Genomic DNA, 61,882 nt, shown 5'->3' with positions numbered 1-61,882 from the left:
AAAGACAGTTTTATAATTGGTCAGGAAAGATATACAGAACATCAGCAGAAAACTGGACACAGGAGATCCTGTGGCAAAGCATTGTTATGGGTTTGTGTGTGTGTGTGTGTGTGTGTGTGTGTGTGTGCGTGCGTGCGTGCGTGCGTGCGTGCGTGCGTGTGTGTGTGCATGGTAGGGGTGGTCCTGTGTTTCCGGGTGACCCCGGTGGCCCAGGATGCCGGTCTATTAGAGCAGGGGCTATTAGACCGTCAGAAAGTGGGAGCATCCCCTCTTGCCATGGTGATAAGATCAAGGCATTCCGACGGCCAGAGCGGTCATTACCTTGCTCTCTAGCCCATAATGTCCCTCCATTAAAACACCCCATTGCCATGGAAATGCAGCTGCAGCCATTTAAGTCATTTCTTGGCCCTGCTGTCTCACTGGGTCGTTGACACACACACACACACACACACACACACACACACACACACACACACACACACACACACACACACACACACACACACAATGCATTGACATGTTGTCTGATAAACAGTTACACATGCACACTGCTGTCAGGGATACACACACACACACACACATGCAGACACATACATGCACAAACTGTTCTGTCTGGGTGTGATTCTGGCTCATGTGAGGTCGTGGCTGCCAGGGCAGCGAGATGATCACTGAGTCACTGTTGGTGCAGCGATGACACATGGTACAGTAAGTCCATCTGGACGAGACTGAGTCATGGTGCAGTCTGACAGAGTTCTGCTGCAAACTCAAACATGTATAGACGGATAGATAGCAGGCTGACACAGACTCACACAAACATTCACAGCACTAACTCTGATCAGGATAAACAAACAGCTCTGGTTGTTCTGAAGGTTTTGTGTTAAACAAACCTGACCCTCTGTCCCCTAATCCACAATTGGCCACTTACAAACTTTCTTCAGTTATCAGAGACACCTCCCTGGCTCAGATACCATTGCTGTCTGTGTGCACCTATTTACAGATTCCTGCACACTTAGTTTCACTAAACTCTTACACAGCAAAAACAATACAGAAATCTTGAAATCTGAAAAGTAAAAACATGAGCTCAACCTATATTACCTACAGTTACAAGCAGTTTGGGGTTAGGCTAATTGGCGAATTTGTCCGTAGGTGTGAATGTGAGTGTTTGTCTGTCTATATGTGTCAGCTCTTTGATAGACCACCTATCTGTCCAGGGTGTACCCCACCTCTCGCCCAATGTCGGCTGGAATTGGCTCCAGGCAACAGCGACGCTGGATACACCAGGATAAACGGCAGATGATGGATGGATGCAGGCAAAGACAACTAAGTCTCCCATTTGACAAACTGGAATCAGACAATGTTTGGAATTTTTTCACTAGCAATTGCTCAACTAAGCATTTCAGCTCTAATATAAATACAATATGTATCCACAATAACATCATAATATCCATCCATGCATTATCTATACCCGCTTATTCCTATTTAAGGTCACGGGGATCTGCTGGAGCCTACCCCAGCTCCCAGCTTCTATCTTATAAAATGGCAAAAAATACAACCTGACAAATATATCACATCAAAACAAACAAATACTTACAGAAATATTACAGTGCAATTATAAAATTGTAGCTCACTGCTCTAAGTCCCTGTGTAAAAGCTACTGTATGAAGATACCAAATAAAATCCATTCAAATAAACACAATTTATCAGAATCAGAATAGCAGCTTTCAACAGTGCAAGCAAATCACCTCACAAGCTGAACTTGTGGACCATTTATCAAAAACATGACTAATGCAAATATTAGTCTGTGCTGCCCTCTAGTGGCCACAGTTACAGTAGAAAAATGGAAACAAGCCAAACTTACATCAGCTGTTTCAGTCATTTAGCAGGAAAACCTTCTGTTCAGGTGAGTTCCATCCAAATGCTGTTGCATGCTGTTTCCTCTCCCTCTCTTTTCTGTTGTCCCCAGTCTGCCTGAGCCTCTCCACACTTTGAAGGACCTTCAGTGAAAAAACACATGAGCAAACAGCAAGTTTATCAATTTCATTTAACATTTGACGTTTTCATTTGTGCTTGATTAACATTTATTTGCAGTATCTAATATGCGATGTACCCTAATCATTTTTACAGCATAGCCTACTTGGCAGATTTCCTTAAGTTTCAGTTTTAGCGTCAATAAAGTGATAGAGATGCCTATTGAATAACCTTTCACTCAGTTAAAAGGAACAATAGGCCTATGTCAACACTACTAGTGAGAGTCCTGCATTTAAATTTGTATAATATTACTATATAATGTGATGCAGTGTTGCTCTGAAGATCTGAGTATATGTCAAGGTTTAAGGACTTTTATTGTTGCTTCAACCATCTACAGTGTAAAGCAAAACAAAGTTCCTCCAGCACATATAGTGCTATATAAAACAATACACACTCTACAATATGTATTTGTGTGTACAAAAACTACACAAGACTGATGAGTGCACATACAATCAGTGCAGACATCACATTAAACAATGTACAAGACAAGGGGCTCAAGTAAGGACAGTGAGCATAAAAAAGAGGAGATGCAATAGGTTTGAATAAAGTGAAATGTAACACAACATGCAGCTTGGCAGCTGTAATGTAGATCTTTAAATTTACAGATGCATAAAGTACTCAAGCCATTCAGGAATGTTCAAAAAAGAGAATTTGCAAAACCAATTCTTAGCCCTTATATCTCCACCACCCAACTTTAGTCTTTTAACAGGGAAGAAACGTAGAGACCACATCACACCTGTTCACCAGTCTTTACACTGACTCCCAGTTTCTTTTAAAATACAGTTTAAATTTTTAAATTGTTTTCAAAAGCCTAAATGGCATGGCCCCAATTTATTTATCTGAGCTCTTGCAGCCTTTAACCACAGCCCCACCCTGTGAGGTCTGCAGACCAGTATCTTCTTGCTGTGCCCTGGGCCAGGCTAAAGACCAGAGGAGACACAGCCTTCTCTGTAGTTGGACCCAGTCTGTGGAACAAGTTGTTGTTGCACATCAGAGCACCTATCCCTATTAAAGACGCACCTTTTCTCTTTGGCATTTGGTACTGGTCACAGAGACATATCTTGGCTTTTAACCTCCTTTTACTAGTTTGAATTATCCTACTTAGACTATCTATTTGTGACATTCTATTTTACTATGTTGTATTTTATATAGCTAGTTCTATATAGTTATAGTCAACTCTGGTTGTGTTAATGTGCTTTATAAATAAATTTGACTTTGACTAGTGAAGGTTTTGGGCTTTGTTCTGGGGCCATTCTTCCACGCATGCGCGGGACGATTAACTCGTTTTGTAAATTAGTTAGCGCAAAAGTTCTGGTGTTGACGTTTCGTGTCTGTTTCTCTCCACAAACTAATCACAATCCTCCCCTCAGCATAACCTAAACCCTGACTATAAATTAGGCGAATTTCTAAACGATAAGGAAAACTCAAAAAAGAATAAGATATATATCTTTATATTTATATTCGAGAGAGAAACATAAAACCTTATGAACGTCTACACGTTTTGAGCTAACTAGCTAGCTACATTAGCCTCAGGTTGCCAAGATGCACATGTGTTTATCTTCAAATCTAAACTTTACTTTAAATTCACTTTGCCAAGCCGGTTTCCGATGCTGCTACATGTTGTCATCGTATGAAGTAGGTTATTAACTTATAAGAGAGTAACGTTAGTTAAATTGCTGCTGTTTGCGATGCTTAAGGTTAAGGTTAGCTCTGTTGGTGTTAGCCAAGTTAGCATTAGCTACCTCAAGGTCACACCGCTGAAAAATAAATCGCAGACTACACAGGACAGTTAATATTAAATTTACCGTCACAACCAGTAATTTCATATCCATGCTGGTTGTTAAATTAACGAGTTAACTAGGAAACAGTTATAAAATAGGCAGAAAATAGCTAGTTGGTTTCATTGCTGCTGCCTATTTTGTGCCGGCTTCACCGAAGCTAGCTAACGCTAGCTAGCTGTCAGTTCTTTCACTGTAGATGTATAGCTAGCTACATGTGGCAACGATTAGCTAGGTGGCTAGCTTCTTCATTTGATAAATAAATATTTGATATTGTCAATATTTCTATCATTTTCATTAACTTTAGGTTCCCTGCTTGTTACCCGTGTTACTTGCAAAAGTGTGTGTTATATGGACCTTTTCTTTGTGTCTGAAATAAACTTTACTAAACATTCAAATCTACAAAGTTTAAATGAGTACAGTAATGTGCACACATTGTGGTAAAGTAAAGTTAATATGAAGATGTTTTCAAAATAATGCAATGGATTATTTTTATTTATTAGCTAGTTCTGACGAGGTGCATGGTGCAAATCTGAATCAAGTTAATATGTGGTGAGACTACCCTATGCTTTTAAAACAGCACCCATGCTACCAAACCTAAGATTTTCAAGGTACTTTGCAGGTTCTCTCAAGTTTGTGGGAGAACTTGCCATAGTTTTGAAGTATACTGCTGGTTTTTCAGCAGTACCTCTCTGGTTCTTTCTTTTAGTTCCACACAGGATCAAATGAGATTATTTCCCAGCAGTGACAGACGCCACAGATGTTGCCTGCTGTACGGTCTATCCAGAAGAGTGGATTAGGAAAATCTGGCTACCTGTGTGGGACACAAAATATTTCTAAAGCTGAAGCACAGATGGCTCAGCAGGCCCATCAAAAGATTCAAGCCCGTTTGAAAATGGCCAAGTTATTCCAGCAATATAGGTAAGAAAGCCTACAATTAGAACCTCACAGTGGACTGAATGAGTAGATAAGCAAACAAAAATAGTTCAGACCAAATGATCTTTTCCAAAAGTTAATCTGAAGTGTTCACAGGCAGAAGATCCCAGTGCTTCCTGGCATCTTTAAAGCTTCCCCAGCTCCATCAGCTGTTGTGTTTCTGTTTTCATTACAATTAATAGTTTTTTACCAACAAGCATAAATTATATACATACCTCTTTTCTTTGTGACTTCCTCCTTGTCTGAAAGCACCTTAACTGTTTTTTTTAAAGCAGAGACCAGTTATTTTGTACATAAAGTTTTTGAAACATCTTTTTGTCCAGTCCAGTATTCGCTAGTATCACTGTTGTCCACCGACACAGGGCTCAGGTAACCTCCAGTAAATACGGTGTCATCGTCACCTCAGATCCTGCGTCAACAGAAGAGAAGATCTGCCTCACTGTCTATGAAAAGAAGGTGAGATGGACTACGAGGCCTTTTATATTGTACCTTTTACTGGTTAGATCAGAGCTGTTGGGGTCATGGGGTCAATAGTTCAATTGTTGCCATTGTGTAACAGGATTTGAAGACAATACCATGTTTGTGTAAGATGTTTTAACAGCTGTCTGTTTTACCAGATAAACCACACAACCTTATGACCTATGTAGCTGAAAACTCTAACTGCACCCACGCACCCTGTGCCTTCTTTGTTCCTCACTATAAAAAAAAAAAGTAAAAGACTGCTCAGTGAAGGGGGAGTCAAGGTCGCATGGGGGAGAGAAGGAAGTCTCTTCTCTCCATCTGCAACTGAGGCGATTTCACTTGCAGAGCAGATACTCGGTACAAAGTTGTCGTGTGTTTTCATTGCCTTCAGGGAAAAGAACCGAGTCAGTGTAGCGTAAACCTGACAAGAGCCCAGTGACATTAATAAGTTAATAATACCAACATTCAAAACATTTGCAGTGAATCTGAGTTAAAACATGCAGTGTAGGTTAGTTGAATTTTTGTCACTTAGACACACCCTCATCCTACATAGGCCCACTATTCTAACATGAATACACCCCAGCAAATATACAGATCTTTCATGGTGTTAATTCTTACCTAGGTAGCTTTCACAAAGCAAGGGCATAATGGCTCTAAGAGCATTTGTATATATTTGTGTAACCAGGCTCTTTGTCTGTGTGGATGTGCATTTGCCAGTGTTAATACTGATGTTTTGCATATGACATGTTTCACTCCCAACAGAAAGTCGTGCTGTTCACTGTAAGGAACTCTGGTGCTCAAACGGTTTATTTAACTTTTCGGGCCTTTGACCTCGTAGAGAACATTTTCACTGTCAGAGACTGTCATGGAAACATTATCAACACTATCAAGCATCAAATTCTCGGACCAGGTATGAAGAAGACACACAATGAGAAAGAACACAAAGAGCAGGTAACAGGTGTGTGTGATGCCTAATTTCTTTTATTGTCTTTTGCCATTTCTAGGAATGGAATATAAACTCAAGGTCACGTTCTGTTCCGAGCATGCAGGCTTCTACGAACAGTTACTGGTCTTTACATTTGAAAGAAGCCAGCAATCCTCAGACAAATTTGAGATTATGCGGCTGTTGGAAGTTGTGCATCAGACATCCGTCAATGAAGAGCTCCTACCCACAGCCACCCGGTCATTATGCCACCTACAAGTTATGAAGCGGACACCTGCTGTGGGGTATAATGCATTAATATCATGCAATATTCATATTTATTTTAGAGTGATGATTATGTTGTACTGCTTCTGAAATCAACCACTACTTTGGTGTAAAATGAATTTACAAAAAATCATTATGGAAGAGGTTTTGAATATCAGTCTATCAGTAACACCCATCCCATTTTACAATGTACAGTATATATACTGTACAGTCCAGTGCGTCACAGATGCGTCATGTATTGGTCACTTGTATTATGAGTCCTTTGTATAAATGCTGTTCTGTACTTTTCTCTGTTTTTCCACTCCAGTGTTAAATTGATGTGGCTCAAGCCTGTGGTTCCTTTGAAGCAATATGCGATGCCTGACAGTATAAAAGATCTCAAGAAATTAGACATGTATGTATTCAAAGCTTCATGCTTTCAGTAAGAAAATGATGTTAACCTTCATTACGCTTCTTCTCACTAACAACAAATGTTAGGGAAATATGGAAAATCTTTAAATAAAGGAAAATAAGTCAGTCATGCAATAATGACTCATTTCCACTCCACCCTGAGCAAAGAGCAGTTCTACAAACACTAATAGGCATGCTGTCCTGACTGTGCTGTTATGTAAGAAAAATACACCAAACCAGTTCCCTAAATTAATAATTGAAGCAACAGTCATCTGCTGATTCACTCTGTGAGCATTTTTATTCCACACAACTGTTTTCATTGTGACAACTTCTTTTTAGCACTGTTTAAAGTCTGTGTGAAAGGTACTAGTTTGTAGGGAATATGGACGACTGCAAACTAACAAAGTTTCAATTTCAAGGTGCTTAGACATGCCACAATGAGACATGCAGTATGTTTTCAGGGCAGGAAACAGTGCCTGTTGTGCCTTTAGAACTTTCATTGCACTGAGATCTCTTTAGAGAGCTGAGGAAGAAACCTCTGAACTGGAAGAACTACATCTGGAGGAGCCACATGCTGCTGCACCTTGAGGAGCTCCAGTTGGAGACAGATATTATGAAATCCAGCCAGGATGATGTGCCAATGTTCAGACACAAAAGCAACACAGACCTTGTCATTATGCAGGTGATGCATCTGTTACACACACACACACACACAGTAAGCTCTAAAAGCTGGCGACTCATTGCTTTTCAAGACTGAGCATGAAACAATAAGTTACACATGAATGTTTTTCTCATCAGACTGCAGGTCTCTCTAACAACTCAACATCGTGGCTGTCTGGGAGCCAAGTGTTGGTGACTCCTTCAACCAAGTCACACGTTTTCGATAATAACCTTTACAGAGGCTGGGTCAGTCATGTGGATGCAAAGCATGTCTACCTGGAATTCAGTAAAATGTAAGAACAGCCCATTGTCTGAAAGCAAGAAATGCTCCAAGTGGTTAACTGGCCAAATCTATACGATGTGACATAATGTTGACATATCCTCAGGTTTTAATTTTCACCTATATAAAATACAGTACATTGAAAAATACACAGCACATACGTCATAGTCAACTGTCTGAAAACCTCGTTTCACTGTTGCTTTTCTGTCAGTAGTGTGAGTTATGTGTATAAACTGCAAGTTGAAGCTGCTTACCTTTCCTGGTCTAAGGCTGGACTGTTCACACCTTTTCTTTGTGACTCTGGACGATAGAGGGAAAAGGAAGATACCAACAACAAAAATGATCATTATCTAATTTCACAGGCATCATAGTAAACAGGGTGTAGTAGTACTGGAACGTGATTTATATGTGTGCAGACAAGACACTGAAATGCATCTTGGTTTAAGTGCGTGCCAATTGCTTTTTTTTTTTTTTTTAAAAACTTGTTACACATGACTACATGTGAATTTCAATGCAGGTTCCTGAGTCGTTTCAAGGATGGCATGAAGTTTCGCGTTAACTTCTCCATCAACCATATACCCCTCCGTATCCAGCATAGAGCAGTGGCGCTGGTGCACAGGCACAGGTTGAGGGAAGTACTTTTCCCCACCGGAGAGTTTTCTTCCCACCGTTCACATCTACACAGGTCAGACTAACTCAGACATTCAAAACTTGGTACAGACGAGATCAAACTTCAGCACGTTTCACTGAGCCTGTGTGTCTTTTTATCCTGTTGTCACTAGTTTCGGTTTTCTCTGTGCATGCAAACATACCTCTTCATAAACATTCACCTCTGAAATCATCCATTTGCAACTGTGTCTGTCTGTCATTAGACCATTAGAGCTCGACAACAACCCGGAGCAGTGCACTGCCATTCAACACATTGTAGCTTGTTCTGCAAAACCTGCCCCCTACCTAGTATTTGGTCCACCTGGCACAGGTACTGCATGCACGTGTGTGTGTGTGAATGAACCCTGTTACCTACATATTATTCTTCACATTTTGAATAATGTATTTTTACATGCATTGATCAGGGAAAACTGTGACTTTGGTGGAAGCCATCAAGCAGATTGTGAAAACTCAGGCCTCATGCACCATCCTGGCTTGCGCTCCCTCCAACAATGCAACTGATCACCTCTGTGCAAAGATCCTGGAAGCAAAGATAAGCAAGCACATGGTGTATCGCTTGTATGCCCTATCCTGTCCAGTGAGAAATATTCCCAAAAACATAAAGGTCTGCATTTTTTGACTCAATTGCTCAAAAATAAACAAACTTAGAAACAAACTTATTTTATCACATGAACCAAAAGTTCTAACAAAAGTGGTTTATAAAACACATCTGCATGTAGATGAAAGATTCTTGAAGAAATATGTACTTATATTTAATCTAGTTTACTACTCTCAGACTATTCTGGTCTCTGCATGCCGATGTGCACCGTCCTGTATATGTTTGTATAGAAGTGCATGTGCTTTGTTGTTTTATACAGTACTGCTGTAACCTAAACCGTGACAGAAATGTACTTATGATGCCCCCTAAAGAGAAGCTGATGAAGTATAAGATCCTGGTCACCACTCTGCTGACTACAGCAAGGTATGAAAGTGAATGCCATGCATTAATTCAAGTGTTTGTATTGAAGTGTCATAATACTTTTCAATTTACAGCAAAAATGTGGTTCTGTGTTTGTTAATTTTGTAAATATCCAGTAAGGCATTTTTCACAGCAGATACACATTTTGACATGTTGAAACAGGAAAAGCACTGGTGGAATAAATAATAGGATTAATCAGTGCATTACGCATATTGTAGGTGTGTGTGTGTGTATGTGTGTGTGTGACCAAACACTGAACTATAGCCAACATGCATACTGGCAGGAATCTGGTTTTAGAGTTAGGTTTTACAGATTAAATGTTTTATAAATTAAATCTTCAAATCCAGTTAAAGTTTACACTCAGCTGGAAGTTAAATAGGTGTGTCAAACTGAAACTAATGCTGCCTACCAATAGGCCTACAATAAATCCTCACTTCCTGAAGGTGAAATACTAAAACTATCAGCGAGGCTAGGCTAAATAACACAACACTTCTGCAGAATGCTCACAAAAAGACAACAGCTGCTATTCCTTTATCTAGATATTAAGATTTATCTCTCTCTCTCTTCAGGTTAGTGACCGGAGGGATCCCTCCAGGTCATTACACTTACCTCTTTGTGGATGAGGCAGGCCAGGCTGCAGAAACAGAATGCATCGTCCCTCTGGCAGGTGAAAAACAAGTCTAACTTTTCTTAACACGCAATATCTGAAAATAGGTTTAACTTTCTGTATATTCTGTGCCATTCACATGTCTGCGGTGGCTCCACAGGTCTACTGAATCCACATAGATGCCAGGTAGTACTGGCTGGGGATCCTAAACAGTTAGGCCCCGTCATCACATCCAGAATGGCAAAGAAACATGGCAGGGGTGAGTGCTAAGTACTTAATGACGTGCACATATAGGAAAACAGCATCAGGGTGCATGAAGTTTCAAAACGCTTGCTAACACTTCTAATTTCTGTAATATTTCTATTATATAAACTTTATTTAATGCAAAATCTGAGCAAAGTTTAAGATCTGCGAATAACTCATTACATCTTGAACTAATGCTTAAGGGCCATCTGATAGCTACTTATTATTTCCTGTACAAAAGGAGGTTTGAAGCCATTCACTCTTTGTAGGTGTGTCCTTGTTGGAGCGTCTGATGCGAGACATCAAACTGTACAAGTCACATGAGACATATGGGTTCAACAGCCGCTTTGTCACCAAATTACTGAGGAACTACAGGTGTAGCATTGGTGATACTTAACTTTACTGCCCCGTCTTCTCTCTTTTGACACCATCTTTGATATCACCACGTGCCCATGCATCGCCCAAACGTCACAATTTGTTTTCCAGTAATTTTCTTCTTCTCTTCTCACTCTCAGGTCTCATCCGGCCATTCTTAAAATTCCCAATGAGCTCTTCTATAAAGGGGAGCTTCAGAGCTATGCTCCAAAGAAGAAATACAATTCATACTGCAAATGGGAACATCTGCCCAAGAAAGTAATATAGACTCTCACACTCACGTGCAGTTTTCTCTGTCTTATCCACCCATCCAGCTCACTCGTCTTTCTGTCTCAGGGCTTCCCTTTGATCTTCCATGGAGTGGCAGGCACTGATGAACGTGACGCCAACAGCACCTCTGTTTACAACATGGCAGAGGTGCAGGTGTTGAAGGAATATGTAAAATCCCTCGTCAAACATCTGCACAAAAGGGGCATGACTACAATTGTACCAGGAGAAATTGGTATTATTGCCCCGTACAGACAACAGGTGAATATATTATCACAATAATTCACTGGTAATTCACCTGGATATGGCATCGCCAGGTCTGCCCAGCTGCTCTTTCCTTGTAAAGATAAAATAGAATAAGATCAAATATTAATTCATGAAGGAAAATTCAAGATCAGTTCATTCAACTTCATTGCTAACGGCTATGCTCACCCTCTTTGTGTTATACTGACAATATTTATGTCTGCATTGTGTCATCTAAGTGTAAAGTCTGTGTGGTGAGCAGGTCGGCCCAGTATTATGTTTACATAAAACAAATAACCACATACTCCTTCACTAAAACAACACCGTACTGCTGAAGTGGTAGTTTTATCAGTACACTGCATGTAGTACTTCTGCTGGCATCATTCTGTTTTTGTGTGCTGACAGGTGGAGAAAATCCAGAAGTCCCTTCATATGGACAAAGATCTCATGAAGGAGAACTTGGAGAACATACTGGTATGGATATACATCGTTACTGCACATTCATTGTGGAACATGTTGGAAGGAGCTGAACTAAACAAAACTGTGTTTATGAATTCACAGGTTGGCTCAGTGGAGCAGTTTCAGGGTAAAGAGTTCAATGTGATTCTGGTGTCTACAGTGCGCAGCAATCCCAGACTGACCGCAGATAAACAAGAGTTCACTCTGGGCTTTGTTAACAATGAGAAAGTGAGAATAATACACAAGGACAATAAGTAGTACTTATGTACTTATACCATTTAGCCATAATTAAACAGGTACTCCTGTACTCCTGTGAGGAATTTTTGAGCACCTTGGTGAAAACATTTGACTGATTTCCATGAAACGTCTAATGCCTACAATGGACACACCTTAATACATGCACACTATGTGAAACTGTCTGTGCAGAGGTTCAACGTGGCACTGACCCGGGCTCAAGCTCTGCTGATTGTGGTGGGCGACCCACGAGTCTTAAAAACGGACAAGATCTGGAACAGGTAACGGCTCTAAGTCCTCATCAGTCCAATACTGTTTCAGAGGAGGGCACACTGGACAAACACATATCTAACCCCAAAATGCCTCTTAGGTTTATCCACCACTGCTATGAAGAAGGGGCTTACTGTGGAATTACAGTTTGTGATGTGGAGGAGGAGACACCGACTGCTCTACATGCTGCAGCTCTGTGGTGATAAGTGCATTCACACATACCCTCAGACTTGGCACTGCTTGTGTTTCTATCGTCTGAAAATGACCTTGAAGACTAAGAGCTGTTTGGCTTCTCTTCCCCCCCCTTCTTTTGTCTGTCTTTGTACTACAACACACAGCGAAGAGTGATCCAGCAACATTCGGATCCCTGTTGGCGGAACATCCAGACCTCACACACTGACCTTTAAGTCCAGTGTTTAGCATTAAAGAAAAGTACGAATAAAGAAAAAGATGAGAAACCGGCAATTACAGCTCTGCCTCTCTTACTCAGGACACAAGACAGATCTGCCGTCTGAAAATATATTCTTTTGTACTTCATTTAAGTAAGTTTCACATAAGTGGATTTTGAAGTATTGCTTATCAAAAAAAATCTTAAATACAGTTGAGTTCTGTTTTTTTAAGATGCTCATTTTGAGCCACATTTAAATCCCACATTTACTCATATCACTGCATCATGTTAAGCCTGACTGTAGATTTAGTTTTTAATTTATTAGACAAATTTAATGTGAATTAATGATTAATTTAACTACACCAACAATGTTTATTTAAGATTCCTCTTTGTTGTTCACCAAGAGTTTTCTTAACTTCTGATGTTATTTATTAGGGAGCATTATGTACCAAACTTAAGTGTAGACATGTTTTACTAACTACAACACACACGTCCACACTAAGGACAACCCAGAACACACACTAACACCAAAACATTTAGGGGGGGGTCTGCCTCTTCTCACATGGGGATCTCCGAGCGCTGCTCAGCTGTAAATCCTTTTTGTGCCATGGATGTGCCACCTGATGGCACTTTGGTCTTCACTAATGGCTTTCAAACCAAACATAATAAATACTTGTTCTTGTTGAGGGACGGCCTGGAATGTGAAAATGTGTATTGGCCAGTGCTGATCAGAGGCTTCAGATTGATCTGGAAAGAGATTGTGTTGAAGGTTTTGGTCTTGGGGGTGTTGGGAAGCTGACTGAGATATGTGGTCTTCGTCCCCCATACAGACTGACTACTATTGGACATAACATGTTTGCAGCCCTATGTCTATGTTTAAAGAGATCTGACTCATATTCTGAATAAGTAAACATGTTTTTAAATGCTGTTTCTAACAAAGATAAACCCTAAGAATCATTAAAGTGTTAAAAACAGGGAGCTTGAAGAAAACACAGTCAGTCCACCCTGAGGTAACTCACCTTTGTCTGTACTCTGTTTTGTTAATAAACACACTAAACCTGCACTTGGATCCAGTCGCCTTTCTTCTGTTTGTGACCCTGTGGAAGAGGATTCCCACCTATACTTAGGGAACGGTCTGTCATCCTCTAAAATCAATTAAATGAGAGTTGAGTGTGTGTTTGTTTTGCTGACGGCGACCTCTGAAGGGAGCGGGCCGAGAGGGAAAAAGATTTGTTTAGTTTAAGCCAAATGCAGATGTGCTAAGCGCGTGTGCCAGGTGTTGGATCGCCCCACACTGGTTCAGTCTAAGATGATGTGGGAAAGTGTTTATTAGTTTAACGTAAGAATAAATAAATAAATATTGGTGAATCTGTTGTTCCAGTTATACTAAGTGTATAGTCCAAATACACTTAGATACTTCTGCTTACTTATCAGTACAAGCTGAGTATACTCTGGTTAGTATAACTCTGATAAGTACATACAAAGTAAACTTAAAGTATACTAAGTATATTTTAAGTTTAAGACTAATATAATGACAGCACGTGTTTGGACCAATTACAGCAGGACAGGTGTCACACAGGTGATTAAGATTATTATTCATCGCGTTGCCGTAACATGAAGTCAACATTAATGACGCGTTCACTGACTCCTCCTAATCAATAATCTGTGTGTGACAATGTTGTGGTTCGTGTTTGTCGAGTCATTCCGCTCATTTGGCTTTTTTCATGACGCTAAGTTTCGTTTCTCAGGACCGACTCCAGCTCAGGGTGCGCATGATTTAAAGCTCCGAGTCTGACAGTGTCTAAGCACCGCAGCTCCGTGTAACCAGAGACACGGACACCGCCCGTGCGGAACTGTCCAGGGACATAAAGCGATCGGCAGTCTTCCGGATTTCCTGCACTGGACGGTGCAAATACACCCTGCGCGATGTTTTCTGAACAGATCGGGACTTTTCATGTCTGAGTGACTTCGATCACACTGATTTTTCATCATGGCAAATAAGACATTTTCTGTACTCTTCCAAAGTGGACTCGAGTACTTTGAGTTTCTGAAGGACACTGATCGAACATCCATCACAAACAGACTTGAGCTAAGAGAAATTTACAACATTGAGTTCAGGCAAAGGTTCGTGGCTCTTTATTAAATCTGGACTTTTGTATGACATGTTTGTGTTTTTATCTGGTTTGGTCATTTTTTTTGTGTTTATTTCAGAAATGCGGGGATCAAACATGCAAACTTTAGTTCAGTCCTCTATGCCCTGAAAAGGTCCCAAAGGATAACAAGACGAGGAGACCGTATCTACTTCAACTCCATGGTATGTACCTGTACATGGTCAGTCAAATATCAGTGCAATGGTAACCACACTCACAGATCTCACAGTCATTTGTCACAATAATAATGTTTCCTGCTTTATCGTTTTTAAGACATGACACTGGATGGAAATACAAACACATCTTTGTTTCTGTTTGGCTCAGGCTCTGGTTTCGGTGCAGTGAATGCCAAATTCTAGTTGATGTGAAAGTCCCAAATTTATTATGTATTTTATTAGAACTGTCAACTTCAATCAGAGATTAATTGCTCTAAGTTACAGGTTAAAGTCTGTGACCACACTCTAAATAAATATGCTGGGTGTAGTCAGGAGCCTGATGGACTGGTGATCGCACCAGCCCACAGGAGAGACACTACCAGGTGTCACATTAGAACAATTTAGACTAAAATTTATCACTGTACTAAATTTATCTCGCTTGAGATTTTAGGTTTTTTGTGCAATCCCTTCTCTTTCTGCCAACGAGGGACAACTTCCCGTTAACCATCAGGTGTTGCCCTCTCTTATTCTAGCGCAGTCTCCTGGTGGGAAAAATGTTCCTTATATCCCTCTGATTTAAAATACATAAAGAAATCTCATAAAAAAATATCATCACACTACTATGATGTATGTGATTTCAGTTATTTAACTTGAGCTATTTAAACTTTCAGGCCAAATGAGGGAAAATATCAAGTTGTTTAAACCTTGATACACAACTAAAAGGAGAAAAATTCTGATTTGTTTGTGTATTTTGAAAGGAAATAATTATTATTATTTAACTTATTAGGAGTAAAAGATGTACAGTACATCCGGTAAATCTAGTTTCACTTTCATTTTTGTGTATTTAATGAACCGTGTCATGCCAATAACCGTTAGAATAAAACACAGGAACTTTACGTTGATGCTAAAATATTAAACATTTGAGACATAATGCTCAAATCGAAAACATCAAGGTTTTAATTTTTTAAAAAAAGGATTTTGACAACAAGCCTCACTTGAATAATCAGTGTTTGTAGAAGGAATGAATGGTTGGTGTCATTTCCTCAAAAACGAAACCTTCAGTCTGGAAAAAAAAGCCCTTTTTATATGTCTCAAGTTCCCAATTATATTTATATGGATTTATGGCGTAAGTAGTTAGAGATAAGGTATCATTTAAAACAGGTGAGGTTAGCTTTACATCCACTGGTGCTAATAACAAAGTACACTCAGTGAACAAATTTTCCATCTAAAGACACAACTGACACGTAGTGATGTCCTACACAGTTCAGAGCTCCCTATGTGGATCAGTGGCACAACCCAAGACGCCGTCAACCCCAGTCTGTGCAGGATGCAGCAGCCAGTCCTGCACCTGGAGAGGCCTCGGCAGGTGAAGCACAGACTGGGGTTCGTGACCGAAAGAGACTGGCCAGTCTTCTGATAAACAAACTGAAGAGAGACAGGTAACAGGACCACACAGTAAGAGTCTTTTCCTAACGTCATGCTGCCCTAAAGCCTTTTATGTACGGAAACCTGTACATATGAATGATATTTCTAATCTAGTTATGCACGTACGTTGCTGCAGTGTACGAGAAGGTAGACGAGAGAGGTCGTGGAGATAACTGAAAGGCTGTGCACTACACAAAAGGTTAATCTCTTTGGAAAGGAAGGCAAAGAAGAGCATATCCTGGTAGTAGAATGTATGAGGAAATTATACTTGTATTCAGGTTTTTCTGACTTTGTAAGATACAAGAAAAAAAATACCAGGTGAGAGGTTATCAAAGAAAAAAAAAAAGGAGAACCTCGGAGCAAGAATAAGAGCTTTGGGAGCCTTAAGGATAGCGTACCTGAATGACTTCCAGGTCAAGATAGAAACAATCCCATAAGGGAATTGGGATGTGCCCCCTGAGAAACCTTACTTTTCAAGGCCGACACTAATAAGCAAGTTGTTTTCTGTTGGCAGTTGCAGTGAGTCACTGGTTTTGTTTGTAACATCCCTCTAGGACAGAGGTTCCCAACCCATGTTCCTCGAGGGCCACTGCCCTGCTTGTTTTTCGACTATCCCTGCACGACCCACTGTTTATTGCCTGGATCAAGTGTGTTCAGTCAATGAGAAGCTGGATGATACCAGTTAGCTTTAGCTTCCTAGATAGTATCTTCCAGTCTTGCTACTCCAGCAGGGTCGGGCACCCCTGCTCTTTGGAGGAGCATGATACAGAGGCATCATGGTGATTTAAAGGTGTAACATTCAAGATTTAGCAGCATCTGGTGGTGAGATTGCAGAATGCAGCCTTCAGAGCACCCCTTCATTACCAGGGGGAAAGGAGGCTACGATGGCCATCACCTTTAAAACATAACGTGATTCCCTGTCTTGAGCCAGTATTCAGTTTGTCCGTTCTGGGCTACTGTAGAAACATGGCGGTCCAACATGGCTCCCTCTTTGAAAAGAGACCCGGTCCCCATGTAGATTTAAAGTCTCATTCTCAGATGAAGAAAATGCAAAGGTTGGTATTTTCCGGTGATTAAACACTGACAACGTATTTATGAATACTAAATTCCATTTCTAATAAGAGATTAAGTATCACAGCTTTAAATGAGTACGTCAAGGAAGTAATATATTTGTCCTGCATTCCATAATCCAGACTCTTCATAGGTCAGATTAGTCCTGATTAGATTAAATCTGTTGAAGTTTGAGAGGTTACAGAAGAAAAAACTGTCCTTGATATTTTCCACAGTCCAGTCCACTGAAGTCAAACATGTTTTTGGCAACTTGATAAAAGAGAAAACTTGAACGTGTTTTTATTATAGACCTTGTCATAGAAATGACTGTAATGTAGCTGAATGACCGTTAGATCACCTGATGTATAGGCCACTGTAAGCTTTAATGTTAGGTAAGATTCAGACTGCCTCGCTGTGAGGATCATATGACCTTGTAGCATCTGAAATGTCTGAGATATATTATCATCATTGTTAAAAACTTGCAGTTGGTGAAATTTGTTTTTTCAGAGAGAGAGAGAGAGAGATAAAATTCCTAAGAACAGCCCGTTTCATGACCTTGTCCTGTTTACAGTTTTGGTGTAGACGCCTGGGAAAGGAATGGCTACACTGATCCTGTGCACTTTCTGATGTGTAGAGTCTGTATCTTTGTGCCATGATACATTTAAGAAACCAAACTCTGGCTCTGGTTTAACCATTTGCTCTTTGTGCACCTGCAGGGCTCAGTTAATCTCTGACAAATGTGGTATCAGCATCACCTCTGACTCTCCGTTTAACAATGGGAAACTTCAGCTGTGTAGGGAAGACACATATGAGGTGAAGCTGCATCTACTGAAACAACTAAAAAGCTGCATTAGTTATTCAAATGGGCAGCTCCATTTTATCTATTTCTTTTCTCTAAACAGTACGTAATCAGTCTGGATGTGAAAAACACTGGAACACAGCCTGTGCATTTTACCTACTACACCCCGCTGCACTGGCTTACCTACTTAACTCTGAAAGATGAGCACAAGGTGACGAAAACAAACCCTCTGGCCCTACAACCAGGTAATGAAAATATCACAAGCAGGTTTGCTTTTATTTGAATTGATGCTTGCTTTGCTGAGAGAGAATTATGGATACAGTGAGCCACTATGAATACACTAAACACTATTGTCTGTTCTGTTTTCAGGTGACAGCTATCAAATCCAGGTTCACTTCAAATGCAGTTTTGTTGGTTTCTATCCTGCTACTCTGGCCTTTGAATTCAAACCAGATCTACAGGCCTCAACTAAATTCCACATTGTGCGCTTTATCGAGGCGACGTGTGTAACTGCCTTAGGACTGGAGCTGAAACCTGAAAAGCCTTTCAGGCCTTGTTTCATTCTTCCCTCAGTCCCTGTGGATCTGTTCACGGTTGTGGATGGTCAGAAGCCTGACGGGTATCAGGATTTACTTGATACACTCTTAAATATACAGCAAACATAAACATTTAAATGCTGTATGTCTAATACTGGATGGTCTTTTTTAATGACGTACCACCCTTTTCATTTTGTCTCATGTTTCCAGGCTGTCACTGAACCGACTACAAGTCGTGGTCGGACTACCCATGCATAAAATACCACCATATATTGACCAGCTCATCAACTCCCTGAAGCGGTCTGCTCCTTTCCAAGATAAAAGGTAAATTCTGTTTTCTTACAAATGCTGATAACAGACACTCTTTAAATATAGTCAGGCTTATTGTCACACGTTCCGCACGTCACCTGTATTTTCACGAAACATGGCGATAAAATTTAGGCTTAACTTACCCTGAGCCAGCAGATGCTCTGGATTCCTCCAGATTTTTCTCGTGGTCATCGAGCCCAGCTGTAACTGTCGCACATCCATGAATTTGTGGGGATGCAGTTTATGCAGAAGCACCGAGGGGCGGGATGTATTTGTGTATCTGTATGGCCGTCAAATAGCAGCAGCCTCAGCTCAGCATAAATGAGAAAACAATTTTAGGAATATACAAATGAACTTTGGAGGAGGCAGGACCGGTCAGGGTGTGAACAGACAACAAACACATACATCAGTGATATTGTTCAACACAGCTTCTGTTCTACAGTATATACGGTGACATACAATAAGTTTCTTTACTTTTTGGATTTTCTTTGAAGAGAACTGCTGGAGAGTCCCTTGAGCTGGGAGAGGTACGCTGAGAAGTTCCAGCTGCTTCTCTATTTGGAAGAGCGTCAGATGGAGGTGGACATCAGGAGATACAACATCCCCAACAGCGAAAGAGAATACGCCATCATGCAGAAAGACCGGAACAACAAGAGACTTCTTATTATGGAGGTAATGATGTGCAAAGAGAAAACAGAAGACTGATGATATCAAACATATCTTAAATGATTTTTTAACAGTGCAACACATACCTTGTTCTTGTTCACTCTCCAGGTACCTGGTGTGTCTGAGAACCGCCCATCAGTTCTACGAGGAGATCAGCTGCTGGTGTATCCTGCAGGAGAACGCAGTGTGAAGTACTGCGGCTATGTCCACAGTGTGCAGCTGGACCAGGTCAAACTGGGCTTTAGCTCCAAGTAAGATCCTATCAGCACATTAACATACAATCGTTACAAATAGTCATTTTTGCTATTTGAGATGGTTCAAATGGTTCAAATGGTTTGTCTGTGAATGTCACTGCAGATTACTGGATCGCTTTGTAGACAAAATGAAGTTCCATGTTGAGTTTACTTTCAACCGTCTGACTCTGCAACTTCAGCACAGAGCAGCAAAACTGGCGGGTGACCACGGACTGGAAAAGGTGTTGTTCCCTGCTGCACCAGCCCTTCCACAACCTGAGCTTCCCAACCTAAGGTTAGGCCTGTTAGAATACTTTATGGAATACTTTATATAACCTTATGTACAATGTGTATCTGTGTGTCCGTATCTCTGCACATGAATAAATGTGTGTCATTAAAGCTAATGATTGAGCTGCACAAATAACCAGAGTAGTTAAATGTAAATGTCTCTGCAGGACTAAAAAAATTAATTTTTAAATAAAAGGCCATACAGACATCTCCAAATGACCACAAATACAGAGAGTAAATAATAGTAATAACAGAAAGTAATATAACTCTGGAGGCATTTTAAAAGTTGCTATATCATAAATCGTGTTATTCTAACAGGTTGGCCCTACACTGATGTATTTGATTGTGCATGTAAATATTTTCTACTTTGACATCACATCTCTGTTCCTCTCTCTTCCTGCTGATAGGCTGTTTGACTCAAAGCTGGAGAAAAACCCGGAGCAGTATCAAGCAGTTCAACACATTGTAGCTGGCTCATCCCGACCTGCCCCTTACGTGGTGTTTGGCCCACCTGGAACAGGTACAAGCATCTTCTTACCTTTTAGAGTCGTATTGTTTAAGTAATTTCAGTTTGACCTGGCATCTTACAAACTGCTCACAAAGCTGCAAACTGAATGTGCTTGACTTTATCTGGTTCAGGGAAAACCGTGACTCTGGTGGAGGCCATTAAGCAGATCGAGAAGACCAAACCTCTCTGCCACATCCTGGCCTGTGCTCCCTCCAACAGTGCAACTGATCTGCTCTGCACAAAGATTCTGGACCACGTGGATGAGCGTAAAGTGCACCGCATGTATGCCACCAGCAGGGACCCACACTGCGTCCCTGAACGACTGAAGGTTAGGATCCCAAGTTAGTTCCTGCATCCCAAGTGATTGTGACTGACATTTCACTGTGTGATGTTTTATTTTGAATGTTGAAGCAATTCTTTTATCAGAGAGTAACTCCTTCACTATTCATCCACACTCATTCACTTGGCCACAGTTAGATTATCTGCATCCTAGTGGATGTTGTGATGCATAGCACTGTTCTAGTTTCTTTCTGTGGTGCTGCTGTGCTCCCTAGTTCTGTTGAAATCTTGTTCTGGCCTCACCGAAGTTTGTGTGCACAAATGTTGTGGTACTTTCACAGGCATGCTCTAACCTGGTAGGGGACTCTTATGTTTTTGGTCCTAAAGAGGAGCTGATGGAGTATAAGATCATAGTCACCACCCTGTTTACCACCGGAAGGTACTGAAAGACTCACACTGCATGGCACACGGCTGTCGCACACCACAGTGTTTACATCTTCCTCATTTTCCTCTGCAATCCAAATGACTCATCATCATCATCATCATCACCATCTGTACTAGTGAGTCCTTCAGTTGGCTTGAATGTATGTACTCCGATCTGTGCAGGCTGGTCACAGGAGGCATTCCTGCAGGACATTTCACTCACATATTTGTGGATGAGGCGGGACACGCTACGGAAACTGAATGTTTAATCCCCCTGGCAGGTAAAGAGAACAAACAGCAGTGTGTTTTCTATCATTGCACTGAACTTGTGTTACGAGTCGGCTCATTTTTGTTGTCCATGAAATAAAGGCCTGCTGAATGCAGACTCTGGTCAGGTTGTTCTGGCTGGAGATCCCAAGCAGCTGGGACCCATCCTCAGATCCCCGTTTGCACTGCGGTACGGCATGGGTAAGTTCAGGCACTCACACTTGGATAAAAGAGGTCACCATGCTCCTGCCATGCATGTTATAAGCTGCTATTTGAAAGGTCTTTGGACTTAAACGGCTCTACTGTCTTCAGGAGTGTCCCTCTTGGAGCGCATGATGAATAATTTCTCTCTGTACCAGAAGAACAACGGCGTGTTCGACAATCGCTTCGTCACCAAACTGCTGCGCAACTACCGGTGCGTTAGAAGAGATTGTTATAGACAGACAGGATATGTTTGACTTTTCTGCCACACCCTCTAAGCTACTTCATATTTTCAATGTGTCTTACTCAGGTCCCACCCTGCCATTCTGAAGGTTCCCAATGAGCTCTTCTATGATGGAGAGCTGCAGGTTTGCGCAGATGAAATTCTACGCAACTCCTACTGCAGATGGGAGTACCTCCCAAAGATGGTAATGCTGCTTCTTTTAGCACACAGATATGATGCCTGTGCAACCACACACTGGTCGATTTAGAAGTTAAAGCAAGAAGACTCCCAGTGCGCTTATATGCTTCATTGCTTCCTGCAAGAGTGCAGATGCAAACAGCAGCACCTGGTCCAGCTGACACGCTGGTGAACGTGTAGTCAAGCTCAGTCCACAAGGGGGCGATATCAGTCAGTTGAAGCTCATAATCTTCATATGGTTGTTTTGAGCAGAAGTTGACCCAAACAGAAAGGGGGTCAGCTTTCTCTCGTTTCACACTGCAGCGCCCCGAACACCAACACGACCACATTGCGTTACATTACGTTTCTCAGGTGACACTCAAGAAGGCAACTTGTGAAATCAGTGTTTTCTTACTTTTGTATTTTTTCTAGAGCTGAAAAAATTAGTCATCAGTTAATTGATTGGCGTATTTATTAAATAATTGTATTTTTACATTTGTTGATTTCAGCTTCTCAAATGTGAAACGTGCTGCTTTTCTCTCATTTATGCTTTTGTCATTGTAAGTAGAATGATTTTGCCACATACCTGTTATTCTTAAAAAAATACCCACGTGCTTGTTATAGTTGAACATAAACCTCACAGCAGCACAGAAGTGTTTAAAATACAAAAGTATTTAAAAGTACCGTATATATGAATGCAAAAGCAGTTTTCTGTAACACATTTCCCACCTATCTTTCAGAACTTCCCAGTGATCTTCCATAGCGTCACTGGTGTTGATGAGCGTGAGGCCAGCAGTCCTTCATTCTTCAACGTGACAGAGGTGGAGGTGCTGATGGACTATGTGAAAAAACTGCTGCAGACGCAGGGCAAGAAGGGCCTGGCTACCATCTCACCCAAAGACATAGGCATCATCGCCCCCTACAGGAAACAGGTCTGGATTAATCGGAGTCAAACACCTGCTGAACTGGAAAAATAGAAAAAAAATTATATGTAGATCAAAAGCTGGAGGTGATTTTTTTTTTTTTCTCTCTTTGCCACATAGGTGCAGAAAATCCGTAAGGCCTTGGAAAAAGTTGGGAAAGACCTCAAAGTTAGAAACATGGATCACCTTAAGGTAACTAAAAACTGTTAAGTATTACAAAGCATGCAGTAGAAACAGTGTCTGACTGGTGTACACCTGTGTCAGGTTGGTTCAGTGGAGGAGTTCCAAGGTCAGGAGAGGAGAGTGATCCTGGTGTCCACGGTCCGGAGCAGCCCCGATTACTTGGAAATAGACAAAGAGTTCAACCTGGGCTTTGTCAAGAATGAGAAGGTACATAAAACAAACACATGTACATATACTCAGTTTACTCCATACACACAACGCTGTTCTGACACACTTCTCTCAACCAGAGATTCAATGTGGCTTTGACTCGAGCCCAAGCCCTGCTGATTGTGGTGGGAAACCCCCGAGTGCTAGAATCTGATTCTACCTGGAAACAGTACGTGTCATAATGTACATTTACTGACACTTAAATCTGAGAGAGCAGTGCCTCTTATCTGTGCCGTTATTCTCTCCCTCCTTGCTCATTTGCAGCTTCATCAAGTACTGTAGAGATGAAGAAGCCTTCCAGGGCTTCGTTCATGTAGAGGAAGACGACGACGTGGTGGAGAGATTCGCTAATCTCTACATCGAGATGAACGTTGAAGGTGACACACATTCTCATTAGTATCCTGCTCAAAATCAACATTTTCAGTTGGTTTAAAAAAAAAAATTATCCATCTGCTTTGTCTCTCTGAATCTTTCCAGTGGTGGAGACCGCAGAGAGTGTCGTCCAGCAGCTCCTGGACCCAGAGTGGAGGAACGATCTGTGAGGAAAAAGAGCCTGAACTTCACCAGATATTTGAAAGAAAGGAATAATAAGACTTTTACATTTGTACAAGGGCTCAGTGGCACCTTTTCACATCGAAAGTACAAACATAACATACCAAAATATGCCTTAAACTGCAGAAATATGGCCAGTGACAATGGACAGAGATGATTCGTGTTTAGGTAAAATCACAGGTCAACATCTGCTTCAAATTTTAAATAATTTGGTTCTGTAACATTAATTTTACCAAGTGAAAGTGTCAGTCTAAGGGTTATTTAGTTATCACGACATTTACAATCAAGACAGTTTTGATGATGACAATCACTGAAATGAGTTTTACAGCAGTGTGTCCACAAATTGTTTATATATTTTTGAATTGAGATTAATAAAGCTATTTTTATTCATATCAACCAACTGCTCTGGTCATTTGGCATGTGTTGGATTTAGTTTTCAATAGAAGAAGGGGATTTGACATTCAGCTCATTTCTGCCTGGAACAGGAAAAATGCTAATTTACGATGCTGTGATTTACTATGGAAATAGACTGAATAGATATGAATATGTGCCATTTAAACAAAATCATTGGTATGAGTCTGAATTTCAGGACTACCAAACAAAACCAAACCAGTTAAGATTACTTAGTATTTCAAAAATACTTTATTAACATGTTTGTCCCATCCAGACATTCACCACATCCCACTCCTGTTTGTAAAGCATCATCACAATCAACGTTTTCTCTTGACCTATGGCGTTGACATTACAGATAGGCACTGTCCAGGAAGTAGCCTAAGACCGCAGCATTCGGATCTCTAGGGATCTGAATGTACTGAATAAAAGAAAGATCACCACAGCTCTAGCTTATGTTGGTTTTTAAGGTCAACTTAGGGAACTTTCTCGTACAGTGTGTTCAGGACTAGATAAGGAACATACTACATCAACTCCATCTGACGGCTGCCTGTAAGGAGATGAGATGATTTAATGATTCTGTCACCGTTTTAATTACATTTTATGCCACTGTGGGTGCACAGGCTTTCTTCCCAATTCTGCTGCAGTTTTTAAACTCTCATTTAACATTTCAGAATTGACACCAGGTGTGTGTGCATACATACACACACACACCTGGTGTTTACAAGTTTGGCCATACAAGACTATTTAAATGACTATACAAGAGAAAGTTTGATCGGACACTGGCTTTGCACTTGGATATATACTTGGTCAATCACATTTCAAGGAGCGTCACATGAAGGGGTTAAAACACGCCGACAAAAACCCCGATTTCAGATAGTCCAGACTTGTACACTGGTCGTCTGTATGACTGAAGCTGTTGTTTACACAGAATCGGTCTGTCTGAATATTAATATTGGTGTGCGTCCATGACGTGCTGAGCCCAGAGAGATTAATCCAATACACAGTGATGCATCATGACTGTATACTGGATCTGAAACAGTGCAGAGTTCAGACAGGAGGCAGGGTTTCCTGGGGGAAGGCCAGGGTGACGTCTGTCAGAGCCAGCGTGAGCGTGACTGTGAGTATTGTGTCCAGGACAATAGACCACTGTCTCCAGTGCCAGCTTAAGCTATCGCCGTGAAAGAGGGACAGACCAAGGTGCGGTCCAAAAACCTCTCCTCACAAATACTCATTGCAGTGTCAGTGTATGTAGGTTTCGGAGGATTAATGCAGTGTGAACAGGCTCTAAATTTAGTCCTTGTCAGAAGCTAGGAAAAAACGAGTACTGCTGACACAGCATTAAATGAAATAGGACTTTCAGGGTGTAAAAATTAATAGTGGTATGACAAACAGATGAAGCATCGTGACTGAAGCTGATGTATAGAAGGAGACGAAGTGGCACATGCAGTGGGAAGAGGAGCAGGGCTTCCATACCATTAAAGCAAATCCAAAACTGTGTACTGGGTATGTGAGCTACAAGATCCTTCTCTGTAAACCATAACACGGAGGCAGACGCCCGATATATTTGTAAAGTATATGCACATATAAATACAAACATACATTCAAACATAGGTCCTTCACGCGAACAGACTGGTGTGCTGGTGGTGGGAAACAAAATGCGACGGTGTGTGAGTAGCGGAGGAACTAGTGTTTCAAAAAAGGCTGATTTGTTTTGCTTTTAAACAGGTGTGTCAGTCTTTCATAATAGCCTGTGGCGTATCTGCATCTGTGAAGTAGGTGTAGTCCACAGAAGCCATTGATTTAAGGTTTCTCTAACTTTACTGTGTATCGGGGCGGCGGGGGGGGGAGTTCTCCCTCAGGTGCCGAGCAAACTCCACCACCTCACAGTAGCTGGCAGCCACCCCTCTTCTTACGCTTGCGGACCTGCAGCGCCGCTCTGGTGGCCATCTCAAACACCTCCCGCACACCATCCTTGGTCTTGGCGGAGCACTCCAGGTAGCCAAAGGCACTGATGCGGTTGGCCATGTCTCTGCCCTCCTCGGACTTCACTGGCTCCTAAGGTTCGATGTACAGACAGTGGGTTTAACAGTGGGTGTAGACAAACAGAGAGACCGATTAAGGTTTGGGATCATTTATCACCAGTAGAAGAAGATAGAGTCACACACCTGTTTCATCTTGGCGAGCTCCCTGCGTGTGTGTTCATCATTCCTAAGGTCCTTCTTGTTGCCCACAAGTATGATTGGGACATTGGGGCAAAAGTGTTTCACTTCAGGTGTCCATTTCTCAGGAATGTTCTCTACAAAATCGATTTAAAAAATAAAAATAAAAAATCAACCCAAGTCACTGCAGTAAAGTCCAGACTTCCTTCCTTACAAGGACAGTTGGGAGAGCCCTTGTCATTTCCCTCGTAACTGTACAGACAAACACTGAGAGGTCACTGACCCCTCGCTGATACAGGGTCTGAGTATGTTGGCCAAAGTCAGCACTGTTTGCTCTGGAAGGAGATGCCATGTTGAGATAGAGTAGGAATGTCATCTCTGGAAATTAAAACACTATGGGAAAGGCTTAACTGAACGAGACGTGTTCCTTCTTCTGTTTGATTTGATATTTTGAGGCCCAGAGCACTAAGACCTGGACTGAAATACATGTAGTGTAAAATTCTGTTTATACCTCCAGAAAGTTCCATTATACACCACAACTAGTTTGGTCATGTTGTTCCTCTTTAATGTGAGAAACAACTGCATTATAAAGGTGGTTCATGTCTATAGGTGGTTCAATCAACCTCAGACTGACTGAATGTATTGTATTTAACTTCCTGTTGATTTACTCAAAGTGATCAATTAAACTATTAAAAGCGAGTTAACTGGAGCAAAGTAATTAATTAAAATGTTAAATACAGTCTTTGCCGAGCGGGTAGGCAGTTCTCATCCAGCCTTACCTAAACTGTCCGGGCTGTCTATGGAGAAGCACATGAGGATAACGTCTGTGTCGGGGTAGGAGAGAGGCCTCAGTCTGTCATAGTCCTCCTGGCCCGCTGTGTCCCACAGGGCTAACTCCACCTAACAGAGGAGAAAGGGGAAAATGAAGTGGCCGCTAGCACAGTGCAATATCACTACCATTATTATTATTATAATGTACAGTATTCACACTTCACCAACAGAGACATGATGAGGAGGGAGGAACACACAAACAAACAAAAGGGGCAGAGAGAATAAAGGAAAGGAGAAAAAAAAAAGATTTAAAACAATTCCTCCTCCTGCTATCAAGCCTAAAGATCAATTCCCCAGAGATAGAGATGGCTCCCACTGGCTTCTCTTAGGCTGTTAATCAAAGCGTTAGCAGTCCCACTGAGCCTGACCTGCTCCAGATAAAAACAAACGGCAAAGAAAAAAAAAAAAGTTCATCCAGAGCCGTAGCACTTCCCACAGCACAACCACAAAACATCATATAGGACTATAAGTGTCATTTCATGGAAACACTGTGCGACTTGTGTTTACTGTAAAAGTATCTACAAAAAGCCTGTGGTCTCTTCGCTTAACTTGTAATCTTGACCCGTCTTATTCTGCCTCCTGCTGATTTAATTCCACAGTACCCTCACCACCATTACAATCACAGCTGGAAAACTGCTCCTGCGACCGCTGGGAATCGGGTAATTGGTTACTTTGGCAAGATGGGCTGGCCACAGTGCCTTCTGTCTTACAGTCTAGCACGGGGAGGGCATTTTCCACAGTATATGAGGCAGCAGGCTCAGCTGTACTAAAGTGTTTAAGGCCACATCCTGGCAAAATGTCTGTTAGTGTCTGCTGATTATGGACTCTCTGACCACTAGGTGTCACATCACCCAGAGGACCCTGGGTGAGCTGCCTGTTCAGCTTAGTCTTTGTAGCCACAACCAAATGTTCTAAATGAATAATGAGCGGGAAGCATCCGTGAGTTGAACAGTGACACAGTATAATACTAGATGCAGTTTTCTAAGAGCCAGTTTACCACAGCTGAGGGGCTTGGAATACACTCTTTGTATTACAGGGCCCGAACACCATCCGGCTGATCCCACATTTTGCAGTGCAGGAAACAGGAACGGGAAATGGGACATTAGTCATGATGTATGAGGAGCGGGATCCAATCCTGCACAGGAAGGTGGCACTGATCCCTTTCCTGTTGTTGGCTAGAGGTCTGCTGCCTCGTAACAAAGAGAAAAAACCAAGGATTTGCTAACAATACACATTTATCCCCATCAGTCTTGACGGCACGTGGTTCTCACACACCAGGGGCAACGGGGTCACATTTGTCACGCTACAGCAGTGGTTTTAATGTGTTGCATAAATGACAAATGTTTCTAATTATCAGTGAGGGAAGACATACTCAGATCCTTTATTTAAGTAAAAGTACCACTATGACTGTAAAAATACTCCATTACAAGTAAATATCCTGCATTCAATCTGCATAGTTACTGGCGTAAACACACTTAAGAGTATAAAAAGTAAATGTGCCTTATCTTTTAACATTTGAATTCCTTCATCACACTGTTTATAATAACGCAGTAACAGTTTGTAAGCAGCATTCTGCTGGTGTAGGTCACAGTGGAGCCAGTTTGATCTATTTTAGATGTAGCTGAGTAACTTTGCCCAGTATTTCTCAACTGAGGGCCAGAGTCCTGCTACAGGGTCAATTGATGCATCTGAGCAATCAAGAAATTAGGTTTAATGGAATGCAAAGCAGGAAAAATGAAGATAAACCATATTGGACATTTTTCTAATCTTCTAATCTGTTTTGCTAATAACTCGACCTCTTCAGGCCCGAAATAGCTGCTCGAATGAAACCACCTGAAATGTCTGTTATTTTAGGAACATGACGAGGAGCCCAACCAGGTCACAGCGTGCGGTAGGTTCATCACATGATATCTTATGGAAAGTAACCAGTAACTACAGCTGTCAAACAGTGGTGTGAAACATGCAGTGCATCTCTTTGAAATGTTACATAAATATACAAGTATTGTTAAGATTGTACTTAAATGCTGTGCTGGAGTAAAGACACTCACTGTCCCACACTATTCATTATAGAAAATAAACATAGATTTCAAATACAAAGTACCTGTTTGCCATCAACTTCAATGTCGGCGATGTAGTTCTCAAACACAGTGGGGACGTAGACCTCGGGGAACTGGTCCTTGCTGAAGACGATGAGCAGACAGGTCTTCCCACACGCTCCATCCCCAACTATCACCAACTTCTTCCTGATGGCAGCCATCTACAGACAGAAAACACGTAGATCAGTCTATAGGTCCAGGTTAGAGTCACTGGCCAGGATCCAATATGTTCAAGCAAGTGAGGGAGATATAAGGAATAAAAAATAAAAAAAAATACTGAAACAGTCAGAGGGAGAGCGAGGGAAAGAGATGATGGAAGTGTGTTTTAGAGCCGCACCCTCTTCCCTTTCCTGGGCTGAGTCCTGTGTGTGAGGTGAAAAACAGAGTCAGGCTGAGGGTTCAGTGCTGGGCTGGAAAACCAGTAGGAGGGAAAGGAACAAGAGGAGCGCCACAGTCCTGGGAACGCTGCAGCCTCAGTGCTCTACATGCTGCTGCACATGCCAGGAGTCGCTCATGCAGCTGCATCAAAAACGACCCTTAATGTGTCGCTGCTATATCACATCACTGTGGGCGGACTGGTTTACTCTCACACCTCTGCATTGCACGTTTCTCTGCCACACACTTTGCTCGTTGCCCTAAAAGATGCATGTATGTGAGTGAAACCTGGGTTGCCAAAGTGAATACAGCCACACACACAAACACACAGATCAATAGCCATCTCCCACAAGCTGACAATAATGGAGAGAAGGCAGTAGGTGATGAGACAACGGACTGGCTGCCTGCCAGCAGCAGCAGCAGCGTCCACACATCTGAAACTACCTGGACCAGCACAGGCCTCACATGGCACCAAGATCTAAACCTCTTTCTTATTATCAAAAAGATCCTGACCACCACACTCAGCACAGTTTTTCACCTTTACCATCACAGTGTATTTTTCAGCTGCAGCAGGAAGATGTTTTCACTGAAAAAGCTCCTTGAAGCCACACAGGAGACAAACTTCAGAGACCAGCTGGTCACTGTAATGGAGTATTGAGCAACTCTCTGCTAACAGGTATCCATTTCACCTTAACGTCACTGTTGTGTTCACAACTTACTGTATTTTCCCTCAAATGGCTAAAGAGATAAAAAATGGTGAAGTGAGAAAACAACAAACCTGAGCACCTGCACTACAGACTTAAATATATCAGTATCTGTAATAACTCACCATCCCATAACACTAAATCACCGTACTATGGGGTTGGTGAATGAAAGTTTGCTTCGGTGTTTGTGTACGTTTTGTGAGAAAACGTCTAGTCGTACATGACTTCCCACTTGATTCGCTCTTCTTGTGGTGCTCAGTCACTTCCCTTCAATCTTCGTAAACGCACCACACAAACAAAAAGACAATTGTTCCATTTGCTTTTCTCTCCCGCACATTATATCAGTCCAGAGTGTTGTCAGTTTGTCTCTGGAGAGAGCCACCTGTTCTCTGTGATAGCAGGCTGCTGCTACTCCATACATCATACTGTCACTGCCAGAGGGAAGATGAACACACACGCGCGCGCACACACACACACACACACGTGACCAGTAGATAGAGCGCAGCCATAGAAAGCTTTAGAAAATGAGGCTAGTCCTGCAGATCTAGTGCTGTGGTAAAATAATGCAGCTTATTGACAACGATCGTTCACACAGCTCGCCGCCCACTGTGACTGTGGCTCCACGTGGCGCTTAGGTGGGATAATGGCCCCTTTCCTTTGCATGAACGTGTCTGATTTTGTGTGTGTGTGTGTGTGTGTGTGTGTGTGTGTGCGTGCGTGCGTGCGTGCGTGCGTGTGCGCGCGCGCACGCACTGTGCCGGTACAAGGACGAGAACACAGGCTCCAAGGACTTCCCGAAATAAAAGACACTGAGTGCGTCCTGCTATCCTTAAAATGGGGCACGAAACTACTGACTTCAACAAAATTGAAATGCTGATCTCATATACCTCTATATAATACCACACAAAATACATCTCATCAGCATTTTGGAGAATAACCAAAGCACTATGGGCACGTTTGAGAATGAGTAAACACAGAACCTCTCCATTACTGTGACAAAGGGGATCCCCAAATATTTGAGAAGTCAGCCAGAGGTCAGAAAAAAGCTGAAACCTTCAGTCGATTCATCTATAATTTGACAGACGGTAAATTATTCATCGACATTTTTCATTTTTAAACATTTTTAGGTTTCAGCTTTTCAAGTGCTGGGATTTGCTGCTTTTCTTCATGTTGAATATTTTTAGGTTTTTAACTGTTGACAGGAAGAAAAAAAAAATCATTTTAAGGATTTAACTATGGGAAATTGTGTCAAGTATTTTTCACACTGCGACACAAAACCTTAAATGTGAAATTAAAAAGAAGCGGGGGCGGTTCTAGATCTTTTTTAGGGGGCTTTAGACCCCCAGTCTGTGCCCTAAAATGATCAACTATCAAAATGTACTGAAAGTATAATTTTTACTTTTTAAAATAAAAATGCAGGACATGTGGCCTTATTTTCTTTATTCTCTTTGCTATTCTGCATCTGCGTGATGGCCCTTCCCTACTGTTCCTTACTACCCTCTCATACTGTTCACCAAGTTTTGGTGGGTGAAACCTGCAGGTGCTTAGTGTGTTTAGTGGGTTTCCCCAGTGCCATTTCTGTCCTCGTTCATCTTTCTCTGCTTCCTTTAAGTGACTTCCTGGTAGGACATAAATGTTAGCGACTGAAGGATGAAAGAAAATGAGCAGCAGGAATTTACACATTATTTTCTCCTCATTCTCCCTCCTCCTTCAGGCTCAGAGTGGGACTTCCCTGTTCGTTTTAACGAGCATCAGCTAATAGAGGACTACAGTGTGCATGGAGGATTCAGAGAAGAGACACCCACTCAACATGGCTCACTTCATACAGTTTTCTGTGAGCATGGATCAAAAAAGGGAGTTTAACTACACCCAAAGATCAAACCTATGTTGTTATACCACAAACACAAAACAAAGGAAGCGTGTCTGAGAATATCAATTTACTGCTATTCATTGTTTTGTAATTTGCTTTTGTATCATGACACTCTTTTGTGTTATACTGAACAATCAATAATTAAGTGTGCCCTGGATTTTATATTGTGGTGAGTAGGCTGCTGTCGACGCTGGGGAAAAATAATTTTAAAGAGAGGATAAAAAAAAAAAAAAACATGTTGACATACACTCATAAATAAATGAAACTGTGCGGTACTGCAATCGCTCACAGTACCAGAACGGAATTATCTAGAAAGAGACCAAGAAAGTCACATGACAACACAAATCTCAGTGTTGAAAGAACAATGAGAAACTAAAAATGCATTCAAGCCACATTTGAAGTGGTGAGCCAAAGGACACATGCAGAGACCGGGAGCCCACACAAGCCTCAGAAAGCCCGGTCGTACGACCGTGCAGGGGACTGGCATGTTCACGCACGTCTCAGGATGAATGATTCTGTCTTGCGTAATATGTTTGTCCCTGTGTGGGGCAGCAAAGGTCAAAGTTCCCACTGCTAGCACACAGACATGTATTTCTTTGCGTCACACCAGCAGGAGTAACAAACTGGCCAGTCTTTCATCAGACCTGGTAGGAGGTAACAGTAAAAACAAAATTGCACCTAACGTCCACATAGTGACCCATTTGGTTACAAGCATGTAAGAGCCATTAAAAAAAATAAATAAAAAAACCTCCAACTCGCACCAGCAAAAATCATCAAACTAAGATGTTGAGGTGTATTTGCACCAACAGGGTGAGATTTGCCACTATGAGAGAAAAACTACTTAATATAAGATCAAACTTGACAGCAAAAGCTGAGAAGCCAAAGGTTTAGGTCGGATCTCATGACTTAACTAAAGGTTAACGCACCAAAGAGTTCAGAGTTTAAAACCAATCGGCAGGTTTCACTCACCATGATAAAGCATTGACAGTGAACTTCAGGATGCCTTGAGACGATCCAGGTGTTTACTGAAGGATGCATTACTTTAATGGTGTATTTCCAATCTTTTGCCTGGAGTGGGGTTAAAAATACCCCAAACTATCAAATCGCCTTTTTGTTTGAAGTGGAAAAGCAAACAATCCAATCATCTCTAAGAGATACACTGCTTCTGTTGTAGTCAACGGAGGTGAACATGCCCATTAAATAAAACCGACTGTAGACAACTGCATTCACACATTAGTATTTCATTCATGTGTGAAATCCTTCCTGCCACTAACAATGACACTTCTCTCTTCACCAGCAGCCCAATTATACAACACTTTGCAAAATATTACAGGGCATTACATTATGGCAGTGACATTCAGCTCTTATAAGTAAAATATTGTTCGCAAGACCCAAGTCTTCTGGGGACAAGCCTCAAGTCATTGTGTGCAACTCGAGTCCAAGTCCCCATCTTTGGCATGTGCCACAGAGTCGTGTGAACTGCAGGAGGTCAGGAGGGGACTATTTACAGAGTCAAAGAAAGGCTTGTCCAAGGAAACCACCTCCGTGTTGCATGTACTCAGACCTGGGAGTACAAAAGAAGACTAGCTGACCTGCAGGGCATGTCCTTGAGTGGCCAAGGCAAGTCTGGACTTGACCTCCAATGAAAGTCCTCAGATAGACCTAAGTGCGTCTTTTCAACCAAAGACGTTTCCCTTTAAGTCCAACTGAACAAGGAAGATGGAGGCATAACTGCCCTAATTTTTCTGTAAGGAGTCAAAGCTAGAAGTTATTGTCAGACGTTAGTGAAGAGTGAAAACTCTAAGTATAGATTTACACACAGTAGGACTCTAGCCGCTACCTACACCTGAGCACAGGTAAATAAATACTGTGTGCCGTCCCCATTATCCTTTTCTCTGGAAATGGACACAGGCGACGTGAAGGTAACTGCACATTTGCAGTTTGATTTATGAAGAAACTGTTGTCAAAGACAAATATTAACTGAGTCTTAGCTGTTCAGGTATTGGCACACTGATTGATCAAAGCCACAAAAAACATTCCACATGATGATTAATAACGGGTCACTGAGTGCTCACACAGCCCCGCCTGTGTACAAATGTGGACATGAGCAATGAGGAATGTCTCACCCACTTTCAACACCCCCCCCCCAACCCTGCTCTTTTCTTCTGAACACAACACTTTCAACAAATTCTGAGGATGGGCTAGTACATTAAACCCACTCCAGCCTAAAGAGTATGATTATACTATACATAATGGATTCAACTCCTATTGGAACTGTTTTTGAAAATACTGCCTGCAATTTTTTTTTACTTTCTCTTCTTATAAAATTGAACAACCTCTCGCCTGAGGCTGGATTAGAGAAAGTTCTGCAGAAAAGTTGAAGCCAGGCTCAAATTTTCAAGGTTTGACTATAGCTTAAAGACCAGAGCCGGTTGCTCAGGATCCAGGCCAGGGAAGCAGCTAAAGCCAGAGAACCAAGCTGGAGCCCAAAATAGGACAGAGCCATTGAGACTCCCCCAGTCTAATTTATCACAGCGCACACAGCTCAGCTCAGAGAAGAGGACGAAAGAGAGAAATATCACACAGAATTATCCCTTCATCCGCCCGAGCCTCCAACAGGCAGCACGGAGAAGAGGAGTCTGTTTGTTGCTGAATAAATAAATAGAAGAGGATAACTCGAACAGATGGGGGGGGGGGGGGGGGGGGACAGAGATGCGTGGTGGTCAAAACTAGAACATGAGCGTGTTGTAGCACAAGCAACAGATATGGAGAAAACTTAAGTAAGTAAGACTTTGATTAATATTCAACCAGTGTGAGTCACTGGGTGGACTGGGAACTCAGCTAATCAGGATTTGGTTAGAGATGATGAATGTACGTCTGCTCCCCAGGTCTTCAGCACAGGCTGCTGTTCTAGGGTTGCAAACATGTCCTCAGGCACACCGCCTCAGCCGGACATGGTGAAGCAGCTGAACGACTGTTTCTTACTGTTCAGCTCCTTCTCTTCTCCCCATCCTCCTCCTGTTCTCCATCAGTCCTCGTCTCATCCCTTCCTTTGCTCGCTCGCTCTCTCTCTTTCTCTCTCTCCCCCCTTGTGTTGCAATGTGATGTCACCATCAGAGAGCTAATGTTGCGTATCCTTAGGGTGCTGCATTCCTCCTTGCCGACTCCCATACGCAGCACAAATGAAAGCCAAAGCTGACACACACATGTATCCAGCCTGGATGGAGTCGCCACCCCCAACACTACCCCGGTTTCTCTCATCCGCCCAGTGTGTCTGTGCGACGGGGAGTGAGTTTAAGGACGGAGTTCTACTGAAATCCAGCCAGAATGTTGTCTCTGACAGCATTTTATTAGGTCTACCTGTTATTTTAGAGCTGAGACTAAAATCAATTGAAAAATAATTAGCGACTATTCTGATAATTGATTGTTTGTTTCAGCCATTTTTCAAACACTAGTGAAAAACAATTCCAAGTATTCTCCAATTCCAGCCTGAGAGGATTTCCTGCTTTTCTTTGCCATATGTTTGAAGAATCATTTGCATTATCCATTAATCTGATGGTGCCCACCTATTGGACTGTTTGGTCTAAGAAACGCTGGAAAACAGTAAAAAGGCTTCCTGGAATTTGACAGACCAAGGCGACGTCTTGTTTTATGCAAAGACATTCAGTTTATCATCATGTGTGACAAATAAAAACAACAAATCCTCATATTTTAAAAACTGTTTAAATACTATTTAAAAAATATTCAATAATAAAATTACAAAAAATAATTATTGAAATAAAACAGTGGCTGATCAATCTAATCACTGCAGATCTATAGTTACATAATTTGACTCAACATTTAGGGTGTTTGGACTTTTTAAATCAATTTCTGATCAATTATTGATTCTCTACTTGAATCCACAGATGCGAGTTGACAAACTGGGTCAGAGGACTAGAGACTTTATGGGTCCATGCAGAACGAAAACACACAATTGACTTGTGGTTGTACAGTGTAATGAAAACAAAGTGATGAGAGAGGAAAGGGTTAATAAAATAAACGTTATTACTGAGTGGGAACTGAATCCAAAATGAAGCCAGGTACCAGAAGGACTCTGCTGCTAATGTAACGCAGAAGAAATGTTTAACTTTCTAAATTCTCCTTTTAGGGACTTCCTGAAACTGCAAGCACTGAGATCCAAACAGGAAACTCTCCCAGAGATTGTTTTTCTCCTCCCAGGGGACGTTCCTGTCTGCGAGCTGCGTCTGTGTGCGATACACCCAGCAGCCTACAGACACCATGTTTGTTGGTCATTGTCAGCCAGAAAACAGAAGCATTTAACAGCCTAAACTCAGCAGTTTCCTGCACCAAAATAATGTGGTTTGTTCAGCTGTCGGTACGACACTGGCCTCTTTAACTCACTGCTGATGGAAAGTTGCCCAGACTACTCTGACACAGGACTGTATTTGAACACTTCAGCTGATTAGCACCTATAACCTAACGATGTACAAATCAGCAGTTTTGCATATAAAAATACGACTATGGACAGAAAAGCCTCAGCCTGAGTAAACCCGTCTGCCCCTGCACAAGCTCCTGAATCTTTGCTTCTAGGTGGGTGTGCTTCTTCTAACATGAGCTCACTTCCTACGGTCTCCATCCCTGAATCCTGGTCAGGGCACGTTCACTGGGCGAGAAGTAAAACACAGGTCAAAGGTAAAGTGCAGGTCAAGAGGAACAAAAGGAGCCACAGCATCAGCCTGAGATGGAAGTTCTGATGTGTATTAGACCTACTGCTGATTAGCTATTCAGCGTGTCCTCAGCGAGTTTATCCACAGCAATGGAAAACATACTGTCATCATAGCCACACTGTCAATATGTGACTGTGTTGTCATTCTAATTTCCACTTTTGTTTAATTCATTTACTAATAACTGCCAGATGATGTGAATTTTCATGTACGTCTTGACAAAACACAGATAGTTATTCTTTAAGCAGCTTCCCGACTGGTAGTTTTTGGTACCAAACTTCTGCTTTGTGTCACTTTCCCTTCAGCTCAGCAAGTGTCTCTGGAACCACGAGGGAATTTCACACTTAGAACAGAGTCTGTGGGACATTCGCTTGATTTCTCTAACTTTGCCTGCTGAAGCCTTACAGCAGCTCCAGCTAAACCCAACAATCCCTCTTACACAGAGCCACTGTGGATTTGCATTATTTTTGCTTTAAGAAAAAATCTCTTCACAGCCAGTATTACAATTAAAGCACCCAGCAGCTCTGTCAGTACACATGAGCACATGTGAGCGCCCTATGAGGACAACACTAACACATGAACCCTTCAGAACACGGGTGGACAACACATGTTCCTCGAGGACCAGAGTTGCCCAGGCCTGATGTAGACGCCATCTTTAGCGTGTCTCTGGAAAAGTGTTTGGTAGGTACTCACTCCCGTTCTGTCACGTCATCTTGTCTACAGTTTGGTTAAACCAGCATCACTGTGCAAATAATCAGGTTATTTTTCCAGACATTATCTGGCTCCAGCACCTACACCTCTCATTTTTATATCATGATATCGACATATGAAAATATCACGTTGGGCTCTGGGAAGCTGATGGGATGTTTCCTCAATTTGAGTAAATACTATATTACTTTAGTTCCTCTGACCCAGGTGCTCATCACATTGACACTGATGAAGACTTTCTGCATATTGTAGCTGTGTAAACATTCCTTTAGAAATTACCTATATTGTTGTTTATGAGCTGCATACTGGAGAAACACCGGGAAACATTGAATCACGTCTTGTTTTGATTAGACATATTCACCTTAATCATTTCTGTAATAACATTTTTGCAAGGTTTCCCGTGTGTGAGGGCTCTCCTTCCTCTTCTGCATACCAACATACCCGACCCACCATAGGTGCAAAAAGTACCATTACTCCCACTACCTTTATACCCTTGACATAGCCCACCTAAGAGTCAGCAGCTGAGGATTACATCACTGTTTGCAGTAACAGTCCAAATCACACTGTGATGGTGCTTCAGCAGACATGACCTGTTCTTTTATTGCAGCACGATCAGGTCTGGGGACTCCTCGGCATTTCCTTCCACTGCACTGGTCTGTGCTGTGCACCGCTGGGTAACACTTCCACCTCTGTCCACTACCTGCAAACAGCTCTCTCAGCACTCAGCTGTTCAGCCACAATGACATCATGCTTTCTCCTGTAGTGGCCACACAAACACAAACACGTTTTCATGCACACACACACACACACACACACACACACAGGAGCCAGGGTGTATTAACCTACATAAGGTTAATACAGGATGTGTTTTCCTGCTGTACACTTGTCTGCCCTGCAACAAACTGTGCGTGTGACAGTGTGAAAACACAAATGGGTGTAGTCCAGCAGATGCATGAGCAGAGTTCTGTGGGTTTCACTTTGGCTGCTGGTGGATTACTGGTTTTTGAAGGAACATGCCAGGACAAGGGAACAAGCAGCTCTGAGGTATGAGGGTCTGCGCACAACAAGGGTGTGGTGACAAATGTTTAAAGTCTTCTTTGGTCCAGAGAAGGGGGACAGACTTCCTGCGCCTAGAACCCAGTGGGGAAGGTCTCTCACTAAGTTTGGAGGCTTCTGCTGTCTAGGAACTGCTCTCCAGAGGGAAAACATCCGATCCCACCAATTGTCATTTAGTGGCCAAACCGGTTTGAGAAGAGAAAGAGACGATCAACTTTTTAAAAGGCGAGTATAAAGGTCGGCTGCCTCCACAAGCACGTTACGTAATTAAGTATATTACGGGTAGATACGGGGCCAGGGTCCATTTCTTCACCGGGACATGGCTGCAGAGGACAAACAGGTGTGTCCTCACCTTGTGCCACTTTGGTATTTCTAGAAACGCCCCAGAAAAACTTCCCAACAAGCAGCTAACAGGTTTCAGCTCCGTGGGCTCTTTAACTACCCAGAGCTCGTCTGAGTCCTCTCTAACTTGGCTCACTAACTCAGCCGGGGTGGGGGGGGGGGGTAAGAAGAGAAATGTCCTCCCTTACCTCTCTCAGAAGACTGTGCCGTGAAAAACACCCGAGACCTCCGCGTTTCTTCCTCCCTCGGAGCAGCTGTGACCAGCGAGCGGCCGTGAAGCAGCCGAAGTCTCAGGACCCTCCCATGGTGCTGCTTTCACGGGCCCTCGGAAAACTTAAGCTCAGAAGTTCAGCGATAAGGCTGAGGAGGTTGGAGAGCCAAAGCACAGATGCACTGTAATTTCTGTTTGTTTGTTTATTGATGCAGGAGATCCTTCAGCTCACCATCAGGCTAGACAACACCTCAGTTTATCTTTTTTTACTTTGATACTTCTGATTAATTAAAATATCAAAATAAAAGTACTAATTAGGCAGTAAAAAGTCTTGTGACTAATATACAAGTCATTATTCTTAAAACTGATGTGACAATGTGTAATCAGCATTTTGCTGTTGTAGCTGCTCAGTGTGCAGCTAGTACGTTACGTACTGTTTGTTCAGATCAGATCTTCAGTGTGAGGGTTATTAATGGGAGAGTAAAGAACAAATGGAATTTGAAACACTTGTTTTTATTATCAGTTGGGTTGTGGGTTGGGTTTATTATCAATTATTTATTCTGTATACCAAATGCAAATCTGTAAAAAATTAACTTTATAATTTCACAGCCCTTAAGTTGACTTATCGCATTATAAATACATAATGATCTGGAAATCTGTTTATTGAAAAACATGAATAAATAAAGTGCTTTGAACTCATCATCTAAACAAGAGACACGAACATGAAATGGCAGAAACTCCTGCCAACTAGATAATCTAAGAAATTCATTCACTCATAATGGGGTCTTGTTAATTGAAGTCTTCAGGAATCCCTCATATACTGTGAGGGAGCAGTGAAAACCCTGACGTAATAATTCTAGACCAGGGATGGGCCTGTTCCTGTTCCTTAAAGCTACTGTCCTGCTCATTTACCAACTATCCCTGCCTTACTCAATGAGGATTACCTGCATCAGGTGTGTTCAGCCAATCAGAAGCTAGAAGATACCTTCTCAGATGAGGGTGGAGTGTAGGAAGACAAAGTGAAATGGTGTCTTCCAGCTTCTGATTGACTGAACCCACCTGATCCTGATCCAGTAATACTGAGCAGGGATAGTTGGAAAACCAGCAGGCCAGTGGCCCTTAAGAAACATAGGTTGCCCCCATGTTCTAGACCATAGGTTACTACTTCTTTACTTTAAGTTACCATCATGTGGCCAATAATGACATTGTTCTTCAGTTTCAATCTACATGCTAATACAAAACAACTTACATTTAACCTGAGGTGCTTTACAGAAACTCCAGGCCGGGTCTGCAGGTTCAGAGCACCAAATTTTGTGAAGAGCAAATTTCCGATTGCACCTGAAGGCAGCACTGTGCCTTGACCGTTTCAGAACGCAGCGCCTGCACCTTATTGGCTGAGGGGATTTAACCGTTACGAAGGCCCCGCCCCCTTACGGTTAAATAATAGTTACATCATGTATTTAAAAAGGGAGGCAACATCAGTTTGGGTCTCCATTATTTTACAAACATATTTTACTGTTACTCAGACCACGCTGAGCCCATATTATTACTATTGTTGTTGTTGTTGGTCTCTGGCCAACAACTCCTTCTTTTCCCACAGTGCCACAGGAAATGACACAACAGGGATTTGAGCTTTTTAACATGTTGTTCTCTCAATGAGGTTGTAAGTTTTATTCTCCCTACACTGCAGTTCCCTGGTAGGAGGAATATTGCATGAGCTACAGTGGGTATATTATTACTTTAAGCCACAGCAGCTTATTATAAGCACTCACAGTCATATCAAAACACAGTTCTTTTAAACTGAAGTCAGGATATTTTATGGTACCCAAAGAAAAACAGCCAACAAAATGCCTTTTGTTTCTCACAGGGGAAGAAGTGTCAAAACAAAGACTTAGTTGTTGACAGGTTGGAACCAAAAACCTCCGCAAGAAAGTGAACGCATCCGACGTCTCTGCATCCTGGCTCTTTGACAGTAATTTGGACCGCTCTCTGCAGTTTCCATGGTAATACCCACATACTGTAGTTTCAGATAAAACAATGCACAGTGGCACCTCCCAGTCCCATACAATGCTGATGCTATTTCTGTAAGCTGTCTGGGGGGGGGGGGGGGGGCTGCTGGCTGATGTGTGCTGACTGGAGAAAGATGAGTGTTGGAAGTGGAGCCACAGTTCAGAGAGAACATCCCCCTGCATATGGATTTACAGCACACCCATACTCACTACTATTCTCTCTCTGCCGCTGTGTAAACTGCTGTTTTGACACTGTGCTGTGTAATGTAACGACCGATTCTGTACATTTAGACAGTTCTTTGGCCAAGAACTGTTTGGACACAGTTATAGTGCTAGGATCTTTACTTTATAAGATTTATCTGGGTACACAGACTCAGTTTAGGGTCTAAATGAAACAAACCTTTGGGTTTCTCAGTTGTGTTCAGACTGAAATCAGTGTGTTTGAACAGAACTGAATTTGTGCAGGGCATCTGTGTATGGTTTAATAATGTCGTTAAACAACATCCTGATCATATTTAGGGCGGCAGCTAATTATTATTTTTATTGTTTATTCAATGAAACTCTAAATATTAATAATTATGAAAAAATGCCATTCCTACATTTCATTCTGACTGAGGTGATGACATGTTTTAGGTCGACGCTCTTATTGTCCCCATGCACTGCTGTTGTTTGTTCAGGTACCAGTTTGTGCTTTAGTTGGGTGGTGCAAAGAGAGGCCATGCTAATGCCTTCGGTTTGCTCGTTTCATCTGCTTGTTTGCGTTAAACCATAAAATGTTCAAAATACTGTCAAAGAAAAACAGCAAATCATCACAGAGACGCTGGAACCAGATAATGTTTGCTATCTTTGCTCACAACACGACAGAAACACCAGCATGGCCCGAGACAACCTGACTGATCTGACTGAACTCCAGCACAGAAGAACAGGAGCCCTTAAAATTTCTCTCATCTGACTTAAACTACAATCTGCAATCAACAAATACCAATGAGCTCTCAGGAGGCAGGTATCCTGAAACGTTCAATAAAACAACAGACCCTGATCAGCTTAATGTGCTCCTTTGTCATAGTAACTTAGACAGTATAAATTGATTTGGTGGTTTTCATTGGAGTCGTGAAATATACCGTGTGATTTAGAGAGGGAGGCTGGTTTCCTTAAGCTCACCTTCGCCTCTTTATGCACCAGTCTCCTCCCACTAAACATTATGGGTGTATATTTGTTTTCATGACAGGTGGTATGGATCTGAAAATACAGTCAAAGATCAGACTGAATAATAATGCAAATATTTTTAAATGACTTTGTGACAACCAAAAACACTTCTAGCACGACTGTCTACATGGATGCAAATTTACTGATACCTTTGTTGTGATGTTGCTGTCAAAAAATACAGGACATTGCCTAACAGTGGCATAGAAAACTACAGGATCATCTCTAACTCAGTAAAGTTGCAGAAACACTTAGAAAACACAGCACATTGCATCTGTTTGTCAGCCTGATTTATCAAAGCGTACGTAATTCAGTTCTGTGGTCATACAATACCTTCACTCTCAAGACACCGCATCAAAATATCAATAAAATCTCTGTGAAATCCAGAGATTTATGTTTTTTTCCCCACGCTGGCCATCACGGATCAGTTAACACAGACAACAAGGGAACAAGCTTGAAGCTGCAGTGAACTACTAAGTCACCCATCATGTCCCTGGGGAGGTTTACCGATGGGAGAGGAGGTAGACCCTGAGTCCTCACCTCACCCAACAGCTGAAACGTGTGGACACAGAGACATCTAGTGGTCGTGCACTTTCAATACACAAGGTAATCTTGGAGGAGTGCTGAGGAAGTCTGGTGACAAGGAACAAAAGAAAATTCATCTCATCAGACTCAGGTTGATGTTTAATTTTGTTTGGCTGTAAATGAAACCATAACACAACCATCTGACACGGTCCGGCTAAAACAACAGAGACGATATCTGGACTTGTTTTCATGCTGAGTTTATAGACGCAGTGTTTTTGACTGTAGGCCTTCATCATGCTTCAAAGTGACAGTGTGAACCAAAACATTTCTACACTAAAGCCACAAGCTGCAGCGACAAACACCTGAGATAATTAACGTATGAATAATTGATGAGAACAGCCTTAAAATGAGACAGTGCATGTTCAAATCTGTAGAATACTAATGAAAAGAGAAAACGGAAAGAACACAGAGGTAATTAAAAAAAAAAAAAGATTAGATGAGAAAAAGAAGCAGTCTAGAACAGCACAACTGTAATTATTAGCTGATTGATTTTCTCCACTGAAAATGAATCAGATGATTAGTCACTTTTTAATCAAATTTAAAACATTTCAGCTTCTCAAATTTGAATATTTTTGTATTTTGTTTATAGTAAAATGTAGAAAAATAAAAAGCATTTAGGTTTTGGACTGTAGATCAGAAAAACAAGATATTTTTAAAATGTCACTGTGGTTTCCAAAAGCTTAGAAAGGGCATTCAAGGATTTTATTATAAAAAAAACAAACAAATAATCCATAGAATAATAAATAATGAATGCTGATACTACTTTCAGCCATGTTCAAAAAGAAAAGTACATGCAGAAACAACAGGTCTAACATATGTCTGGAAAAATCTTCATAAGTGAAGAAAAACAAAACTTAATTTGTTAACAAAAACAGTGAAATCAGTTACTATGAAGTAAATATGATCTAAACAATTATGATTTCATATTTATTTCATTCACATTATGAACCTTGGCCCTGATGAAGGTCCACAACATCTAATAAACAATATCCACAATATCTAATAAACCGAAGTACTGACACTGTGCAGGAACTCAACCTGTTGACAGGATTCATCCTATGTACCATCTAGCATGTGTCCTTTAGATACCAAAAGCTGTAAAATGACAATAACCTGCAACAAGGCAAACTGAGCAGCTTTCAACATTAAATTTTATGGTAAATAAGTCAAAGTGCATGCAGACCTGACCACTAGAGGGCCCTAAAATCACACAAATAAACATCGACCCTCTGTACGCTTCTGTTTCTTTGTGATTGCATAATATTTTGTTTTCTTTATATAAGGTGTTTTATGAGGACTCAGTTTACCAGCACTGACATCCCACAGACCACCCCAGCCTACCGTTTATGCTCATTCACCCCTTTAGAAGATTAAGTTTGGGATTTTTAAACTAGGCCAAAGCCAAATAAAAAGAATCATATTTCTCCACAAGATGACATTTATAACAACCGACCTCATCTGCCTCCTCCTACTCATGCTTGGAGCTGATTTTTCTTCAAAATAGTGCTATTAGTAGCAGGGAATGTGGGCTCACTGGTTCTATCCTCTCCAAAGTGTCTTTTATCTCGACTCCCTCTGGTGTCTTTTCCTCCAGTAAGCTGGAGTCAGTTGAGTAAAAGACACTACTGGGAACAGAGGAAGAGTGAGTGGAAATTCCCCCTGCTGCTCCTCATATAAAATGTTTCTAAATTGCAGCCGATGGCCACCATGGATTACCATTAGTCCTGCCAAGGTGTTGTCATCAGGAGAAAATGAAGAGGTCAGAGGATATAAGTAAAAAGGAAGAGGGAAGCAGGTGGGAAAGGAAGAGTGAGGGAGGGGTGAGACCAATGAATGAATGCAGTGTAGTCCCACTGGCAGCAAACAGACTGAATCGCTTTCAGTGGCTGTGCTTTGCACAGTGACGCCTCTATAGGATTACAGACACACATTTGTATGGACAGGATGTTGTCAGACTATCAGACAAACTAAACCTGTATGAGTGCGAATGCAGGGTGGACAGACTTTTGTTTGGCGGACCATGGTCACAAGGAGTTTAAAACAATCGCCTCCTTCTTGTAAGGCTTTACAGGGATGAGGGAGCCATGCAAACATAAAAACCAATTGAGGAGAGAGTAAAGGTTTTATCCTATTTCACTTGGGCCAGATATCCAGCTCTGCTGCTCAAATATGTAAAGCTAAAGGCATGCATCCGCGCTTGTGTTTGTGTCAGATCCGCTAATCCAGCTTATGTACACTGAGCCACGGTGTAGCAGGGTGTTGGACGCGGGGCTGGGTTCAGGGCACAGTATCTTTTAATACTTCTCAGTGCAAGTAGAAGAACAGTCCCTAAACCTAAAAGAAGTATATGCTCTCTGCCTCTCTGTCTGAGTCGGTTCTCTTTCTGTCTGCCGTCTGTGTATACATGTTCTATGGCACATTATAAACCTGACAAATGCATTTGTGGAAAACTTTTCACTCCAGCCTCCAAATAGAGCCTTTTTTGTCTGATCCCATCCTGATAAGAACTAAAGCTGTTTACGGGCTTTACTGAAAGAAAGGGAGAGAGTAAGGCTGCGTGAGAGAAAGACAGAAAAACTGAGAGTGAGAGAGGATTAAAAACAAAAAGGCAGAAGGAGCGACAGATATTCTGGTGCCTCAACTGGTAGAGTGGAACAACATAATCCCAGATTTTTATGGGCGTTGTTTTTCCTGAAAAGCTTTTGGATTATGAGTGGCTGTTGCATTATAAGGCGTCTATCTCATTGTGCTCAGGAGATTATAAACATGGCCCCATGGCCACGCTCCTCAGAGGAGCAAAGCTAAGAGGTCAAGAGGAAGAACCTTGGTGAAGACAGGAAGAGGAGTTTCAGTTCAGTTGAAAAAGATGATCAAATTAATTCCATGACAGAAATAAACAGAAAAGAAAATTCTCTCCCTCATCATTCTTCTCTCACATACGCACATAGTTTCTCTCTTACACTTCATTAGATGCCTTCTTGCAATAAGAAGAAGCAGCTTTTATTTGCTCTGTCCTGGCTAGAATACCTCACAACTGTGCCGTCATCTTCACCTTTGCCTCTGAATATTTTAAAAAGCCATGGAAACAAGCCTCGATGCTCCCTCTCTCATTGCAGGGAGAAAGCTTTCCAGATGGTGTGCATATCATCCTGCATGTATGAGACAACTGACACCCACTGACACATGGACGTTTGGTTCAAGGTGCTTCACCAGATCCTGCCACGGCATCCATGACTGACAAAATAGGCATCGCTGCCTTTCTAAACAAATCCATCCAGATTCACTTAGTTAATGTTTGCATGGCTGAGGCTAAGGAAAGAAGTGTCCATGGTTAAAAAAATCTGAATTTATTTAAAGATGGGACACGAACCTCCGGTCTCAAACTCAAAACGTCACACTGGTTCTAAGTTTGGCCCTGAAAGTAGGTTCGGTCAAACAGTCTAAAAACCAACCTATGAACCAACGTTGTTTTGTTTCTGCAGAGGACAGTCTGTTCCTGCAGAACTGTCCCTGCCGCACTCCCGTTGTGTCTATGTTACCGAACAGCCTGACAAGTAGGACGGTGGTATAAGGAAGTGACAGTTTGAGGGGAATAGAGGAGAACAGAACATCAAGCGGTAACACAGTTCTCTTCATTTCCTCCTTGGAGATAAAATGTCAGCTGGATGTGGGGAAGCTGATGTCCTGAATGCCCTCAAGTTTACTGTGTGTGTGTAGGAGAGTAAGACCACTGGGCTTGTGTTTGAACAGAGAATTCCTGTGGCACAGCTACAGATAACAGGACCATAACAAGACATATCATCATAAATATCATTACACGCATTGAATAGTTAACTTTACTTGGGCCCGAACAGACGGAGAGATTCAAGGCGTCATTAAAGCTGCACTAATCAATATCGTTACTGTAAAATGAGATCAAATGACTGTGGGCCGATGTGAGAAGCGTTGCTCGTGGTGATAAGCTCACAATTATTTCTCTGCTCAGCTCTAGAGGGTGTTTTAGTATCTTTTAAGTAACTGATTTGTTTTTATAGTCTTAAGATTTTGGTTTCACATACACAGCTGTCATCAACTAGTCAGAACGTGCAGCTCTTTTTATTGAAAGCCATAAAATCACAATATATAGTGCCAGCTCAGCATCACACAGCAGTCTGACAAGGTTCGCAAACCTGCTGGGGAACATAATGGAGCAATTACCAGCTAAATAGCTAGAGGTCAGAACAGAGCTAAAAGGACTGTGCATACAGCACTTTTATCTTACAGGTGGCTAGAAAAAGGACTACACGAAGACTGAAAAAGTTGTTTTGCCTCTGGTCTATTTGTAACTTCAGCTGTTTGCCAACATGTTTACGTTAACACGTAAATGTTAAATTTACAGCTCGTTCTGCTGCTGTCACAAAAAGTGATGAATGCTGCTATAAAAGAAAGCAGAATAAACACCTGTACGTATTAAACCAGCCGTTTTCCAGCAGCTCCTCCGGGTTGAAGGTCCAGTGGCAACCGAATGAGCAGAGCATCATATAATGTCCTTTTCTAAAACACAGTTCTGCAGAGATCCCTGGAGGGTCTCCAGGTGCTGCCATACCAATAGGAGAAACTGTCAGTCACCCTGTCATGTTGCTCTTGAGTCTGACTTTCAACAACAGCCTACAGTCATATGTTAGTATCCGCTGGCTTTCCCGAGCCACAACCCAAAAAAGAAGCTTTTTCTTGTGACTTGACCATCTACAGTGCTTCAAAGAAAAGTGGAGCTTAATGCAAATTCCTGTACCGGACAGAAGGAGCCAGACGTTTGAGCAGAGCAGCCATCTTATCTTTTCAAACCCTTTTTTCATGAGCAGAGCTGTGATAAAGTCAAATTTCCATTTACAAAGACAAAAATATTGTAACGCGCATGAAGGAGTTGCACTGAAATGAGATCAGTGTAAGATGTGTCTATGATGTCTGTAATGTAATTTTAATGGAGCTAACAGCAGTGTAGTTATCACTAATGAGAGTCCCAGTCCCACCTAGTTTTCAAGCCGCAATGCAAGACCATCAATTAGCGATGAGGGCGGAGACCGGTCTTTCATGCTTCATCATTTGAGGGAATTAGTCCGTTTGAACATTTACATCTTGGAGTGAAAAGGAGAAGCAGATGAGAGGAGAGAGCTGAGCTGGTAGGTTGCACCCTACTGCTATCAGAGATAAAGCGCTCTTTGCCGAGGGCAGCTCTGTCTTTCAACTCAACTTACAGCCTGTGATAACTGATCTACTGTCACTTTTTTTCACACCATAACTCATATTATTCGGACAGCTAAGAAGTACTGCTCAAAAAATAAATAAAAAAGAGGCTTCCTCAGCATTTCATGAAGGAAAGCAGAGATTTCTAGATTGTGGGAACTTTCAGAAACAAAACTGAAAGTCAAAATATGTTTTAACTTTGATTTTTTTTTAAAAAAAGGTCTGTCTGATGCGTTCTTTATGCATAAATGCGCTGTATGTCCCTACACTCCCTGAGGGATGTGATTAGTTACACATGGAGTCGGTGGGAAACACAACAGCATGACTGACAGACAGAAGAAGACACAGAAAGACAGGAGGGAATGCAAGAGTGAACGCTGGTAAAGCGAGGGGTAGCAAGAACAGACGCACTGCCATCCAAACAGATAACACAACAAGCAACAAGCAACAACAGCAGCGGCAGCTACACTTTCCAGCTGCTGTCTTTCATATGCTAATACTGGTATTACTGTCTGCCAACGCAACACAAAAGACAATGTGTGTGCGCACGTGTGTTTACGCCAAGTGAAACAACCCTGTGCCATACGGCATTTGGTAACAGGAGTCATCTGGCAAGGCTTTGAAACACAGGCACATGTGCATACATAACATTGTGCAAAATCCTTTCATCATCACTTTGATGGTTTTACAATGAAATGTAATGTTACCTGGTATTCCACTGGGTAACACTTTATGATGCCAGTTAGAATATAATGGAACAGGTGGTGGTTAAAGGAGTCGGGTGACATGGTTTATTTCCAAAAATCAGTGTAAACCCTGATCCTACTAACAATTATTACATATCAAAGAAGCAGACTGGTTTTCTCCAGGTCCTCTGGTTTCCTCCCACAGTCCAAAAACATGTATGTCAGGTTGATTGGTGACTCTAAATTGCCCATAGGAGTGAGTGTGAGTGTGTGAGGTTGTTTGTCTCTATGTGGCCCTGTGATGGACTGGGGACCTGTCCAGGGTGGACCCCTGCCTTTCACCCAGAGAGAGCTGGGATAGGCTCCAGCAGGTCCCTGGGTCCCTGGTCAGGACTAAGGGGGTCTAGATGATGGATGGATGGAAGCACACTGCTGCACTGGTGGACGTGTCACTGCCATGAACGCAGACACAAGTCCCAGAAATTCTCACTTGTGGATTCAATCCGAGGCCAAAAATGGTCTCACAAATACACTAACATGCGGCTCTCTATGTAAATTTAACAGGCTCATTCTAAGATTAAGAAAAGGCATCAGTTGGTATTTTCCAGTTTTTACACACTATTGACACACATTTACAAACACTATATTCCATTTCTAGCTCTAAATATTACACAGTGTCACTTTAAGGTCATGTGGTGAACTTCTTAGCCCCTCTTAACGGAAACGTACTCTGATGTGAAGTCTGCTAATCAGCTAGTCGCTAACTGTTCGCCCCTTTGTGCCAAACCTGTGGTGTATAGGTAAAACACCGTAAGTGCTGCTTTGTGAACCAAAGCAGTAAAGCTGTGGCTGAAGACATAAATAATGAACTGAAGATGATTACTCTCTGTAGCTTCATCTCTATGACTGACCCCTTTCACACCGTCATTGATATGCTGGTATTAGAATATAAATATAAATCATTGCACCTCTATGGAACATAAATGTAAAATACCAGTGAATGCTACGAGCTGCCACATGACACACTGCCTTGAATCATTCATTTCTCTGATTGTAATGAGAACATGCAGAGCCATGTGGCGGAGCCCTCATGTCTGTGAGGATTATCTCATGGTCCACTAGCGTTTGTTTCCATTTCAGCTGTTTTGTTGAGCTGGTTTACAATTCGCCACCGCGACTGACAGAAATGATGACAAATGAATGTGATTAGGTTATTTTGATCTGCTCTGTTAAAACATTCACATGGCTGAGTGTGTGTGTGTGTGTGTGTGTGTTAACAAGTACATACACCAGGCTGCCATGTGGTCTATAAAGCTGCTCTGTGGGAAATGACAAGGTCTCTCACTGGCACATGTTAAAACCCCGTCTGTGCCACAGTGAGACTGTAAACGTGTACATGTGTGTGGGTAAAGGTGCGTGTAAGTAAATGCCCAAGATCCCAAAGGAATTAGGATGATTTTTCAGGGAGGAGCACAGGGATCTTCTTGTTATCTCGCGGTCCACATGCTGAGTTTAACTGTGTCGCCAGAAACCATAGAGAAGACACATCCCATGGCTGCGTTATCCATGATTTACCTGAGTTACCTGGGAGAAAGAGCAATGGATGCTTTGGTATATAGGGGAGATAATAAGGAGAGCATCGAGCAGAAAGGAAAACAGAGGTGAACAGAGAGAGGAGAGCAGGCTCAAGGAGGAGGATGGAAAAGAGAGATCAGTAATCTGAACTCTTTGTCAGAGTAACAGATTAGCTCACTGGGTGAAATGATATATGACTGGCCTCCTCACACGCACACTCACACCCCCACTATGGATCAATTACCCTGTCATCCATGTGTGCAACCATACATCATCACCTCGATTACATCTCTCACACATACAGGGGACTTGTACGCCGACTATAAACAACCCCCTGAACTTCAGCTCTACAATGTGAACGTGTTTGAGAGTTGAATGTTCCTCTGCTGGCTGGTTTTTGGTCTTAAAACCTTTTACTCTTTTACTCTCTCTTCTCTTGATGCACAACATCAGCCCAGAACCAGCAGGTCTCCTTCCTTAAATGAACCGCACTGGTCAAAGAGAGTCTGGACAAAGCCATTTGTTGTGAGTAAACGTCTTTGAGCACTAGGCTCATTTCAGGCGGTGAAACACACAGGTCAGTCTGTCTGGGCTTCGTTGGTGTAGTCTCCTGGGAAATGCCCACAGCTCAGCTAAAGTAAGCTCAATTTAATTTGAACTCCACACAGCCCACAGAGGGGGTGAGGGAGAGAGATGAGGTGAGAGCCAATATTGTTTTGTCCTTGTTGAAGTGACACAAACATTTCAGACTTCCCCCGTATCCAGCATTCAGCACATCTGTCTGTCTGCCAGTCTGCACCGACACAACTAATACCATCTATCCAACGGGTCTTCATATGGTCTTCACAATACTGCACAGCATCATTTGCGTTTATTGCATGCGCCTCTTCTGGCAGAGGTTTTGTCATCAGGCCGCTAGGGAGCGCTGCTCCACTGCAGAGCCAAGCGGCGGTCTCCATCTTCCAGGCGGACAGACAGGAGCGCACCAACAGTCTGCCAGACTCCCCGACCGCAGCGCACCTCTGTCCCGCCACACGCTGCGACTTTCTCAACATTTCCCTTCTAGAGGATAAAGAGGAGATTGTCAGTGCAAAGCAAAAGCCCGATGAAGGAGTTTCGAGTTGGATGTTTCCCCCCTGTCAGTATGGATCAGTAAGTAAGTTTTCAGGCTCGCCCGCTGTGCCAAAGAGGAGGAGAGGAGCGGAACTTTCAGGGGACCTTTTCTTGCACCGGAGTAAGCGAGGGGGCAGCGCGCTGGGTGTCCCCCAGGAGGTCACATCTGCCACCGGCTCCCTTCCGCTCCAGTGCGACTGCAGAGGCGGATGGTATGGTATAACTTTTTTTGCTCCAGTCTAAACTGAGTGGCCGGTGTGACAGAGGAGCCGTTGTATGGTACTGGAGAGGGGATGCGAGCCTCTCCCCCGTCTCGGATAACGGAGCGGCTATGAGGAGAGAGGTCTACCTTCTGGGCTAACGGAACAAGACCACGACGCACCAACAGGTATGGATCTCTGGATAGCCTTGGTACCTGGGCAGAACAACCTGCTGCACCCCGCGGTGTGAATGCGTGGGCGTCATAAAAAGTAAATGAATGGCACAACTGCCACGTATTATTGAGCAGGATATAGGTAGGAGCTATATGGGCTTCGAAAGACGTTTACGCACGGAACCAATTCAATTTAATCCGGTCCATATAAGAAAATGAACCACGATTTGTTTTGTGAACACACGAGTCAGCTGCGCAAGAAGAGTCTTATCCCATCATGCCGCTCTGATGTGGCATCACTGCTGTGGTTTTACAGCAAAGACAAATGATTGCGGTTGTTTCAGGTGTTACACAGCTAGGCTTGGCTCCCCCCCCCGACACACACACACACACACACACACACAATCACGGGGGCGCGCAGGTCTTAGCTTTGCGTACACGGGCATATGGCGAAGGGGCTCAGTGCGCTATTTTAGCCAGAACTGGTGTAATCGGAACTGGAAAGTAATCATGTGGTGGGCGTCTTCTGTGCAGCACCATGGATCACCTGATGCACTGGAGATGGTGAATCATGTAGGACAAATTGAACTGGTGGCAGTGGCGAATAGTTAATGCGTTTACTTTCAGCTCTGGACATGTTACTCTGAAGGAGCAAGGTAACATTATTATTATTTATTATTATTATTATTGTTATTATGATTATTATTATTTTAGGGCTGTCTGGTGCGGCTTATAAATCCTCATGTGGGCAGGCAGTCTGGTTTAACTTGAACAAAGATGGTCAGACTATAAGTGTGAATGTATTTTTGACGTCCATCTGTGTCTGTCTCTTGTTCCTGAAGAACACAGAGGAGGTGAGACAGAGACGTGGAGCGAGGGAGTTACAAAATAAGGAGGAAGTGAACTGACACTGAGATTTGTTTGCCAGGAGAGGAAGATGCAGGGAGGTGGTGAGGAAGATTGGGTGTTGGGTTTTATGGGCAGAAGCAGGACACATTAAAAGAAACAAATGTGTGGTCACTTATTAATTGCTCCAAGAACGGTTCTTAAATGTATTTTTAATGTGGCCGCAGGATGATGAACGCCACTGTGAGGGATCCCTTCATTCAATTAAAGTGTTTTTCTGTTGCTCACATGACTAATCACATCTACAAAGATGCAGAGGGTGAAAGGAAAGATACAGAATTACTGAGGACAAATGAAAGAGGAATAGGAACTAAGTTTCCCAGGAGAAAACAGTGTTTAGATTCTTTAAATTAAGATTAAATAGTTGGATTTCTGTAAATATGTTATCAACCTTTGTGCCATGTCATTCAGGAAACATTTAGAGACTCCCTGCTGTGACATATCAAACACAAACACAACAGTATAGTTCTTCTCAGGATAAATAAATATGAATTGCAGAAACACTAATGAGGCAAATGACTGAACTGAGAAAGCAGAAAGCAGATTTGTGCATTTTGGACTTTATAGCTTCAGGTTTTAGACTCTGAGAGTCAGAGCTGAGTTTGAAGGTTGGTTTTAGGATTGATTCAACTCAGGTTAAAGCTACAATGTGCATCCTCTGGGAATCAGCATCCTGAGACCGAGAACCCGTCCACTCCACTCCACCCAGACATGATGCCAAATCAGAGGCTGTTTGGAAATTCCTGCTCAATTGTCTCCATCTGTTGAAAGTGGACTAATATTTGTTTTGTTCAAGTCTTAATTTTCTGGCCATGTTCGCTGTGTTTGCTGTCTGACTTGGTAACTAGACTGCTAAGTTGTGAGTCAGCCATAGTGGCTTCAGGAACCTCAGCGTGAGGGGAGCACTGGACCTGAAGCAGGTCTACAGATCGACTGACTGCAAGCTATGGGATCCCACATCAGAAGGGGCCGTCTCTGATTGGTTAGAAGGGCGAGGCTCACAAAAAATAAATAAAAATAAATAAAATGGTGCAAATGGTCAGTCCACCAAAAACCTTTTTAGTACAGCTGACGATTATTATTGTTATTGACTAATCCTGCTGGTTACCTTCACAAATTAATTGATTAAATGACTCATTTTGTCCAAATACTACTTGAAGACCAAATCTAAAACCAAAGAAAGCAGCAAATACTTTCAATGTAGAACCTGTAACTGGAACTTTCTGCATTTCTGCTTGAAAAAATACTTAATTTCATATTTAAAAGGCCGTTGCATCATCATCCACTAACAGAAACTGCTCTACCTTTTACAGTTGTTTTCTAATTGTAATGTTCACACTTAGATTCATGTGCCCTCCCTCTGCTTCTGTCTCCAACACACTGGAAGTGAGTGTAGTTCAAATTGGGCCATTTCAGCTTGACGCCCGAGGGCAACACGACTAAACGCACAAAGACACACACATATATAGTTACAGTAAAAAATACAGTAAGCTTTTATGTTTCCATATCCCTCATCTTCTTTATGTCTCCCCTTTGCAGCTTTAACACACACACTTCCGTAAATTTTCACATTCACTTCCTTTATCCGTCTCTTCTACCAATAAGCCTCCCAGGCCATGGGAATAATGTCACAGCTCTGGTCTAGAGAGAGAGAGAGAGAGAGAGAGAGAGAGAGGGGAAGAGAGACAAAGACAAAGAGAGCAAGTAGCAGAAGCAAAAAGGAGGACATGTATCCTATAAAACGTGATTTTTGTCATTTGCCACCTCCTGTAGCTGTGCATGATGAGAAAAGTCTGGGAGAAAATGAAAAAAGAAAGGATGAGAAATGAGAAACAAGAATCAGACACCTAGACGGTGAGAGAGGAAAAAAGATAGAAAGCTACAGGGGATAAATAAAAATAAATAAAAAGCATGTGTCCTATAAAAGGTGTTCTGTATTTCATTGGCCATCTCCAGTAGCTGTGTGTGGTGTGCTGGGGCCCAAGGGGGATGAGTAGCCACTCTAAATGTGTGTAACCCACATAAAGAAATTGTTTCTGGGAGATCGGGCCCCGTAAATTCATTCCTAGCCGCCAGGCCTGTTCTTATCCCACCTCCCAAAGGTGAGCTATAACATCCAAACACATATATTTTAGATTCTTTCTTTCTCTCTACACACACACACACACACACACATACACACAAATCCTGACTTTTTCCACCGTACAGACACACACAAACACACACATCAAGACCCCTCCACAGACACACACCTTATAGGTATGCATTTTTTGCACCCAAACATATACACTTTTTATTTTATTTTATTTTTTTTTTTGGGCAAAAACACACATCCACACAAAGACATACACTCGTTGCTTTGCTCCCAAACGGCTTGTGTGGGACAGTAACGGTGACAGCTACGACAACATCAGTACCTGCTGTGGAACATAACAGCTTCAGAGAGAAACAGCAGCAGATCCTGCGCTCACAGCTCCAGGATTACCTTAGCCTGAACAAACTCCATTACTGCTTCTATTACCCAGGTATACAGAGTCCGGGAAAAAGCACTTTGCAGAATCACTGTTTACCCAGCACCTCTGTGCCCTGCACATTGTTTCCCCTGACTGCATACCAAGAAAAGGATGAAGACCAGACAGAGGGGAGAGGAGAAAACCTGACGCTTATCTGTCAGTGTCCTCGCCAGGGCAGCGTGTTGTGCAGAAACAATTAGTTGGTTAAATTAGTAGTCAAATAAGATTAATCTATGAGTTATTCAATCATTCTAACATTAATGACAACAATTTTGATAAATGAGCCAATTAGGTCAGCCATTAAGCAAAAAAAAAAAAAAGTGAGGATTTGCTGCTAGTCTAAATTAAATTTCACTGTTCATTGACTATATTTGGGTTTTGGACCATCTGTCAGACAAAATAATAAAATTGTTAAAAAACTAATATATAAATCAGCTTATCTCAGGAAATAATTGGTTACATTCATATGAATGTGTTTGGGATTTGGTTTTACTGTTGGTTAAATACCATGTTACACCATCTGTTACAGCAATTTAACAATTTAGAAGAAATTATGAATTAAGGTCATTTATCAGGCAAAAATGCTCTTATGTCACTGTAAACTGTGTATCTTTGGGTTTGGGGGAATTTGTTAAACAAAAGACTAAATGATTATCAAATTAATCTAAAACTGAGGTGCGAAGCTGCAATTAGTCAAAAATGAACCCGTAATAAGAAACAATCCATATGTGAGAGTAGAAATACCAAAGGTTTGCCACTTACAGAAATATTGAATTAATTTGAATTCAGGGCTTTGCCAAATATCAAATTTTATGTTGCATCGCGATCTCGATGATAAAGAGTTGGATCATTTTTATTCGACAGGTCTTCCAGCCAATCAAGACTGAGCAGTGAGGCACGTGTTTAGCACGTGTTTACGGTGACCACCCACTTCTGGTATAACGTTGTTCTAAACCTTCTTGACAAAAAGCATGAACAGCCAATGATAATTATGAAAATAGTGCTGCTCATGTGGCTGGACGAGAGTTAGAGCAGTTAGTTTGAGCGTCACAGCCCAGAGCGTGGAGCAGCAGCTCGCCAGGACTGAGTCCTGATTAAAGAGAAGAGGAACTGAACGGAAAATGTTGACGACGACTCAAGTGTCAGCGTTAACAATGAAAACAGACACAGCCCAGGGCAAAACACAGATGTAGATTCGATGAGAACATACAAATGTCCCAATGAAAACACCTGAAGCAGTGCTGTTCTCTAGAGCACATACAATTCAAGACTTTCCAGTCCCAGACCCAAGCAAGTGTTGGTGGTCCCTAAGAACAAGACACTTGCTGCACAACAACAGACTGAGTTCATTTATTTGGAAGGGACCAAAGAATTTAGTCTCTGTTCTTGGGTAAAACGTGAAAGCTTTAATATTTTAGTTGATATAAGAAATAAGATTTTGTGTTATTTATTTGGAGTTGTCCAAATGTGTGTGTTCTCCTGTAACACTTAAGGCTTTTGACTGACATGCAACTATTTTATTTATTTGTATGTAATGTAACATTTACATTAAAATTAAAATTAACCTTATAACTTTACATGTCACTTAGGAATGAAAAGGAGCCTTTAAGGTCGACTGAAATACTGCTTTGGTTTATATCATGATATCAATATATCAATATATTATTATCAATATTGAGCATTTTTCTTCCATATTGTCCAGCCCTTATTTGAATGTGTCTGGGATTTCTTGCTGTTTCTCATTATTTCTGACGTTTTTAATACCAAATGACAGATCAGTTGACTGGAAATCATAAGCGATAGATAACAGATATTAATAATTGTTCAGTGTAGGGGAATACCATGCGGCAGTGTGCTTCATCTTTGACTAATGAGGGTGTGTGATAGGCCGAAGGTGAGCGATGTTCTTTGTGTATGCGTGTACATAAGTGCTTTCCAAGGCTGTATATGTGATTGCAGTGCTAGCAATCCAATGCTGAAGGGCTTCCACAGAACAGAGTAAGTGGATGTGCAGGAGGTTAATAAGGGAGAGAATGAGCAAGAGCATGAGCGAGTGTGTGATTCTTTGTGCAAAAATGCACCTTAAGAGAGAGTGTGTGTGTTTATGTCTGCAGTGAGTGATGAACTGCCATGTATTTGAGCTGAAAGCCATCCATCACCCTCATCAGTGACTCTGGGGTCCTGTCATTACATGTTTCCCTTCATTTAGACTGTTAATGGCCATCTCTCCTGACTAAACTCTGTGTTGTGCCGTTTCACTCTCAAACGTTATTTTTTTTCCTAAGCTAAGCAACCGAATCACTGTACAAATGCACTTTAGTCATACTGATACATTAGAGTATGTTCAGCTCAGCACACAACTAGCCCTGTACAATCAGTGTCTACCTCAGTGTAATGAACTCAACTGTGGTTTTCAGTGTCTTATAATAAAGGTTTAACTGGGAATAACATACTGGGAGTCTCCCTGGGTTCTTAGTCACTGGTGAGAGGAGCTGAGCTGCTGAAAGCAACGCTGGTTCACTTTAGTCAAATCATCTGTTTTCAGAAAACACATAAAACGGTTTGCAGGTTAATAGATAGTGAAGTATAACTACAGAAAGAATAATACTATTAAAAGATTAGCAAAGGTAAACATGTTAATGGTGAGAACCATTAATTAAGAAAATACCAGCAGTCCACTCAGTCCACTGTTCTTTTTTAATGTTATTGTTTGACCTTTATCTGACCGTTGATAGAGAAGACAAAAGGGAGAGAGAGGGTGCACAGCTAGGATTAAACCTTTACGAACACACTGTAAATGTTTGCCTACCATTTTCTGAACTAAGAGCCGATGTCCAGCATGTCCAGCTGCAACGACTAGCAGATCAATCAATCAACAAAAAATGGATCTTTTAACATTCATTAATTGTTTATGTCAAACACTGGGTTGTTTTAAGCTTTTTAAACATTAGAACTGACAGCAACAAGACATTTCACTGTTGATAACTCCAACAGGTTTCTGATGGTTTATAAACTGATTATTAATTTAGATAATACTCTAATAGCTTAGTAGTAGCAGCCCCTGCCAGCAAGTAATACTCTGTTCACTACTACATAGCAATACAGGCAGAATGTGAATACGCGTTTACCTCCTATCCCACCCAGACGCCTCCTAAACATGAACTAATTGCATGGTGGTGCTATTTAAAGCCATGCTTTGCACTGATTGCAATCAGGGTTTTAAAAATCTGCAGGTTCATTGAGGAACAAGTCAAAAACACTAGATTGTTGTAAAAGCTGCAGTAACGTGGTAGTTATATTCATGGTGGGCTAGTGAATAATAGTTGCTATTGTAGTAGCCAACCTGCTTTAACATCTTGCAACTTCTTAAGAAATGAGTTTGATTTGTTGATTTTGAAGCAGCTCTAGCTTCTGCTAATGAGTCTGCAGTGACAGGGCTCTCCACTCTCCACAGCGTGTGGGCCGGGAGGTGGTATCACTTCCAGCAGTGGTTATAAACGGACCAACACAGACACTGCACCTTTGCCAGTGACTCATTATGGCTGATGGCAAAGAGGAGCTGTTAGCCAGAAGTCAACACACATACAGACCCCCCCCTCCAGCTCTGGCAGCTTTCTTCATTAGCAATAACTAGACAGCAATCACTATGGTCATTAGGCCAGCATAATTAGGCCTGGCCTCGTATGTGTGTGTATGTGTTTCTGTATATTTGCTCTCCTGAGGCACATTTGTGTGTGTTTTACCGTGGTCGTTCCTTGAATGATGTGACATCACAAAGGCCGTGAGACGGGAACCGCAGAGAAACTGATGAAGTGAGCCAGTGTTTACAGAGTATAATGACTTGTAAATTCACTCAGTCACTCACCATGTCTTCTTTTTCTCTTTTAGCAATTCCTACTCATTTTGTTTTTTGCCTGTGTGTAGCTCTGGGCCTGTCCTACTGGCTGCCTGTGTTTGTCTGTGTGTGCCTTTTTTTATCTTGTACTCTTTGATTATGTTCTTATAAGTGGCACCACTAGCTATTTTATGGCTGCCTCATTAGGTTGTCAGACATGCCCACAGCTCATACAATTATATCTAATTATGCAATTATGAATTCAGTGGGAAGCTTTATATACTGTAAATTGGTATGTTTGAGCTGCAGCACATACACAGCAGTAATTAGTGCAGTTTTGTAGGTGGTTGTGGTGCATGGATGTGTGAAGCTCACAAATAGCAGAGATAGGAAAAGAATCGAGAATTATACATGCCCGAAAACACACACGCTTTAATACTTACTATGGGACGGGCAGTAGGCCTATCACTTTTGGGGGTGTGTTGAAGATTCATCATCAGCTTGACCTATTTTCTACCCTGTTGACCTCTCAGTAAAGTAAGATAACCAATAAAAGCTGTGCTAAATGGATAATCATGCAACAAAAGCATCGCGTGGAAGTGTTTTGGGTTCTGTTCTAAGCCATGACCCCAATTGCAGGAGACAGTTACATTTACTCAACAACTGTTTTAGTCCCCGAGTAAATTGTCACTCTGGCTTTAACCATAAATGACACAGTCTGTCTGGTTCAGAGGGACCACCTTGGTAAGAGGCTTGAGATTCAAGGGGCTGGCGCTTCTAATCCAAATGCTACAACCTTTCAACATGAGACCTGCTTCAATATATGAGATTTAAAAAAAAAAAAACAGTGGAAGAAGGGAATGAGCTGCAGTAGGTGGTGTGCTTCAGTGTACCATGTTTCTCTACAGATCCTATTGAGGAAAGCTGGCGAGGCTGCTAGGCTCCCGGTATGTGTGCAAGACAGGGCTGACAGTAATACAAGCAGTATCTTGCACCCCCTCACAGGGATCACATCCTTAAGACGGTTTGTCTTTCTAATCCCCTTCTAATATGACTAATATTGTGACATTGCCATTAGCCATAGCACCATGAGGGCACATGCAGGGGGAACGCTATAGCCGTGCACATGTGCACACAAACATATGCCCTTTAAGGCAGGTTTCACATATTAATCTGCAATACATGACTTTCTGTTTCATACAGATGTAACGCGGCAGCAATGTTGTCGCTTTTACATTTGCTATTTGTCTTCCTCCAGTGCTGGAGAAAAGTATTTGGCAGGAGATAACAATTCCCTGATTATTTCCACCAGCAGCCGCATTTTTTATTTTTATTTTTTTCAGGGACTTGTTGCTTTGCCTAGATTTAGTGATAGCCACCCCAGGCTGAAGAGACACAGATATGCATCAGTGCCTACAGAAAACAAGACTTAATCCACAAATGCCATGAGAAAAAAGACAGCCAATACAAATAAATGATATCTGTAGGAAATGCAGCATTAGCAGTGCTAGTGTTGCCTTAGCATCAACAATGATGTTACATAGAAATAACCACCTTAGGTTGTAGCATACATGAGTGTTTATGGACAATTAAAGCAAAAAAGTCTTATACTTGTCAGTGAATAAAACATCATTCTTTCAGTTTGTGCCAGGATAAGACTCGCACTGTGTGGGAGAGACGGAGAGAAGGTCTGAATGCAGAACAAGAATTCTAATTTTAAAGCCATGAATTACCAAAAGACTGCTTTCAATTTGATTGAATCCAACTTTATTAGCATTCTGCCTGCCTTTATGTGATGAGGCTGAGCTGGCCTTGTGTGCTCTCCAGGGCTGCAGCTGTGGCAGAGAAGGGCACAAAGAGGAGCTTAATTTGTGATGCCGATGGCTTTAGGGCTTTTGGTCACAAGGAATTACATTGTCAATTATTTTTGTCAATATGTTTTCTACATGCTATCTCCCCTTACCTGGTATAGAAATGCTTGGACTAAGCCTCCATCTGTTATATTGTGTAAAAATCTGACAGCAGCACAGCTAAGTGTTCCTTTTTTTTATGAAAGACAATGATGGAATAAAAACTCAAAACCAGTGCAATAATGTATTAATAGTGAAAGACCTGTATCAAAAATAAAAGCAATAAAATGGCCCCTGCAACTGATATTATTATATTATTATGACGTTATTAGATTGTTAATACTGATGCAACAACGTGTAAGCACCGTTATCTCATTATTCTTCCTTGAATTTCTTTTGGTGGAACAGTAGCAATGAAAGACGAGATAGTTTCTTTAAAAGGTGAGACATCAGGTAAGTGTTTAAGTATTTGTGTTGTGTTATGCTGGAGTCATTCGGGTCAGACTGAGCTAAGGCTATTTTTTTTAAAGGTGA

The 61,882-nt window shown here is 41.8% G+C and overlaps 3 protein-coding genes across 3 annotated transcripts; 2 read left to right on the top strand and 1 right to left on the bottom strand.

The window, feature by feature from the left end:
• The first annotated feature begins 7,195 nt into the window (after positions 1–7,195).
• On the top strand, positions 7,196–13,002 carry LOC113145116 (putative helicase mov-10-B.1). Its single transcript, XM_033325302.1, has 16 exons — positions 7,196–7,483; positions 7,600–7,754; positions 8,259–8,426; positions 8,614–8,720; positions 8,815–9,014; positions 9,268–9,371; positions 9,938–10,035; positions 10,136–10,234; positions 10,488–10,593; positions 10,734–10,851; positions 10,930–11,121; positions 11,509–11,577; positions 11,665–11,790; positions 11,989–12,077; positions 12,167–12,265; positions 12,405–13,002. The coding sequence occupies exons 1-16, from the start codon at positions 7,373–7,375 to the stop codon at positions 12,412–12,414; spliced, it is 1,851 nt and encodes a 616-aa protein (XP_033181193.1). The 5' UTR covers positions 7,196–7,372; the 3' UTR covers positions 12,415–13,002.
• Positions 13,003–14,207: 1,205 nt separating this feature from the next.
• On the top strand, positions 14,208–24,408 carry LOC113145518 (putative helicase mov-10-B.1). The gene is made up of 23 exons (XM_026332345.2): positions 14,208–14,578; positions 14,666–14,768; positions 16,023–16,198; positions 17,951–18,047; positions 18,137–18,278; positions 18,403–18,652; positions 18,780–18,893; positions 19,373–19,550; positions 19,653–19,795; positions 19,902–20,072; positions 20,473–20,585; positions 20,705–20,901; positions 21,194–21,291; positions 21,459–21,556; positions 21,645–21,743; positions 21,855–21,957; positions 22,054–22,171; positions 22,884–23,075; positions 23,187–23,258; positions 23,331–23,456; positions 23,537–23,625; positions 23,721–23,833; positions 23,934–24,408. Exons 1-23 carry the CDS (start codon positions 14,445–14,447, stop codon positions 23,996–23,998), a joined length of 2,991 nt encoding a protein of 996 aa, XP_026188130.1. The 5' UTR covers positions 14,208–14,444; the 3' UTR covers positions 23,999–24,408.
• A 213-nt stretch (positions 24,409–24,621) lies between these two features.
• Positions 24,622–39,569, bottom strand: LOC113145550 (rho-related GTP-binding protein RhoA-D). The gene is made up of 5 exons (XM_026332397.1): positions 39,455–39,569; positions 29,493–29,648; positions 27,340–27,460; positions 26,567–26,697; positions 24,622–26,456 (listed from the first exon to the last, which is right to left on the bottom strand). Exons 2-5 carry the CDS (start codon positions 29,646–29,648, stop codon positions 26,283–26,285), a joined length of 582 nt encoding a protein of 193 aa, XP_026188182.1. The 5' UTR covers positions 39,455–39,569; the 3' UTR covers positions 24,622–26,282.
• Between the last annotated feature and the right edge of the window lie 22,313 nt (positions 39,570–61,882).

The sequence above is a fragment of the Mastacembelus armatus genome, chromosome 7 (assembly GCF_900324485.2).
Source record: "Mastacembelus armatus chromosome 7, fMasArm1.2, whole genome shotgun sequence".
Lineage (NCBI taxonomy): Eukaryota > Metazoa > Chordata > Actinopteri > Synbranchiformes > Mastacembelidae > Mastacembelus > Mastacembelus armatus.
This window is presented reverse-complemented; position numbering and strand designations above follow the sequence as displayed.

What these genes read in the sequence shown, in the direction of transcription:
- LOC113145116 (XM_033325302.1), top strand. Translation starts at nt 7,373, where the DNA reads ATGCTGCTGCACCTTGAGGAGCTCCAGTTGGAGACAGATATTATGAAA. An exon ending in GGCAAAGAAACATGGCAGGG is followed by an intron (nt 10,235 to 10,487) that starts GTGAGTGCTAAG and finishes CACTCTTTGTAG; the next exon opens with GTGTGTCCTTGTTGGAGCGT. An exon ending in ACGGACAAGATCTGGAACAG is followed by an intron (nt 12,078 to 12,166) that starts GTAACGGCTCTA and finishes AATGCCTCTTAG; the next exon opens with GTTTATCCACCACTGCTATG.
- LOC113145518 (XM_026332345.2), top strand. Translation starts at nt 14,445, where the DNA reads ATGGCAAATAAGACATTTTCTGTACTCTTCCAAAGTGGACTCGAGTAC. An exon ending in AGAGACTTCTTATTATGGAG is followed by an intron (nt 19,551 to 19,652) that starts GTAATGATGTGC and finishes TTCACTCTCCAG; the next exon opens with GTACCTGGTGTGTCTGAGAA. An exon ending in GCTTTGTCAAGAATGAGAAG is followed by an intron (nt 23,457 to 23,536) that starts GTACATAAAACA and finishes TCTCTCAACCAG; the next exon opens with AGATTCAATGTGGCTTTGAC.
- LOC113145550 (XM_026332397.1), bottom strand. Translation starts at nt 29,648, where the DNA reads ATGGCTGCCATCAGGAAGAAGTTGGTGATAGTTGGGGATGGAGCGTGT. An exon ending in AGACAGCCCGGACAGTTTAG is followed by an intron (nt 26,698 to 27,339) that starts GTAAGGCTGGAT and finishes TCGATTTTGTAG; the next exon opens with AGAACATTCCTGAGAAATGG. An exon ending in AGCTCGCCAAGATGAAACAG is followed by an intron (nt 26,457 to 26,566) that starts GTGTGTGACTCT and finishes ATCGAACCTTAG; the next exon opens with GAGCCAGTGAAGTCCGAGGA.